Source organism: Myotis yumanensis, unplaced genomic scaffold (assembly GCF_028538775.1).
Source record: "Myotis yumanensis isolate MYYU_CA2020_CCGP unplaced genomic scaffold, mMyoYum1.0.hap1 SCAF_8, whole genome shotgun sequence".
Classification (NCBI taxonomy): domain Eukaryota; kingdom Metazoa; phylum Chordata; class Mammalia; order Chiroptera; family Vespertilionidae; genus Myotis; species Myotis yumanensis.
Window position 1 is genome coordinate 92,234,247 of NW_027223759.1, and position 72,089 is coordinate 92,306,335.

A 72,089-nucleotide genomic window follows, 5' to 3' on the forward strand; every position below is an offset into this window, starting at 1 on the left:
CAACCCTCCACAACAGAGCTCTGAGGTCCTCCTGGTGACTTGACCCATCCTAAAGCCACAGAGGGGCTCACCACAAGTCACCTCATTAGAATCACAGACATTCCCATCAGCCAGGAAACCGAAAGGCTTCTGATATGACAATAGGCAGGGCTGAACTTCGAAAGATCACAAACCACTGTCATGGCTAAGATTCTTTCACTCACCGAGAACCAATTTGCACCCCTAGTGAGCCTCTAAGACAATGAAGAGACAGTCTCCCAAAACCAGACTGGATTTTATTGTGAAGTCTCTAGAAGTGGGACTAGTATTCCTCTGTACAAAGCCCACACCAATGGTTTTAAGTACACGGAGAGAAATGCAAGTGCTAGGACAATATTTGATACAAGCTGAACCATTTACAGATACACTAAAAAAATTTAAAATATTGTCTTTCTCCACAGAGTCCATTGCGCATTTCCTGGCGCAGGATGGGGAGCCAAGAAGGTCACAAAGGCATTTTGTTGCCCTCGATGCTGATTTTGACCGCGTGTGCAGATCTGCTTTTTTTCCTGATGTCTGTGAACTTCCTCATCTGCTTATCCAGCCGACTGATGCCCTTCTTGGAGGTCCCCTGAAACTGAAAGTGGGAGGGAAATTCAAGAGCCATCACTGAAACACATGCCCCTAGATTAGCTTCCATCTCCGTTCATCGGAAAGTCAGCAGTCAGGAGAGCTCCCAGCTCGGGAATAACCAGACATGCTGTGGTGACTTCCGGAGCAGGAGAGCAAGGGTCCCAGAATGTTAGAAAACACAAGACACCCTCCGTGCAGAGTAATTCTGTCTGTGCCTTATGGGTAAATTTTGTCTCAGTCCATGGAAATCTCCTCGATGAATGAAAGGAGGAAAAATAGAAACTATAATCCCCAATTCCATCAGATTACATTTTGCCTGTATGCTTTTCCCTTTCAAAAACTAAAGTGGAGTTGATCACTTGACAGATGCACCTTCACACAGAGCTGGGAAAAGGAGAGTCATCCGAGGAAAAGCTGTGAGTATAATGGCTGGGCCAGAGGGTCAGCAAGGCAAACCCGTGAAGTGGAGCTCTGGCTCCACACCTGGGGGAACCCCTGCTCTGCTCAGCAGGTTCTGTGACCCTGGGCAGGTCACGCCTCGGGTCGGCACTGCTCTCAGGACTGCTGGGAGACGTAAATGAGAAAATACCGTCAGCCAGAAGGACAGAGCTGGCACAGAGCCAGTGCTCCAAATGTCACCATGACAATGACTACTACTGCTTGCAATCAATTAGATTTAGGTTTAACAAGTATATCTGACACAAAAAGAAAAGAAAATTAAGTCAATCCAAGGGGTTTCTTATTTCTTATATCTCTTCCTGCTTGTCCTTTATGTCTAAAGGTTTGGTTATTACTTTTATATTTTGTTTTAAAAAGATGTGGCCTCTTAGAAATCGACACCTTTTAGAAGTGCTAAAAAGGTCTGCCATTTATGTCGAAGATCGGGGTGAACTCTTCTTGCTGACTCTAGGGTTGCTAACAATTCCAACCTCTAAGAATCTGAATGGTTAAAGAGAGGTGGGTTTTCCTAATTCCGCCCCTCCTGCCCATGCTTACAAGAAAGTCACCCGGAAGCTCAAGGCAAAGCTGCTAAAGGAAGGCAGGGCCTGGGAGGCGCTCCAGGGTCAGTGCTGGTGTGCGAAGCTCCTGAGCCGGGAGCCTCCCCAGTCGCTATCCTACCTCTGGACTCAAAATCCACACTCAAGCACAAAGCAAGAAACTCTACAGAGTTTGAACATCCCTGAATCAGAATCATGCTGATCACCAACCCTAGATTTTCTAGGAATATCCCAATTCTAAATATTACTTCATATCAATCTGAATATGTGGCACTAATACTAATTAGCATACAAATTCACTATCAGACGAGAAAGAGCTGTGCTACCATCTCTCTACTGAATACCCCCTTGGGGGAAGAGAGATGGAGGGATGAAGAGAGGGGACTTTTGAACATCAGCCATGTGACCTTGGGGTTTTGTCTTCAGATTTCCTGAAGAGGCCCAAGTATCTGACTTCCTTTCAGACAATGTAACCTGATTTACATACTTGCAGTGAGTCCACACTGGAAGTCTTACCTGCTCAGATCTCTGCCAACTACCCAACTGCCAGCAGCTCTCCACACCAGCCTGGATTTCTCCTTGCTCACTCCCAGATCTCCTCTAGGGTCTGAGCCCCCATCCCAGCGACTGAAATGCACACCCACGTCATACTGAGCTCCCCCTAGTTACAGCTTGGGAGGCTGGTTGCTGCCAGCTGCCCTTACCCCAAGCCTGAACTCACACAGAGCACTGTGGCTAACACACTAAATTCAATGAGCTAGTCTCTGATTCATCAACTCTACACCACTTCCTTTGGACGGTAAAAGTGCAATGCACTGGTGAACACTTTTATCACAGTTTTACCAGTGAAAAACCAAGTAGCCTAAAAGATTAGCAAGATGGGTTTGCTTAAAAAAATTATGGTACAACTATATTCTGACACAATGTCACTAAAAAGAATTTTTACCATGCTAAGCCAAAGACAAAACCCAACAAGGAATACAATATGATGAAGATTTTGCTTAAGAGTTCAAAAACCCAAAACCAACAATCATGTTTATGTATGCATTTAGAAAAGACCAAAAAGTAACTCAAAATGTTAATGTTAAGGTGCGGTGGATTTACGAGTGACAATTTTCTCTGTACTTTCTCTTCTTAAAAGTTTACATAAAAGCATGTATTGCTTTTGTCATTTTAATGTTATTTAAAAGCACTACATGGCATAAACTAACATATAAACATACAATGTAGTGTAGGCTACTGCATTATTTAGGAGGAAAAATCAGAAACTATAGAAGTGAATAAGCAAATTACATTTTCACATGATACACTACTCTGCAGCCATTATAAATGATAAATCTATAAGGTGATTTAAGGAGAAGTGATCAAAATTACATATAGCATAATTTTAATTAAAATAGCAATAGAAAAAAGGCAAAAAATATAACAAAGTGCTTTTGAATAGTGAGTGCTTTTTCTCTGCACTACATCTACGTATTTTCTACAATTATAACAAGAAAAAACTAAGCTTGAAGCATTATGGGAGATATATTTAACACACCAAACTATTATCAATGGTGACTTAGAGGAAGGGCAGGACTTTGGAAACAGGGTTATTCTGTAGTGTTTAATGTTTATTTATATAACTTCAAAAATAAAAATGACATTCAGGAGTGGGTAAAAGTAGGCTTACAGTTGTGAGTACACAAAACAGACTTTATTTTTGTATTATCATTTACCCATTATTGTATTATCTTCCATTCGAACAACTGTAAGCCTACTTTTGCCCACCCCTGTATGGACAAACACTTCCATTTGACAGCCATTGCCTCACTCCACTTGTCTTCGTGCGCAATGTTCTGTGTGAATACTCATTAGTGCTGGTGCAATGTGAGGCCCGAGGGAACATGCAGGAACCCCTCCTGAGCAGGGAGACAGTCACGTGGCTTAAGGACAATGAACTGAAAAGTAAAATGAGGCCACCAGCCCCCAAACATGTATTTTTTCAAGAGCTCCAAAAGCCAGACTCAGGCCTAGATAAATGCCGACACCTCATGACCTTGGGATTGTTGAGGATGAAGGAAAGGAACTGCATTAGAAGTTCCCTCTCCTCACGCTGGCCACCTGTCTGCTCTAGCAGAGGCTGGGTCACCTCCTCCCACCAGCTCCTCAGCCACAGGGAAGGAAGGCGGGACCAGAACCATCAACAACAGCAGAGGGGCGCATCCCCCCAGGACGAAAGGCAGGCTTCCAAAGGAGGGGGTCACACAGATCGCTTAAGACATTCCCTTTGCCACACTGTAATTCTCCACTCTCACCAAGGCCTGTGTTGGGGAAGAGAAAATAGGAGAGACAGGGATAAAAAGAGGGAAGAGGCAGTGAGAAAAGTTAAGCTAAAAAGAAGCAGGAATGTGTGTGTGTGTGTGTGTGTGTGTGTGTGTGTGTGTGTGCGCGGTGGGGGGGTGGAGGCGGGCAGGAGTGAAGGGATATCGAGGAGCATCGATATGGATAAAAGAAAAAACGGGCAGGAATTATAGATGAAGAAGTTCATGGCCCTGAACTACTGTTCTTCTACCCGTTATTTATTCTAACAAATAAGAAAGTAGGCTTTGTTTAGACATTAGCTTCACAACAAAGTGAACTGGCAGAAAGGTGAGTGTAAATCATGGAAGTAGCTGCCAAGGTGGGGACATGGAGAAGTCACAGGAGGCACCAGCACACTCAGACTGTCCAGAATACACTGCGGTGAAGGCGCTCTGTCACTCTCAGAGCGCGGCAGGTCAGTGAGACCGGCTTCATGAAAGTTCCGAAGTCTATTTCCAACCACATATCAAATATATAGTCATCAAATTTATCTCTTAAATAGTGTCAGGCTTTATGCCATGAGTCCTCAAATGCATGTTGCTGAGCCACTGACAGTAGCAAAAGAAGCCACATCCCTCCCACCAAGAAGTTACTAACTGGTTTCTATGCCTGTAACACAGACCACTAACAAAGTCCTTTTAATAAAAATGGGCACAGTCAAGACCAAAATGCTTCCCAGGGAAGTGACTGTCTGTGGGTCTCTAGGGTGCCAGTAAAGGAGGAGTCCACTTCCATGTCAATTTCCAGATGTCCAGGAAGACCTCAATGTCACTCAGTGCCTGTTAGGGTCATTACTTCAGAAACTAAAAGTGGGCCTGGCCTTGTCTGGCTAAGCAAACACACACACACACACACGTCCTCACTTCAGCTACTGACAATTCAAGCACATGCACAGAGCACGCCTCCTTGGGGATACCTCCTGGACACTCTCTGGCAGGGCCAGGCCTACAGGGGCATCCTGTTGCCTTCAATGCTGAACTTGACAGCACGGTGCACTCTGCTGAGTCGTTTCTGTTCGGCAAACCGCCTCTTATGCTTTTCCAATCGGTTTAGGCCCTTTTTAAGAATACCAGGCTAGAAAGAACGGTTGGAATGGAGAATAAAAGAGGATTACTGAAAAGCAATGAAGATCACTGAGCAGTATTTACAGTGATGGCAGAGGAAGTGTCTACTCTAAATATTTCACAACAGAATTACTTAAAACAGTGGAGAGGAAGGAAGGGGACACTGTAGAAGCAGGTGAGTTCTGATTCTCATAGTTAAAAAAAATGACCGTATCAGAACACTAGGTCCAAGATTTGGTTGAAATAAAGGGATAAATAAGAAAAATCTTGACTTGATAATGTTACTTTAAGTCTGAAGTAAAGCTCATTAGCAACACGTGGCTTGGCTGGATAGAAGAGCAGAGAACAGCTCTCTTGAAATCAGATAAATCTCAAGAGCAATTATTCAACATGAACTAAAAGATAAAATAGTAATTGGCATGAGATCCACCTTGCTGTTCCCCTGCTTGCTTACCCTGGACGACTCCATTTCCACATTCCACTTGGGCCTGACAACATAGTCCTTGTTTGAGGGCATTGGCACCCTCGCGCGGGCACAGAATCCAGGATCTCCAGGTCTGAGGGCCCTGAGAAGAGCATGTTTTATGTAGCAACCACGTCTGGGCCCATCCCATTCAGATAAACACCTGTTTCAAGCCTCCTCTGCCCTCCCAAGGTTACCCCCCGCCCCACCCCCGTCTCAGCTGGCCTCCTCCTCACTCATATTTCTGCACGGACTCCTCAGCTTCCCTTCCAGGGCCTGCTTCCTCCTCTCTTTTTAGTGAACACCATCATCTCAGCTACTTAGGTTAAAATTCTGGTTGGTGTCTTCAAATCTAGCCAGCTCCTCCCCGACTAAGTCACCTACTCCTTGCAATTTGGCCCCTGCAAAGCCTTCTCAACCTTCTCTTTCCCCACAGCCTTCTCAGTTTAACCATGCGCTGCCTTCAGTTCCTCCCCTCCAACCCGTCCTACACACACCAACATCAGCATCCAAATCAAATCTGATGACTTCATGTCCTTGCTCAAAAGCTTTCTATGGAAGCACAGAGAAGTGAAAAGTCTTCATCTAGATTTAAAGCTGTTCAAAATTTGGTCCAAATCTACACTTCCAACCTTATCTTCTAGCATCTCAGGCACCACCTACTAGCCAACCACTCCAGTCCAACTGCCATCCCTAAAATAGGTCTTGCACACGCTTACCCCACATCCTTTCTTAAGCCCTCCCTTTATCTATAATCCCTCTAAAAACTTTTTGAGAGCATGGACTATTTTAAATTCAATTTTGTATTTCCAGAGCTTAATGCAGAAGTCTAGGACATAGCAAGCAGCAATAAAATCTATGTTATTATCTTTTAAGACTACTGCCTTAAAAAAAATTGTTTCCAGAGAGAGGAAGGGAGAGAGGCAGGGAGGCAGAGGTAAGAAACACTATCGGCTGCCTCCTGCACTCATCCTGACCGGGGATTGAGCCCACAAACTGGGTATGTGTCCTGACCGGAAATCAAATCTGCCACCCCTTGGTATATAGGACAACACTGAACCAACTGAGCTACACCGGCCAGGGCTAAAATCTTCACTGAATGAACTATTTCTCAATCTTCCTTATATCCTCCAGAGCACCCAATACAATGCTTTGTGACTATGCAATGAATGTTAAACTGAAAAATCATCTCTTGTCAATGTGAACATACATCATTTCATTTGCTATTTTAAAACGAAGCAGCAAACAGAACAAGAAAGAAATAAAACTAATACAAAGTTCTTACTTCTCCTCTCCTGTCAGCACCTTTTCCAGATCTCTTCGGGGTGTCTGACCACCAGTGCTGGGAAAAAAGTAATCAATGAAATATTAGGAATGTTAAAATCTTATCCTATATAATAAAGAGCTAATATGCAAATGTCGTCAGGCCCTCATGCCGGCATGGCTCTGACACTCAACACTGGGGAGAGACGAATGGGGACCAGCCAGGCTGTGGCCCGGGAGAGGGACAAGCCGCCCGCCCATGGTCCCGGGTGCCAGTGGCTGCGCCTGCGGCCCGGGAGAGGGACAAACTGCCCGCCCTGCGGTCCTGGGCACCAGCGGCTGCACCTGCAGCCCAGGAGAGGGACAAGCTGCCTGCCCCGTGGTCCCAGGTGCCTGCGGCTGTGGCCCGGGTCCCAGGTACCTGTGACTGGCTGGAGGGAATCCTGGGTCCCAGGTGCAGGGCGAGGCAGAGACGGTTAGGGGCCATCAGGCCAGCAGGGGAGAAGTTAGGGACTATCAGGCAGGCAGGCAGAGGGGTTAGGGCAGCCGTGGGCAAACTACGGCCCTCGGGCCGGATCCGGCCCGTTTGAAATGAATAAAACTAAAAAAAAAAAAAAAAAAAAAGACCGTACCCTTTTATGTAATGATGTTTACTTTGAATTTATATTAGTTCACACAAACACTCCATCCATGCTTTTGTTCCGGTCCTCCGGTCCAGTTTAAGAACCCATTGTGGCCCTCGAGTCAAAAAGTTTGCCCACCCCTGAGTTAGGGGCAATCAGGCAGGCGAGCAGTTAGTAGCCGGCGGTCCCGGGTTGCGAGAGGCAGTCGGACATCCCGAGGGGTACCGGATTGGAGAGGGTGCAGGCCGGGCTGAGGGACACCCCCCCCCCCCCCGCACTAATTTCGTGCACTGGGCCTCTAGCAACTTTGTAAGAAAAAAGAGCAAAGTGGAACATCAAAGTTAGACCACAATTAAGTCCTTTACAATCGAAAAATAATTCTTAATCTTGCACACCAGGTTTCATTATGGGTGAATGGTGACTGCCATGGATACAACTGTACCAGTTTATTGATACAAACTGAACCAATATTATCTTTTTCTCCTAAGAATTTGTATACGGGACTGAGAAGGACAGTTTTTTCTGCAAGTGGCCAGAACAAAAAAAGCGGCCTCCAGAACTGTGGCAGAGGCCACACTCCACCAGATCAAGCCAGAAGTCTGGGAGGGTGTGGGCCTTCACTTACACACTATCCCACAGAAATTAAGAGGGTATTGTGAGCTACACAGACACATCAAGCCGAGAGGAAAGACAAAATCCTATCATCTTAGCAGGTTTCCTAATGATCTTATTTACAAAAACGCCAAGTTACTGTAACAATAACATCGACTCCACTTCCTCATACCTGTTCCCTCATACCTGCTCATTCTTCGTCGCTGAGGCATTTGCTCTAGGTCTCTCTGCTCCCTCTCTTCTCTCGTCATGCCTTTGTAATTTGAGGTAAGACCAAATATAGGCCGAGACCATTCATCTGTAACCAGGAAAACGCAATTATTTAGTACACGGAGTTGCATTCCTCCTACCATGTCTTGAAATAGTCACACTCTAGTGTTATGCTATATTCTAGGTATTTAGAATATTCTTTCCTTAAAGATACCATTATCTCAGGACCATTCATAGGATAAACGCAGCCTAATACCAACATTACAAGTAGCTCCAGTTGATTCAGAAAATTCAGTATTAAAAGGTCATTTAAACCTATAATCACCAGCTGTTTGAGAGTAATTCCTGACCCACTTTAACAGTCAACAAGTTGTATTGTCATTTCATAAAAACAGTCTAATTTCTAATTTACTATATTCAAAATGAGAAAATCTGGCTCGGCAGGCATGGCTCAGTGGTTGAGCATCGACCTATGAACCAGGAGGTTACAGTTCAATTCCCAGTCAGAGCACATGCATGGGTTGAGGGCTTGATCCCCAGTGGGGGGTGTGCAGGAGGCAGCCGACCAATGATTCCTATCATTGATATATCTCTCTCTCTCTGCCTTCCTCTCTGAAATCAATAAAAATATTTTTAAAAAAGAGAAAATCTTGAAATTCTTCTACTTTCTCATTCTAAAAAATGTTCCCTTGTTACTTGTTAAAATGGTCTAAATCTTTATAAAAATCATATTTTAACAGTGCAGCTTTAGGGTCTGTACTCCATTAAATCTAAGAAAGCTGCTAGGATGAACACGAAAAAAAGTACTACAGGCCCATTGATTAATTAGTAAAAGTCCAAAGGTGCTTTTATTTTGAAACATGATGTAGACTATTGTTGCATTTAATATACTATTAAGTGTTGTCAAACTAATAAGAAAGCAATAGTCTCAGAGGAGGTGGTCTAACTATCTTTGAAAACTGACCTGCCAGCCCTTCCCCTGGATTCAGAATCACGTTGATAACAAGTAGTGAGTATTATTTTTTTAGTGTAAAGGACTCAATCACTGGGAATATTCTGCTTTTCTCAGTCTAGGGCAAAAAAAGGGTCGGGAAAGACTGCACAAAAGCATCGAAAGTTTATTATTTAATAGGTAGTAAATTACAGATTATTAAACAAGATCAAAGATATAATAGTTCTCTGGTATATTAAAAAATTTAAATTTCCCTAAAAACTTCTGATACTCTTAAAAAATTCAATAGAAAAATAACTACTATCTTCAGAAGTAGTTGTTTTTTCAGTCTAGTTTGGAAGTTTAAAAATTCCTTCCCAATATGGACCACAGCAAGAGTCAAGGAGAATGATGAAAATGCTCGCTTTTCATTCTTAAAACGGAAGGATTTTATAAACATTACAGCAACTGATTAGATGGAGGCTTGGAAGACCACTATAAAAGTAACAACAGCAGCAGCAGTGGCTAACGTTTCCTGAGGAGTATACATGTGTGTGTGAATATCTATGGCTTTGTATATACTCTCTCATTTAATCTTTACAAAAAACCCAAAGCAAGCACCCATTTTACAGAGGAGAAAACCAGGGCCTAGAGCTGAAAGCAGGAGCCTAAGGATGTGCAGTAAGGTAGGTGGTGAATCCAGGATTTGAAACCAGGAATGACTAATGCCAGGACCAGCATTCCAGTGCCTCGCTCACGACCTGCTCTTGGTCCATGATTAGAAAATGCATCATTTTACTTGCTGTACTTAATATTGAATTATATACTTAAATATACTGAGAAGCATTTTCAGTGTAAAAGTAAAAAATCTGGTACCTATAAGAAGGTACCAAACATTTTTTCTACTCCACTTATATTGATTCTTTTTCAATATATATTGGTACAAATACAGTTACCTTCTATAAATCCATAAACACAACAAAAACCAAATGTACATACTGATGAGTTTTCCTGCCATGTCCTTGTTGGACCGTGACTCCTTGGGATGTTTGTAGAGATACATCACTGCTCGTCCGATCCCACTGTGCTTCAGGGTCTCTTGGCTCACACTGGGCAGCTGAGGACATAAGCACGTGCACACAACATGAATCACGCAGAACTGGGAGTCCTGCCCATCTATTCTAGAGGAGCCTCTGAGATCTGGCTCATTCACAATAGGATAAGTAACAAAAAAACCTCCATTTTCAGGATCTACAGATACTGAACACAAAGGTATTTTGTGTTCAGATCAAGAGTTGAGAGTTCAGCCCTAACCGGTTTGGCTCAGCGGATAGAGTGTCAGCCTGCAGACTGAAGGGTCCCAGGTTTGATTCTGGTCAAGGGAATGTACCTGGGTTGCGGGCACATCCCCAGTAGGGGGCGTGCAAGAGGCAGCTGAATCAATGTTTCTAACTCTGTATCCCTCTCCCTCTCCCTTCCTCTCTGTAAAAAATCAGTAAAATATATTAAAAAAAAAAAAAAAGAGTTGAGAGTTCAGTATTAGTGCTGCGTCCAAGTAAAACTTAACAACGTGAGAAAATGTGAACTACGCATTCTCAGAGGTTAACCGTTTAATACAAGATGTAGCACAGGCCCAGAATCAAATAGATCTAAGTCTGAACCCAAGCACAGCCATCTGCAAGCAATGTGACCTTGGACAAGTCATTTAACTTCCCTGAGTCTTTACGTCCTCATCTGTAAATGGAGACAACACACCCACCTTGCAGGCTTGTGGTGAGGAGTAAGAACAACTAGCACACAGGTTTCTCGAGGATCCCCTTAGAAGCTATGTTGCTTGCCCCAGGGGTCACAGCCACGTCAAAGTGGCCCAGCGGAAGATTCTAATGCAGGCTTATCTCTGAAGTTGGTGTTTTCACTCTGTTCCCCGCCCCCGCCCCCCCCAACATGCCCACTGCTGTACTACTCTACACAGAAACCACAGCTCCTCCAGGATCTTTCCTTCAATGCCAGATTCACATGAAGTTTATCAGGGCCGCCTTCATTTATGCTCATTTTATTTTGCTATGTTCCTAAAAACATACTGAATAAAACCCTTCTTCTGGCAGAGAGAACACATAAATACAAGGTAATATAAATATAGAGGTTGCAATAACACAAACCACATTAAATAATTAATGATGCGCGAACAATCAGATCATCTGGCTCTAACCTCTTGTAGAATCTTCAACAGCTCCTCTCGAATCTTTAGTGCTGGCAAACTCCTGTCTGGGAGAGGTGAGAGCCATTCTTTGATGGCAGACATCACACCACTGTCAATAAATGTTTCTTTAAGGTCCTGCCTGAAATAATAATTACACAAAGAAGTCAAGTCTATACATGTTGACTCTACTATAGCTTCCTTTGATTTTCTTATGTATTTAGTGATGCTTTCAGAAACCCTCCCACAGAGTCAGCCTGCACTCATGTTTACTGTGCCCTATTCACAGACTTCAAAGCAACAGGACATTTAGTTCCTATTTTCACAAACACACTTGACAGGCAGATGATTTGTTCAAAACAAAACAAACCCAAACTACACAAGTCAGGTTAATGTTAATATAAATGATACAGTCAGAATAATTAGCTCCAATTATTACAACTATAAAATTAATGCTTAATCTGTCAGGATAGTGATTCTGAAACTGTTTTGGGTGAAAGAAAACTCAGAATTATGCAAGACACCAGGAGGAAAGCATTTGCGTGGCAGGAAAAGTATGCCAATGAATTACTGACATTTAAATTTCATTTTCTGTACTAGAGTCAAGTAAGTTAACAGACACCATGACACTATCAGGGGAGCGATTTTCTAGTAGGAAGTCCTAGGTTCAAGGTGAAATCAAGACTGTTCAGGCATCGCCCTGGCTGGTTTGGCTCAGTGAATAGAGCGTTGGCCTGCGGACTGAAGGTTCCTGGGTTCGATTCAAGTCACATGCCCAGGTTGCGGGCTCAGTTCCCATTGGGGGGTGTGCAGGAGGCAGCTGATCAATGATTCTCTCTCATCATTGATGTTTCTATCTCTCCCTTTCTCTTCCTCTCTGAAATGAATAAAAAAATGTATTAAAAAATTATTCAGGCACCTCAGCAAAACAATGAAAGACCTTGCTAACAATGATTCATCAAGAAAAGACCCTTATTCCAGAAATACCAATGACAGTTCATGACAGAACAGGCCACATCAGCCGTGCACGGTATGTGCTTCACTCCCCCATAATGTGCTCTGTTCACACTGGGAAAACAGCTGTACATTTACCAGGCTGAAAACTGTCTATAAAGAACAATATTAGTGGTTTCCATGTTTTTCTTTCATTAATATCAGTTAGCTATCTGTTCCATTTGCATCAGGAATCAAGGTTTAAAAGAAATTTGTGAGACGGTAACATAACTTAGGAAATTCTATTCATTATTACTCTATGAATTGACAGAAGGCAATCATTCTTTAATATCTCTAGAACACCAGTACATAGTTTGACTATCATTCCACTAAAAGGAAAAAACTTTTTCAATAAAACAATACTTACTTCTTAAGGTGCATAACCACAGTAGGTAATAATGTTAATTTTTTCAGTGCTGGCTTTTTTTGATTGTTCAACTGTCTGTCTTCCTATCCAGGAAGAAAAAGATTTAAAAAATAATAAATAAAGCCATTATTAATAATGAATTTCAAGCATTATAATTTAGAGTCTAAAATAAAGCAGCAATTTTCCTGAGAAACTATACTTTTTCCTACAAGAAAGAAAAATTAAGTTAAAAACTGACTTTTGTGTATAGCCCCAAATTCTGTATCTGTCCATGTCAATTAAACCCATACAGCCATTAAAATAGCTTTAACAACTACAAATTGAGAAAATAATTTTAATTCAAAATAGTGGCATAATTGTAAAGTTTTCAGAGTTCATGTAAGGTACAAAATTATACCTGGGAAAATTTGGTTTATTAACAGAAATAACTTTCCAGCTGGGAGGCTTGTATAATAATGGGATGTTATTAAAGGAGAGTTTCAGTATTTACTTGGGCATTTTTTAAATTATGAAAAATTTCAAATTCCACAACAGAAAACAAATAATATACTCCTGTTATGTACATTTTAACAACTAAACAAACATGGTCAGTCTTATTTTAGCTATTTCTCTAGCTATTTCCCCCTCAACCTTGAATTATTTCAAAACAAATCCTAGACACATATCACTGAATGCATAAATACTTCAGAAAGTGTCTCCAAAAGATCAGAACTGGTTTTTAAACATAATAACATAATTTAAAAAATTAGGGCAGAATTTTAAAGCACAATGAGTTAAATGCAATCTCTTAATCAGAGGCAAAAGAATAACATGAGTTTATAACATAATAAACATGAGTGTATGACTTTTTATACGTGAAGAAAAATTAAACTTTGTGGTAAACCAGCCAAACTGGAAAGAAAATCATTCCCCCATAAAATTAGCAAAGCCATTAGGCTAAAAAGGCACATTTTTACTTAATACTTTCGTCTTTTCACTTTTTCTAAACAGGTTACTAAAAAATTAAAATTTTTTCTGTGCTTAAAATTTAGAATAGTAAATGCTTTATTACAAAAAAACAAAGTATCTTAAGTGTAAGCAAGGGCTAAGCTAAAAAACAAAAAGCCATAGACCCAATTAAGTGGGAGAAAGATTAAGCTAGAAGCCAACTCACCTCAGCAGCTTCATTCATCTTGACGATCATGGCGCTCACCACATCGTCTGCATCACTAATAAAAGTACCACCATCACGATTACGTCTGCGCTTACCGCTCATGCTCTTTTTCCGCTGCAACATCATCTCAAAATCCGACAGAAAGTCCATACTAAGCAGTAACACAAAAATCAAGTGATATACAAATTGCCTTTTAAATACACATTTCCTTTGATCACAGTTAACCAATTTTCTTAATTGTAATTCAATGGAGAATTCTCTTCAAGTACCACAAGTACCTCTAACTTGCCTTTACAAGAGCATGTGATCCTGGGTTTTATGTTCAACCTCTATACTACCCCAATTGTTACACACTAAGCTTTTCATACACTATGTTAACACTTGCATGTATCAGCTTGAGAAAGAACATTTCCAGTTCCAAGTTCTTGTTCAGGGGGTACTGCCTGCAGTTCCATGGTTCAGTTATGGCTGCACTGACTTCTGGGGGAGATACAGTGGTGTTCACTCATTTGGGTGTTTTGTCTTCCATAGCATAAGTAGAAAAAAAAAATAAACCGCTGCTTTGCAGTGGTACAGCTCAAAACTTAATGTCACTGAGATGAAGGTGGATATCTACAGACTTGCTAAGAGCCTCAAAGCTTTATGGCTTTCCCCTAAATCATTACGCTCAAAGAGGAAGTTAACTTGCTCTCTGCCACTGTCATATAAATGAGATGTGATTTATATGTTATATGATAATTTCCAAAGGTATTACCAAGCTCCTTCAGCATGTCACTAGGAATTAAAAAGGGAAATATTTTTTAAAGCATTATCTTTACAACTGTAAACAGCAGCTAATGAATCATTCTGTTTGGCACTTTTCAAGATACCAGATTGTTCTGAACAGATTAACAGAAGTATGTGAAATACAATCAAGTAATATTTTGCAATTAAGACTTTAGCATTATTTCCATCAGGACACCAAAATCAATTTTTCTTCTAAAAGCACATTTTTTTGGTAAGAGTTTATTTGGTGAGATATAAATGAAGAGCCTGGCACCATAAAACTCCACAAATTACTACAGCTGAGCACAGGGCAAATGAAAGAAAAATAACAAGAGCAAATCGTTTACGAACAGCACTGTAATTAAACAGAAGGGAGAAAAAAGGAACAGATCCCTTCCTATACCTAATCAGAAGCCAAAGTAAGAAAAAACGAAGTTTGATAGCCTTTACCTTCATTTTTATAGTCTCTTTAAAAAATTCCTTTTAAATAAAAGACTTACTGTTTTCCTCTCTTTATGTTATCATCAGAATCTGAATCTTCAGCTTCTTTTACCTGTGTTTCACTTTTTTCTTCTTCCAAATCTTCTTGGTTAAAACCCTAAAAGCAGGGTATATTGCCAGTTATCACAACCACATTACAGATTTTCTTCTGTGTAACTGCTCTTACTTTTTTGTACTTTAACTGCAATACATTCACAAAGAATGAAAATTAAATAGGTATCAAAAGGTATATAGCAAAAAAGCTCCCTCCCAGCCTAGTCATTAGTGTTACTACGCTTTCTTGTGTCTCCTTCTAGTTATAGTCATTTATACAAGCACTTCTACATGTTATACTTACTCCTTTTATTATACAAATGGCGGCATACTACTACACACACTAGGTATAGTATATCATCATGCACTTTCCACATCCTATATAATAAAAGTGTAATATGCAAATTGTCCCCTCGACCAGGAGTTCAACCACTTGCTATGCGCTGACCACGAGGGGGTGGCGTGGAACATGTTGGGCATCGGCGACGAGACGCAGGGAGCAGGCAGCAGTGGAGGCGCTGCCAGCTCCAATGGGCTTCCGGGTGAGCCGGGCTGCAGGAGCTGGGATCGCAGGGGTCGGTCAGGCTCCCCATGGGTTTGCGCAGGAGCCAGTCTGTGAGGCCGGCTGGCCAGGAGAGCACATTGCCCGCCCACAGGCCCATGCTGCGGCCCAGCCCATGGCATCTGGTTGCACCCACTACATCTCTGCGAGGGGACTCGGGTGCCGTGATTCATGTGGAGGGAGTTGCGCAGGGGCCTGGGGGCTCAGGTGCTGCCCAGGGCCCAGAGGTCAGGTGTGGGACCTACCCTTCCATGCCAGACGCTTATGCTTTAATCGCCAGCCAGGCCAAGGGACCAAACCCTTGCACAAATTTGGTGCACCAGGCCTCTAGTATAATAAAATCTGGAGACTAAGTCCTATCAGCATAAAGCAACCTCGTTCTTTTGAAGGCTTGGCTATTTCACCACATGTCTGCAACCATAATTTGTTTATACATTTCCCTACTGACATTTAGATGTGTGTATCTGAAATTTTGAGAAATATTTGCCAAACTGTCTTCCATCGAGGTTATGCCAATGAACTCTCCTTCCAATACCATCTTCATAGGTGATCAAACACTGATATTTCCCAATCTCTGAACTGAAAAACAAAGGCATCTGTGTAGCTTTCTTTGCATTCTGTCATGAGTAAGGTTGGGCTTTTTTCTTTTTATGTTTAGAAGCCATTTGTAATTCTGTGTGAACTCTCAACATCCTAACATCCTATTATTTTATGTTGGGTCTTTGCCTAATTGGTCTGAAAAACCTCTTTAAAATTAGCTCTCAAGTGACAGGAACTGCAGAGCCCATACAGTTTGCTTTTGTTCATGGTAATGTTTTCCAGGCATGATTTTTTTTTAATGGCCAGCTGTGTTATTTTTTTTTCTAGGCATGATTCTTTATGTAATTGAAATAAATGATCCATCTTTGCTTTATAGCTTCTAACTCTTATCCATATATAGAAAGGACTTCCCAATGACTGTTGGGACGTGTATTTTTCTCAGTGAAATGAGTGTACAGCAAAGTTGACATAAACTCTCCAAACTAGAGGAACAGACCTTACTCTTGCACAATGTTGTTTAACCAAGTGTAAGCTCCAAGAGGGCAATTTCCAAACAACCTTCGGCAGAGAGGCTCTCAAATACTTGCTGATTCATCTAGTTTCACTATCTTTTGCTTTAGTAATAAAAGTATGATTTCTTTTTTAATCCAAGAACTATTTAACAAGGAAATTTTAAATTTCTGGGTGGCAAGGGTGTTTTAGTTGCTACTTTTGTTATTAACTTTCAGTTTCATGGCATTGCAATTAAGAAAATATTGTCTATACTTTGTACTTTTTGTAAAAGCTTGATTTTAAAATTTATATAAAAATGCAAACCAAGAAAAGTCAAGTCAATCTTGAAGCATAACAACCTTAGAGGACATAACCAACTAAATATAAAAGACACCATGGGACATATTGGATAATATATACAGACACTTGATGTAAGACAAAAATGGCATTATACAGTAGTGGGAACAAATGAGCTAGGTCAATTGAATATTCCAAATGGGGGAAAATCTTGACTCTATCTTATATACACCACACAAAAACCTGATTGTACAAGTAAATGTGAAAGATGAAACAATCAAGCTTCTAGAGAATAACTCAGGAGAATATTTTTATATCCTTGAGGACAAGCAAAAATTTTCTTAGAATTAAAAAGCTTTCAACATAATGGAAAGGATTGGTAAAGTTGATTTATATTAAAATTAACAAGTTTTGCTCCTCAAGACTCCACTAAGAAAGTAAAAAGGCAAGCCACAGAAGAAATTTTTAAGTTTTATAATCACCCAAAGGGTTTTTATCCAGATTATATATATAAAGACTCTTCTGCAGTGTTTTGGTTCTTTCAGTTACATTCCACATAGATTATACATCTGTCATTTCTCTTTGCAGTTTATCAATTTTTGTTTTGTATGTACATATTTGTTTTGGGTGAACATGGCTAAGTACAATTTTAATAACTTCTATCAGTATAAATTGATTATCTTTATCTCAAATAATGTTTTTTACCTTAAAGTCTACCTCTTTACTATTCATATAGCTCTACCAGTTTTATTTATTTTTTTTGGGGGGGGGGGGATGTTCAGGTAAAATATCTCTTTCTATCCTTTTATTTTCAACTTTTAAAAATCTTGTTTCAGATGAATCTTGAAATTATTATACAGCAGGTTGTTAAAAATCTGTCTGACCATCTTTATCTTTAAAAAAATATTTTTATTGATTTTAGAGGGGAAGGGAGAGGGAGAGATAGAAACATCAATGATGAGAGGGAATCACGTTGCCTCCTGCACACCCAATGGGGATCGAGCCTGCAACACAGGCATATGCCCTGAGCGGGAATCAAACCTTCTGGTTCATAGGTCGATGCTCAACCACTGAGCCACATCGGCCAGGCTCATTTTTGTCTTTTAATTGGAGCACTTAATTCAATTTAATGTAATTTCTGACATTACCAGTTTAAATCTGTTACCTTACTGTGTAATCTTTTTAGTGGTCATTTAGATATTACAAGGGGCACCCTAACTTATTAAAGTCTAATGGGCTTTTACAAACATTTGCAAAGGCCTGTGAACACTTCAATTCCATGTATATTCCCAATTTGTTACTGCTGTCATGTGGTTTAATGTTACATATATTTTAAGCCACACCAGACATAACTTGTTTTTTACAGACAACACGCATTTAGACTTATCCACATAATTGTGTTGCTTCTTCCCTTCCTGCATCCCTGGCCTTTCTTTCTGCCTTTAGCATGTCCTCAGTGGGACACTGCAAGATGAAACGAGGAAGTATTCACTCCTGAAAAGTGTTTTGCTGAACATAACAGGGCTCTAAGTTTGCAGTTATTGGATTCTATGGTTTCTGCTAAGAAGTCAGCTGTTAGTGTAACTGTAGGCTCTTTTCTGAATGTAATTTTTCCCACCCTAGCTGCTTTTAAGATGTCTCTTTTCTTTGGTTTCTTGCAATTTTACTGATGTATTTAGGTGATGTCCTTGTTTATTCTGCCCGTAATCTGTAGAAATCCCAGAATCTCTCACTGTATCAGTCTGTGTGTCATTTCTTTAAATACTGCTTCTGCCACGCATATTTCTTCTCCTTCTGGGATTCCAATTCACTATGTTCAACCCTCCTCGTGTATAAATTATGTTTATTCTCTTATATTTTCCATACTAATATATCCCAACACTTCATTCTAAATAGTTCCGTCTAGCCTATCTTCCAGTTCACTCATTTTCTTTTCAAATACATCTAATCCATTAAATTCATTCACTGAGTTTTTAATTTCAGTGACTATATTTTTAGTTCCAAAATTTCTCCTTGGTTCTTTTCCAAATCTGCCTTATCTCTTAAAAAATTATTTGCTCTGTCAAAATTTTAATCTTTTATCTCCCTGAACACATATATATTTTTAAGGCAATATCTAAAATTCCTATTGTCTGTTTTTAGTGTTTTCTTTGTAACATTATCTATGGAGTACCATAAACTATAGAAATATTTTGAGGCCTACAATTATGTCACCTTTGTCCTAAAAGGATTTCTGTTTGTATATGCCAGGGGCCTAAGAACACTAGCCAACAGGTTAAGAATCATTGTGATCAAATTTCTAAGACCAAGGTTCTTACATTGCTAGATTATTCAAAGCTGGCCTAACATCTGAGCAAAGGCTATTTCCCCGACAGGTCACCCTTCATCCTAGGAGTCCATGGTATTTCAGGGTCCTCTGACATCAGCAAGCCCTCACCCCCAATTTTGTCTCTTGAGCCTTGAGGACACCAAAACATGACCAGCCTCTCAACCTGAGCAGGAACCTCCCAGAACAAGCAGTTCCACACGCTGAGCTTACTCTCTAGGCTGCTGTCTCTCCCTGGTTTGACTTAGTTATTCTCCGTCACCTTGTTCCTCTGATGATGAACACAATGGGCTGGACAGAAGTTCCATAACTATTGTGAATCTTTCTCTCCAGCATTACAACGTGCCTTCTGTTATCTCTTACTGTGTTCCTCCCTTTAATCCAACTTTGCCCATCATTTTCCTTTTATGCTTTGCAGACTTTTTTATTTCACTTTCGGGATCACTTTGTTCTAGAGTTTTAAAACATATTTATACATATATTTTTATTAATTTCAGAGAGGAAGGGAAAGGGAGAGATAAAAATATCAACGAGAGAGAATCATTGGTCCGCTGTGTCCTGCACACCCCTACTGGGGATCAAGACCACAACCCAGGCATGTGCCCTGACCAGGAACCTCCTGGTTCATAGGTCAACGCTCAGCCATTGAGCAACACTGGTTGGGCTAGAGTTTTATAAAAAAAAAAAAAAAAAATTTAAATTTTGAAATAAAAATGTTTTTATTGAATATATCATAGTTGTTTATTTCTATTTATTGGAATCATCTATTAGAGAACCACTACCATAAAAGCAAACAAAAAAAAGCAGTCACAAAGAAAGTACTACTTCCATCTTATACTTACTGTAAATTCTTCTTCCTCTTCATCACCAGATTCTCCAAATATGTCTGCAATAAGATTTCTAGAAGAGAAAATATAAAAAGACTGTTCATTTGCTTTCTTCTTATCTGCATAGAAACCTAAAATCTTTTTGTCACAGGGTCTAATTTCGTATAGTAAAATGTGCCATTCTCACATCCATCTTAATGAGTTTTGATAAAAGTACACATTTAAGTAACCATTATTCTAATTAAGATGTAGAACAACCCATCCTCCCAGAAAGTTCGCTTGGGGCCCTTTCTAGTCAGTTTCCCACATCAACATCCTAGAGCCAATCACTATTTTGATTTCTATCACCAGATTAGTTTTACCCATTCTTGAACTACACAGAAGTGAATTGGGACATGTCCTCTCTACTACTTTCATATAAGATCTTATGTTTGAGATCCACCTACGTTGGAGTCCTTATCAACAGTTCAGGAACTAAAACCCTACATCCCCAATGTTATGCAATTAGACAAGATATATTGTACTATACCTCAACACAAAATTTTAATGCAAGTGTAAAAAACTTAGAAGACAAACTGTTTTCTGCCACCTTATATGAAACCTTGAAAATTCATGTTATGTCACTTACTCTTCTTCATTCCCCGACTCACTATCACTCCCAAACAGATCCTTCTCTTCATTTTTCTTATCAGATAATTCTTTCCCTGCTTCTTCTTCACTGTCAGATGCTGTAGTCTTCTCTCTTTTGCCCGATTTGTCTGATATAACATCACTGTCAGAGTCCTCTGCATCAGAGACAACACGACTCTTCTTTGCTGCTGTAGTAAAATAAATCATCACTGATCTTATTCTGTCACAGTCATTGTATGACTAAGAACAAGTACTTTAAAAATGGAAGTATGTAGCAAAAATCAAAGGTCTCCTGACACAGTTTTTAGAATAAAAAAATAAGTAAACGTTTCATTCAGTCACCTTACAATTACTTATTGTTCAGGAAAAAGTGGCCAAAAGATGAAAAATGAAATCGCTACCTTTACTTTTGGGGAAAATAAGACAAGGCCGATGTACATAATCAGAACACCTTCTATGCGGCTTAGTATTAGCAGAGTTAAAAGGCCGAACATTCTTTTGTGGAGCCCATCGTCCCTGATGGTTACTGGAATGTCTCATCTCCCTTAGTAAACTCGCACATGTGTGGTGCTTTTTCCTTCTCCTGTAACAACTGTCAGGTTATAAGTTTTATGAAACTTACCAAAAAAGGTAAGTTTCATAAAAAAGTAATCAAGTAGCAAAGACTAAAATACTTGGCAGACATGGAATCTCTAAATGAAGAGGTACGCAGATATGAGAGCCCAGTCACTGTGTGGATGGCTTCTAGGGCATTAGCTGGCTGAGTCTCTGGTCAATACTTGGGTGTCCATATAAACATAGTTCTTTGAGATATTACCTTCCAGTAAAAAATACTAAATCTTTCATATTCCCATTGAAATGAAAGCAGTCTAGATTATTTTGAGACACTCAGAACTTAAGAAATGCTGTTAGAACAACTCAGAAGAAATTACAGATCTAATATTCCAGAAAAAGAATGCTTTACAGTTATAAGCTTAGATGGTAAGTAAAGCTATGGCTAACCAGTCCAAAATAATTCCTTACATGCTTTCTCTTCTTCACTATCAGAAAGTACCGCAGCTTTTCGCTTTGCTGCTTTCTCCTCTTCCCCCTCTTTTTCTTCATCTTCATCACTGTCGATTTTTGGCCTTTTGGGCTTTTCCTCCTCGCTGTCAGAACTGTGAAACCGCTTCCTGTCTATATGGCTATCTAAATGGCAGGAGTTATTCTGCATTTCGGTCTCCTCCCCCTTATTCTCCCCATCGCTGTCATCTGACGCTGGCTTCGGCTTGTGTCTGGACGCCTCCTCCGTGTCGGAATCACTGGCAGGTCCCTTCTGAGGCTCCTCACTCTCAGAGTCACTAACTCGGGGTTTGGGAAGCTCTTCATTGTCAGAATCACTGGCCTGGGTCCTTGGCGGGTCCTCACTTTCTGAGTCACTCATTTGGCGTTTGGGATGCTCCTCGTTCTCGGAGTCACTGGCTTGGTGCCTTGGGGGATCCTCACTTTCCGAGTCACTGACACGGGGTTTGGGAAGCTCCTCATTTTCAGAGTCACTGGCCTGAGTCCTCGGAGGCTCCTCACTTTCCGAGTCACTGATCTGAGGTTTAGGAAGCTCCTCGCTTTCCGAATCACTAACTTGAGGTTTGGGGAGCCCCTCGTTTTCAGAGTCACTGGCTGGGTGTGTTGGAGGTTCCTCACTCTCAGAGTCACTGATTTCAGGTTTTGGAGCATCCTCTGTTTCAGAGTCACTGGCCGGACTTTTGGGGAGCTCTTCAGTCTCCGAATCACTGGCAGGATGCTTTCTAACATCTTCATTCTCTGAGTCACTTGCATGCCCATTAAGAAGCTCCTCGTTTTCAGAGTCACTAACAGGCAATTTCTTGGTCTCCTCACTCTCAGAGTCACTCCCATGGTGAACGACACCCTCATTTTCAGAATCACTTGCAGGAGGCTCTGCATGCTCTTCAGATTCAGAGTCGCTGTCCTTTCGCCTTTGAAGCTCCTCACTTTCAGAGTCACTAGCGTTAAGATTCGAAGGGTCTTCATTCTCAGAGTCTGTCACATGATGTCTTTTGTTGAGGCCATCTTCTTGATCACTAGGTTCATTCTGAAAAATAAAGGGAGAAAAAAATGAGGAAAGTGCAAAAAAAATGTTTGGTAGTGAAATGTTAAAATTTTTCAACAATTTTTAAAATTGTAGGAATACATACACTTAAATGTAGAATTCTTGTCCTATTCCTTTATAGTAACATCCTACCTTAAAGAAGGCCATCTATCTGTAAAATGGCTAACATGGTTTAGATCCCAAAATGGGTAAAAGATAACCAGCTTTCACCAACACACATTTATAAAGCATACCCCCTGATTACTCTATAGACCACTTATAATTTAAAGAGCAAGAAAGTAAGTCTAACTTTCTCACATATTTCTAGCTCCTAAACATAGTTTTCAAAGAAATACGAACAAACATGTACCCAACTTCTTTTAAAAGGGGATTTTACAAAGTTAAAATTATTTTAAGAAAAATAAATATAAAACTTTAAAGGGTCAAAAAAATGGCATATTCTCCCTAGTTAATCTAAACAAACGAGAGGTGCAATGAACATTTACCAAGTACCTAAGCTAGATACCATGTTAGATTCTCTCCTATTAGTTCATTTACTCTTCACAACAGTACTTTATATGGTAAGAAAACAGGATTGGAGCAGTCTTAATCATACATCTAGTAACCCAGGTAGAAAAGTTTAAGTTTTAAGGAAAACATGACTAATCTAATTAGATTATACTAACACGTTACTTAGAAGTAATCTGAAAACATATATAAACTTAATATATGTATTTTATAGCTATGTTCTAAAATGCATAGAAAAATATACAAAATTAAACATACAAAGACACTAATAACAAAGTGTTTTAGGATCTGGGGAATTTTTCCCCCCTTTTAGCATCTTTCAATAACAGTGATAACATTCTGGTTTAAAAAGTGAAAGGATTTCTGGGTTAAAAATTTACTAAGTCTATTTACTAAATATTTCTCTTTAAAATATAAGACTGATATTACATGAACTCAATTTCCAAGGAACAAAGAATCTTTAATAATTAATGTATATGCCCACCAATCATGCTATAAAATAAATTAAGTAACAAGAGAATCCAGTGACAAGAAAAATGGCATGACAAGTTTTCACAATACCTATACTTTAATGGATACTTCAGGAGCTGTTGTCTAATGAGGAGCCAGCCAAATAGATCATACCCCTATTATGAAGGTATGCATAATTATTTTGAAAGCCAATAGGAAATGATCTATGAGAGTGAGCTATAAAAGGTGTGTAACAACAGGTTTTGCATTAGGTTGTGATGACTGAGTTAAGAAGTTAACTAGATCACTGATGTGGAAAAATACCAGCAGAGGCAACTGAAGCAAGAGGCAAAAGTAAAATTGTAACCGGCTCCTGGAATGCTTTCTATGACATGCCATGACATATCTCTAACACCATGCTGGTGTTGTGACTCTATTTTAGTTGCAAACAACAGAACCATCTCCAGAAAAAGGAACAATCTTTCTAGAATCAAAGTGGGACAGATGACTAAGACTCAGGAAGGGCAGGACAGCTTAGAGCTCAGAAAAGGGACCTCCAGGGTCTTTTCACCAGAGCATCACAGAAATGACTAGCTAGCCCTGCTAAACGTCAGTGTCTGGGAGAGAGAGTCCAGTGGGCTACAGCAATACTAGATGCTGTGAGACTCAGCGATTCAATGGGTTACAGCCAGAGCACGGGCACAGCAAAGAGAGCCACTCCCCAAATAGAGAGGAACCACAAACTGGGCAATTATCCCAAAACTTACCTGCTATACTCTACCCCAGATTTCCTAACACATGATGTGTGCATTCCAACACAAGCAACCATTGCAAGGACACTACATATGATAAAGATTACAAAACTTATGAATTCCCATCAGTTTTAAGGAGTTTCATTAAACCAGACTATCTATCCATAACTTGTGGCATGGTGGGGGAAAAAGGTAAAGAAATTACTGCAGTAAGAAAGTGCTATTTCATAGACTTGAGTTGAGAATGCACTTAGACAAGACATCATGAGGTTTGGGAAAAAGAATACATTAGAAATCATACAAGTTTACAAGTTATCAACAATATTCCCTGGTCGGGGGGCTCAGCTGGCTGAATGTCATCCTGTGCCCTGGAAGGTTGCTGGTTTGATTTCTGGTCAGGACACATATCTGGGTTGCGGGTCCAATCCCCACTCAGGCTGGAGGTGGAAGGCAACCGATCAATGCATCTCTCTCTCTCAGCATGTCCTTAGGTGAGGATTAAAAACAATAACAAAAAACAATATTCAAGCATTTTAGACTGGTTTCAGATTGAAATTAGTTTAAATTGCAAACTTAAAAAAAAATCCAGCTCAGCAGGCATGGCTTAGTAGTTGAGCATCGACCTATGAACCAGGAGGTCAAGGTCGGATTCCTGATCAGGGCACATGCCTGGGTTGTGGGCTCAATCCCCAAGAAGAAGGCGTGCAGGAGGCAGCCGGTCAATGATCCTCTCTCATCATTAATGTTTCTATCTCTCCCTCTCTATGTCTGTCTCTCTCCCCCTCTCTCTTCCTCTCTGAAATCAATAAAAAATATATTTTAAAAATATCCAAAGTACAGTTTTTTAAGTTAGATATGAGTACAATAACTCAGTAGTAGAAATTGTAAAAAAAAAAGAAATCCCCCTAATAGCCACTGTCAGAGAAACTGAGCACTCTGAGTGTCCTTGGAGGCTTTAGAAATGACTATAACACTTCACACCTCCCCTCTTAAAATCATTCACACCGTTGTTATAAATAGCTGCTGGCTATCCATAATGAACAATCGGTCATTTATCGCAGAATACATGCTGTAGTAGTCACCCTCCTTATGGACCAGGGCTACAACACACACACACAGAAACTGACATTTTAAAATTACAAAGTAAATAAACTGTCTTAAAGCAAATATCAATTTGTAAATTTCAAAGTAGTATATGAAAGTCAGGTAGGAACCCTAGTAAAGAACCAAACTCTGCCAAAACCGGTTTGGCTCAGTGGATAGAGCGTCGGCCTGCGGACTGAAGGGTCCCGGGTTCGATTCCGGTCAAGGGCATGTACCTGGGTTGCAGGCACATCCCCAGTAGGAGATGTGCAGGAGGCAGCTGATCGATGTTTCTCTCTCATTGATGTTTCTAACTCTCTATCTCTCTCCCTTCCTCTCTGTAAAAAAATCAGTAAAATATATTAAAAAAAAAAAAAAAAAAAGAACCAAACTCAGTTCCTCAAAAAAATATGGACCCGTCATTTGATCCAGTGATCCCACTTCTAGAAACCCTAAGAAACCCAAAACACCAAGCAGAGAGAATGTATGCACCCCTATGTTCATAGCAGCACAACTTACAATAGCTAAGAGCTGGAAAACAGCTCAAGTGTCCATCAGTACATGAGCAGATAAAAAAGCTGTGGTACATTTATACCATGGAATACTATGCAGCAGTAAAAAAGAAGGATCTCTTACCCTTTGAGACAGCATGGAGGGACCTGGAGAGTGTTATGCTAAGTGAAATAAGTCAGGCAGAGAAAGACAAGTATCACATGATCTCACTCATATGTGGAATCTAAGTAACAAAATAAACTGATGGACAAAATAGATGCAGAGGCATAGAAGCATGGAACAGAATGCAGAATCTCAGAGGGAAGGCGGGGAGTGATCAACCAAAGAACTTGTATGTTTATAGGCATAATTCATAGATACAGACAACAGGGTGGTGAAGGCCTGGGGTAGGGGGCAGGAACGGGTTAGAAAGGTCCATGGGGGAAGAAAGAGGACATATGTAATACTTTCAACAATAAAGATTTAATTAAAAAGAAAGATTATAAAGGCTCACATTCTCTGGGTGGGGAGATGTCAGCGTACATAGGTAGTTATTAGCGTGAGGAAGAGAGCTAGTTATTAACATAAGGGAGCAAAAGGGATTAAATCATCTTAATCCAGGAAGCTGGAGCAGGGAGCAGGGAGCAGCATTCCCACTAGCTGACTGGTCACCAGGCAGGTTCACACACTACAGGAAACTGGCAGAGAGGAGACTTCATCCTCAGAAGGGATAGGACCATCTCCCCAGGGTGCTCAGGCCCGGTCTGGTACCAGAGCGACGGGAGGAAACTCCTCGCTGGGCACATGCTCAAGAGGAGCGAGCTGCTGTAATGGCACTTGTGGACATGCTCCGTGGGTGTCAGGGTGAGGAGACAGGGCAGGACCTCGCCTGGGAACACGGGAAAGGCCATCAGATTGGAGAGAGGACGGGAAACCCCCCCGAGTTTGCTGGGAAAAGTCAGGAGTCCGGGTTGGAGCATGTGAATGGTGCCGGTCCTTTACCTGACCAAGAAGAGAGATGGAGGACTGCCAGGGCAGGGCTGTAGAGCCTGCCCCCCTCTCCGTCCCCAAACTCACAATAAAATCCTGCATCACATTTTAACTCCTCCATGCGGTGCCTTTGACCTTCTTTTCTCATGACACCAAAAAAGAACTCATTTTTCACCAGCAACAGATTGACAGCTTGAAAAGTTCCAATGGCCTGCTCCCCAGTGAAATTGGTTAAAAGTATTTAAAAACCACCATTGAAAGCCTCTGGAAATGGTCCTGTAAGCAAAGAACAAATGAAGAAGCATGTCTCCAAGAAGTTCTACAAACATTTGGTAAGAGAAGCAAGTCTGGTATTTGAACCAAGACCACGCCTCCCTTACAACTTCAAGGTCAGTGGAGGAGACTCCATTCCAGACGGCTACAGCCAAGACACAGGTTACCCCTATCCTCCAGCTCCCAGGTGAAGGGCTTTCTTCCCACGAACAGGACACCAGCATTTCTCATCCTGCTGCAAACGACCTATTATGAAGTGCAACCAAGAGGTGGGATCCCATCTTCAACGCAGCCCTCAATAGTGGAAAGAAGGCTCTACTTGGGGGCAGTAAACTGAGAACACCTGAGTGCCCTTGCATCAACCTATGAGACAGTGGTTCCATGCCAGCAGAGGTAAGCCAAGAGCACTATCTAAACTCTACCTCCAACTGAGAGCTCAGTGTACATCTGGGTTTCACTCAGAGAGAAGTTTTCCATTGTCCCCCACCACCAGTTTAAGAGCCCTGGAGAAAAAGCAGGCAGTAAAACAGATAGCTCCTAATCCCTCCCCAAATAAACTGACTTCATCTGTCACCAAGCCTAGGGCTTTCAGGCTAAGCATTTTCAAGAATACTGGAAGGTGTGGTGGAAGGCACTGGAAGAAGAGTCAAGACAACTCACTGCTGCCTTTATGGAAAGTGTTTCTGCAAGGATTCTCATATAGACCTAGTTTGCAGGAGAAAAGCAGAAAGTAAGACAGCTGGAAAAAACCATTCTGGTGTCAAAACAACTATCAAACACAGACCTCAGAAACTATTCTGTCAAAGGAGCCATAATTTGACTTAATTAGCTTGCTGATAAAATTATGCTGCAGGAAAATGGAGGCCAGAAGCAGGGGGATAAAATATTCGAAGTACTCAAAGAAAAAAAACCTGTCAACCAAGAATACCATATCCAACAAAACCATCTTTCAAAAATAATTATTAAGTGTAAAAGAAATGAAAACTTTCTCAGATAATCATAAAATGAGAGAATTTGTCTAGCAGACACACCATAAAATAAATAAAGTTCTACAGGCCTAAAGCAAGTGACCTCAGATGGTAAACATGACCTCACATGAAAAAAAAATGAGCATCAGTCATGATCTATAATAATAAAAGGGTAATATGCTAATTAGACCGGACGTCCTTCCTGACAAAGCCGGGTCCCGGGTCCCGGAGGAAAGCCAGTGCCGGCAGCCGGGGGAAGGAAGGCCCCTCTTGCATGAATTTTCATGCATTGGGCCTCTAGTGTACTTATAAAGGACAGTATAAACGCATGTTTTCTCCTTTCTTATTTTAATGGATTTAAATAGCAGCTGTACCGAGTAATATGTATATAGTGTAGAGTTGGGCCTGTAATATATAGATATGTAATATATGTATAACATATTTGCAGATAACACTACAAAGGAGGTGGATGGTAGCAGAGCTTTCTTAAACTAAGGACATTATTTCAGATGGTAAAGTAATAATTATAATAAGGTATTGTGGGATTTGTAACATTAACAGAGGTAATATGTATAACAATAATATTACATAAAGAGAATAAAGCTATATAGAAGTAGTATTTCTCTATACCATTGGAACTAAGCTACTATAAATCTGAAGCTGATTCTGGTAAGTTAAGATATATGTGGATGCCCTTTCGGGTTTGGCTCAGTGGATAGAGCGTCGGCCTGCGGACTGAAGGGTCCCAGATTCGATTCCGGTTAAGGTAATGTACCTTGGTTGCAGGCACATCCCCAGTGGGAGGTGTGCAGGAGGCAGCTGATCGATGTTTCTCTCTCATTGATGTTTCTAATTCTCTATCCCTCTCCCTTCCTCTCTGTAAAAAATCAATATATTTTAAAAAAGATATATGTGGCAAACCCTATAACTACTAAAGAAAGAACTAAAAAAGCATAGTGAACATATTATTAAAAAAATTTAAATGCACAAAAGCATTAAAAAATACCACTCCAGTTTGGCTCAGTGGATAGAGCGTCAGCCTGAGGACTCAAGGGTCCCAGATTCGATTCTGGTCAAGGGCATGTACCTTGGTTGCGGGCACATCCCCAGTAGGGGGTGTGCAGGAGGCAGCTGATCAATGTTTCTCTCTCACTGATGTTTCTAACTCTCTATCCCTCTCCCTTCCTCTCTGAAAAAAATCAATAAAATATATTTTAAAAAAATACCACTACAATAATCTATTAATGGATACACAAGGGAAAAAGATGGAAAGTGTGACATCAAAAACATAAAAGGGGGGGGGGGTATAAAAATAAAAATGTAAAGGTATGTTGTGTTAGAAATTAGGTTATCAGCTTAAAAGAGACTTATAAATATGTTATGTAAACCTCATGGTAATTCACAAAGCAAAAACCTATATAGACAAAAAGTGAATGAAAGCATACCACTACAGAAAATCTTCAAACCACATAGGAAGAGAACAAGAGAAGGAGCAAAGGAATTATAAAATAGCCAGAAAACAATGAACAAAATAGCAATAGTAAGTCTACACCTATCAATAATTATTATAAGTGTAAATGGACTAAATTCTCCAATCAAAAGACATACACTAGCTGAATGGATAAAGAAAGAAGACCCATCTCTATATGTTGCCTGTAAGAGACTCCCTTCAGCTTTAAGAACACACACTGAAAGTGAAGGGATAGAAAAAGATATTCCATATAAATGGAAAACAAAAGAAAGCAGGGATGGCTATATCAGACAAAACAGGCTTCAAGTCAAAAACTATAATAAGAGACAAAGTGCGTAATATAATGATAAATGATATATAATCCAACAAGGTGTTAATTAACACTTATAAATATTTATGTACCTAACATCGGAACACCTAAATATATAAAGCAAATATTAAAACCCTTGAAAGGAGAAATAAGACAGCAATACAATAATAGTTAGTAGAGGACTTCAATACCTCATTTCAACAACAGATAGATCATGCACTAAACTACCAATGGGTCAAAAAGAAATGAAAATATATCTTGAGGCATATGAAAATGAAAATACAACACACCAAAACGTATGGACATAGCAAAAGCAGTTTTTTTTTTTTTTTTTTTTTTTTTTTTTTTTTTTTTTTTTTTTTTTTTTTAAAATATATTTTATTGATTTTTTTACAGAGAGGAAGGGAGAGAGAGATAGAGAGTTAGAAACATCGATGAGAGAGAAACATCGACCAGCTGCCTCCTGCACATCCCCCACTGGGGATGTGCCTGCAACCCAGGTACATGCCCTTGACCGGAATCGAACCTGGGACCCTTCAGTCCACAGGCCGACGCTCTATCCACTGAGCCAAACCGGTTTCGGCAGCAAAAGCAGTTTTAACAGGGAAGGTTACAGTGATAAATGCCTACATCAAGAAAAAGATCTCAAACAACCAAACTTTACTCCCCAATGAACTAGAAACAACAGCAACAAAGGAAGATTGAAATAACAAAGATCAGCCCTAGCCAGTTTGGCTCAGTGGATAGAGCGTCGGCCTGCAGACTGAGGGGATCCCAGGTTCGATTCCGGTCAAGGGCATGTACCTTGGTTGCCGGCACATCCCCAGTAGGGGGTGTGCAGGAGGCAGCTGATTGATGTTTCTCTCTCATCGATGTTTCTAACTCTCTATCCCTCTCCCTTCCTCTCTGTAAAAAAATCAGTAAAATATATTTTTTTTAAAAGAAAGAAATAACAAAGATCAGAGCAGAAATAAATGAAATAGAGACAAAAAGGTCAATAGAAAAAAAATCAATAAAACTTACAAACCACTAGAAAGTCAAAATTATAAACAAAAGATATTATAATTGATACCACACAAATAAAAGAACCTTAAGAGAGTAAGAACAATTGTAGCCCAACAAATTGGACAACACAGAAGAAATAAATACATTCTTAGAGACAAACAACCTAGTAAGACTGAATCATGAAGAAATAGAAAGTGGAACAGACTAATTACTAGTAAGGAAATTTAATCAGTTACCAAAAACATTCCAACAAGTCCCGGAATAGATGGCTGCTGAATTTTACCAAACATTTAAAGAATTAATACCAATCCTTCCAAAAAATACGAGAAAGTTACACATCCAAACTCATTTTATGAGGCCAGCATTACCCAGATACCAAAGCTACCATACAAGGACATGACAAGAAAACTACAGGCCAATATTCCTGATGGAATAGATGCAAAAATCTTCAACAAACCTAATCCGACAAAGAATCATACGCCATGATATAATGGGATTTATTCCAGAGAAGATTCAAGGGTGATTCAACTTCTACAAACCAATCTATGTGGCACACTACACTAATAAAATGAAAGATAAAAATAATATTATCTCAACAGATGCAGAAAAGGCATTTGACAAAATTCAACATCCATGCATGATAAAAACTCCACAAACTGGGTATAGAGGGAATGGTACCTCAACATAATTGATTTCAGAGAAGAAGGGAGAGAGAGAAACATCAATGATGGGAATCACTGATGGGCTGCCTCCTTCATGCCCCCTACCAGGGATCAAGCCAGCAACCTGGGCATGTGCTCTGACCGGGAATTGAAGCATGACCTCCTGGTTCATAGGTAGATGCTCAACCAGTCAGGCTGAAAGCTTTTATTCTAAGATCAGGCAGGTACAACAAGGATGCTCACTCTCTCCACTTTTATTCACTATCTAGTACTGAAAGTCCTAGACAGAGCCATTAGGCAAGAAAAAGAATTAACAACCTTCCAAAATGTAAAGGAAGTAAAACTGTCACCATTTCCCAATGACATGCAACATACAGAAAAGCCTAAAGACTCTACCAAAAAACTGTTAGAACTAATAAACAATTCAGTACTGTTTAGGGATACAAAATCAATACACAAAACCCAATTGTTTCTATCTACTAACAACTATCAGAGAAATGAAGAAAACAATCTCATTTACAACTGCACCAAAAAGAATATTCTTAGAAATAAATTTAATCAAAGAAGTGAAAGAGCTGTACACTGAAAACCCTAAGACTGGTGAAAGAAATTGAACACATAAATGAATAGATATTCATGCTCATGGATGGAAGAACTAAGATTGTTAAAATGTCCACATTACCAAGCAACCTATAGATTCAATACAATCCCTATCAAAATTCCAATGGCATTTTTTCACAGGAATAAAACAATCCTAAAATTTTCATGGAACCACACACACACCACAAACAGCCAAAACAATATTAAGAACAACACTGAAGGGATCACACTTCCTGATTTCAAACTATATTAAAAAGTTATAGTAACCAAAACAGCACGGTATTGGCATAAAAACAGGAACAAAGATCAACAGAACAGAATAGAAAGCCCAAAAATAAACCCATGCATATATGGCCAATTATTTTATGACAAAGGAGGCAAGAATATCCAGTGGGGAAACTACAGTCTCTTGAATGGTATTGGGAAAACTGGACAGCTACACACACAGAGATCAACTAAAAATGAACTGAAAACTTGAATTTAAGACCTAAAGCTGTAAAACTCCTAGAAGACAGCAGGTAAGCTCCTTGACAACAGTCTTGGCAATCTACGCAATAAACACGTGGGAAGACAGCAAACTACAAAGTTTCTGCACAGCAAAGGAAATCATCAACAAAATGAAAAGGCAACATAACGAATGGAAGAAAATACTTGCAAATAATATATCTGATAAGGGGTCCATAACCAAAATAGATATGAAAACCACACAACTCAACAGAAAAAAAAATAAGCAATCTGATTAAAAAATGGGCAGAGGAGCTGAATAGATATTTTCTCAAAGACATACAAATAGCCATCAGATACATGAAAATGTGCTCAACATCAGCCATCATTAGGGAAATGCAAATCACAATCACAATTAGAGAGCACCTCAAACCTGTTAGAATGAATGTCATAAAAAATGCAAGATAACAAGAGGATAGGAATGTAAACTGGGACAGTCACTATGGAAAATAATGTAGAAGATCCTCAAAAAATTATGTTGACCTATGAACCAGAGGTCATGGTTCGATTCCCGGTCAGGGCATAAGCCTGGGTTGCAAACTCAATCCCCCATAGGGAGCATGCAGAAGGCAGCTGATCAATAATTATCTTTCATCATTGATGTTTCTATTTCTCTCTTCCTTTCCGAAATCAATAAAAATCTATTAAAAAAAAAAAAAAAGATCCAGCAATCCAACTCCTGGGTATATACCCTAAGGAACTGAAAACAGGATATTGAAGAGCTATCCGTATTCCCATGTTTCCTGCAGCATTATTCACTAGTCAAGAAACGGAAACAACTTGTGTCCATCAACCGATGAATGGATAAGATGTGGTATATACATATATACATGGAATATTCAGCCAAAAAAAGAAGAAAACCTTACCTATTTTAACAACAAGGATGGAGCATGAGGGCATTAAGCTAAGTGAAATAAGCCAGAAAGAGAAAAACAAATACTACATGATATGCTTATATGTGGGATCTAAAAAAGAAGTCAAAAGCAGAGAAACTGATAGTAGAAAAGTGATTGCCAGGGGTTGGAGGGTGGGGGAGATAGGGAGGAGATGGTAAAAGGATACAAACTTTAGCCTGAAGGTGAATAAGGTCTTAGGACCTAATGTGTAACATGGTTACTACAGTTGATAACACTGTGTTGTATAATAGAAAATTTCTAAGAAAACAGAACTAAAATGTTCACACACACACACACAGGTAAGTATGTGAGGTGATGAATGCATTAACCAGACGGAAGGAATCCTCTGACAATGTGTATGTATATCAAATATCACAATGTACACTTTAAGTATCTTATATTCTTGTTAATCCTATCTCAGTAAAGTTGGAAAAAATTTGCATATATGTCATGTCCTCCCCCCTCAAAAAAGACTTGAACCTTTTAAAAAATATGTTTTTATTGATTTTAGAGTGAGAGGAAGGGAGAGGAATAGAGAGGTAGAAACACCCATGAGAGAGAGACAGATATCAAATGGCTGCCTCCTGCACACCCCACTGGGGATTGAGCCTCCAACCTGGGCATATGCCTCGACTGAGAATTGAACCCGGGATCTCTTGGTTCATGGGTCGTTGCTCAACCACTCAGCCACACTGGCAAGGCTGAACCTTTTTAAGATGACTGAGTATTCCCAAAAGCACAATGGATAAGCTGATTTGTCCAGTACAAAATTCAATAACTAAGTGAATTACGCCAATTTAAAGACTCTCTTATTTTGCTATGATAAAAAGAAATTTGACCTAAAAAAAATTTAAATGCTACATTAGAAAATATTCACTTAATGACGATGTAAAGGAGAACAGATTAACAACAAAAAGACACGAGACATATAGAAAACAAAGTAAATGGCACACTCCAACTCTTTCAATAACATTACCCATGAATGAACTTAGCAAGCCAATCAGGAGACAGATTTGATTAAAGAAATGATCCAACTATATGTTGATCACAGGAGACACACTGTAGATTCAAAGACAAAATATATGATCTTCTTAAGTACATATGGAACATCTCCAGATGAATCATATGCTAGGCCATAAAACAAACCTCAAGACCACGATGAAGTAAATTAGAATTAATAGTAAGAAAAATGTTTGGGAATAATCTAAATATAAAATTCATAAAACAAGTCCACTTACTACTAATAAACATTAAAGAAAATAACATACTTATGGACAAATTTAACAGAGAAATGCAACATTTGTACATGGAAAACTAAAAATTGTTGAAACAAATTACAGACCTAAATAAAAAGACATCCCATATTATGGATCAAGGGACCTCATACTGTCAAGATGACATCACTCACCCAAACTGCTCTACGAATTTAGAACAATCCTACCAAAATCCCAGCTAACTTCTTTGCAGGAACTGACAAGTTGATTCTAAAGTACATATGTAATTGCAAGGACCCAGAACAGACAAAACACAATCTTGGAAAAAAGTGGGACTCACACTTCCTAACATCAAAACATACTCAAAGCACCATGGCACAAAGATAGACGTAGATTTGAATGGATTAGAATTGAAAGTCCAGAAATAAACCCATACACCCTATAATCAACAGATTTTTTTACCATCTAAATTTAAAATTAATTTAATTTTTATTACATTTATTGGGGTGAAATTGGATAATAAAACTATATAGGTTTCAGGTGTACAATTCTATAATACATTATCTATATATTGTATCATGTATTCACAACCCAAGGTCAAATCTCATTCCATCAACATTTATCACCCCTTTAGGCCAACTGATTTTTAATAGGGTGCCAAGACCTTCCTATCGGACAACTGGATAGCCATGTTCAGAAGAATAAAATTGGATCCTTACCTCGAAGTATACATAAAAATCAATTCAAAATGGATCAAATACCTAAATGTAAGAGCTAAAACTATAAAATTTTTAAAACAGAGGGGTAAATCTTCATGCCTGGATTTGGAAAAGGATTATCAGAGATGTCACTAAAAACATAAGCAATAAAAGAAAAATTGGATAAAGTGGACTTCAAATTTAAAACTCTAGTGCTTTAAAGGACACCAACGTGAAAAGACAAATCACGCTATGCAAATATTTGCCAGTCAGTCATCTAATAAGGGGCTTGTATCCAAACTTAAAAAAACCCTCTTACAACTCAATAATAAAAAAATACAGAGCCCAATTAAAAAATAAAGGATCTGCCCTAGCTGTTTGCTCAGTGGTTAGAGCGTTGGCCCATGGACTGAAAGGTTGTGGGTTTGATTCCCAGTCAGGGGGCATATACCTAGGTTGCAGGTTTGACCCCGGCCCAGGGTGCCAGCACATGTGGGAAGCAACCAATTGATGTCTGTCTGTCTGTCTGTCTCTCTCTCTCCCTCCCTCCCTCCCTTCCATAAAAATCAATGGGAAAAATAGCCTTGGGTGAGAGAAAGGGGAGAGGGGAGGAGAAGGGGGAGGGGGGAGGGGGGAGGGAAACATTCATGTGAGAGAGAAACATCATTAGGTTGCCTCCTGTACACAACCTAACCAGGAACCGAACCAGCAACCTGGGCATGTGCCCTGACGGGAAATCATACCTGTGACCTTTGGGTGCATGGGACCAACTGAGCCACACCCAGTCACAGGCAAATATTTGTTGTTGAAGCCACAAAATTTGTGTCACACTCTAAGACACCAATAGGAAATAATACACATCTTTTAGGTTTGGGCCCTGTAATCTGCACTGTTCACTTTAATATAACTGTACTCTTTTAACATCCTATTAGCTTCTAAAAAACAATCCACAATCTCTCTTTAGAAGCCATTTTAAACAGGCAAAAGAACATTAATCCAGAACTCAACACTTAAGAGTACAATTGGCACTCGCAAACTACTAACTAGTAGTACAGCGAATTAGGATAACGCTTCTGGAGGGAAATATCTAAGAAAAGCTTTAAAATATCTTAGCCTCTTTATTCTGGTTAACTCTCCTGGCAGATTTATAAGTAACAAAAAAATTTTTTTTTTTTAGAAAAGGACAAATGTTTATGTTCAAAAATGTTCATAGCAGCTCCACTAATAACGACTAAATAGTCTAAATGTAAAAAAAAAAATTAGAAAATTATTGAATAAGTAATGGTACATCATATTATTAAAAATTATGCTAGTGAGAACATTTAATGACATGGGGAAATACTTAGGTATAATCAGAAGAGAAGACAAAAATATATAGATACAATACACAATAAAATCTTAAGTAAGTTAAAACAAATACACCTATTATATACATGAGGGAGAATAAAAAATGCAAGAGAAATAATATAAAAAAGTTAACAGTCATTTCTGTAATAGGAGTATGGTAATTTTAATTTTCTCTTTAAGTATTTAAAATTTCCAAATTCTGACAACATGCACATTTATTATTTAGAATCCATCTCATTACAAACTAGTAGTTTAAGGTTCTAAAAGGTAAGCCTTTTGATGGTTATAACTGAATCATGAGGCCACCGTGGAGCTCCTGCTACTGTTTGCCAAAGAAACTTCTGATATTACATACTAAATATACTACAACAATATTCACATTATCAAGTAATTTCTACCTATCAAATAACACATTAATTAGAATTTAGTGTAAGTGTTTAAGGGTATACAAAAAAAATGAGTAATATCAAAATAACTAAAAGATAAGCCTTTCTCCCAGTCCATTTAGCTTTCTGATCACACCTGCTTCCTGACTCCACACTAGCCACACTAGCTCCAGGGGATTCCTTGAAGACATCAAACACAGTCCCATCTTAGGGATGTTCTTCCCCCACATGGCCAAGTGGCTCTTCCCTCACCCTCCTTCAGGTCTTGATTCAAACGTCACTTTCTTAATAAGGCCTCCTGTACCTCCCTATTTAACACCAAAGCCTGCCCTTCCTCCTGGCATCCTTCCCCCTGTTCTACCTTTCTCTATAGTGTTTATCATCTTCCAAACAACTATGTAATTTTAAAAAGTGGGACCTCATTTAGTCACTGATATGTCAAAAGAGCCAGACACAACAGGTGCTGAATAAATATTTATTGAATATATGAATATACTAATGACATATCAAAGAACAGGCAACATAACGAATGGAAGAAAATACTTGCAAATAATATATGGCAAGTTGCCGAAACCGGTTTGGCTCAGTGGATAGAGCGTCGGCCTGCGGACTGAAAGGTCCCAGGTTCGATTCCGGTCAAGGGCATGTACCTGGGTTGCGGGCACATCCCCAGTGGGAGATGTGCAGGAGGCAGCTGGTCGATGTTTCTCTCTCATCGATGTTTCTAGCTCTCTATCTCTCTCCCTTCCTCTCTGTAAAAAATCAATAAAATATATTTAAAAAAAAAAAATATATGGCAAGTATATAGTATGTACACGGGGCCAGGTGTATTACGGTGGAATCCAATAATACGATCTCTAACAATTATACCTACCACTTAAAAAAAACTGGACAATTTTCTGCACATGCATAATCAAGCAAAATATATGGAATACCAGTTCTTAAAAGAAAATGTGGCCATCTTTATCATTCCTATGTGTTTGTTTCAGTTTGTGTTTACCAAAACTCATAGCTGACTTATTGAAAAGTATCCCAACTTTATTTTGTTAACATTGTGCAATACAGATGATACAACCAGGGAAGCAAATTAAACAGTTTAAAAAATATGTCTGGCCCGGGCCCGGTAGCTCAGTTGCTTAGAACATCATCCCAATATGCCAAGGTTATGGGTTCAAGCCCCAGTCAGGGCACATACAAGAATCAACCAATGAATGCATAAACAAGTGGAACAACAATGAGATGTCTCTCTTCAAATCAATCAATAAGTAAAAAAATAATAAAAGTTAGGAATGAGTTAACAAAAAACTTTTACTCTCAATACTACAGAATACTGTTGAAAGAAATTAAATTAGCACTAACTAAATAGAAAAAATATGTAATAGGCCAAATATGTTGAAATGCCATACACAAAATCCAGTACAACTCTATTACTAAGCAACAACAGCTTTTTAAATGACATGTGCTTTGTTATTTCATACATTGGAACAGCACAAAGCCAAATTCTGATATAATTTTTGCAAGGTGATAGCCCTCAAACTTTCGATTTCAATAGGAATACCTTCAGTTTGCAAATGGTCACTGCTCCAGTAAGACATCATTTTGGGAATGCGGAAGCATAGTCAAATATCAAAAGCCTGGCCTATTTTCTCAACCAAAAACTGCCAAGAACTGCCTAATATCTGAAATGGGATCCAATCAGAAGTTAATTCCCTGTGATTCTGTAAATAACAGACTATCCCTACTTATTGTTAAAGCAGTTCTCTATAAACTTACAATTCTGTACCCCAGGGTTTGAAGCCCAAACCTGGTGACAGGGTCTCTACAACTCCAACATAAGACAGGTCTCACAGAATGCGAGGGAAAAGCTCCCCAGACGTCGTGTCGCCAATACCTCTGAGTGACGGTCTACACTTCCCGTGTCTGATCCAGAGTGCTGCTCATTTACATCCTCCTCAACGTCTGACCCTGAGTCCCGTTCATCCTGCACTGGGGTAGCGCCACCATCATCTGCTTAAAAATAAAACAAAACCACTTCAGGTGTGAGATGGATGACATCTACAGGGTAATGAACACGAATCAAGAATAACATACGAGGAAAGGTGACCACTGATGAAGCATAACTAATGATGCTAACGTTGTAAACAAGACAGCGGTATCACTCATAGAAGTAACAATCATCCCATGGACTGTGACATACATGGCAGAAAAAAATACACCATAAAAAGAATGTGAAGCTTAAGAAACATAACTAAGGACCAAGTCAACAACCCCTAAGTAACAGTGTGCTCTGTAACTATTTTAACTTCCTTGATCACTGAGTCTATTGTGATCACAGCACTTACTTACCACCTCCTAATGGGCTGCGGGATTTGTCATGTCATGGGTTTATCGTGGCTCTTCCCTCACTTGAATGCAAGCGCCACCACAGCAGGGATGTGGGTTCCCTGGGGAGTGCTGGCGCCCTGCATGTGCTTAGGATGAAGAGCTCACGGAACTGCAGTTCCTAAGCAGGGGATCTCCTTAAAGAAACATGTACTGTGCGATCACAAAATGGTGTCAATGAGCTGCTACCTCCCTTTAACCAATGCTTTAAAAACATAAATTAAAAGTGCATGGAGAGGAATTTAGGGCTGTTGCAGGATATGGGAAGACTTGGTTGGAAGTTTAGTAAAAATAAAAATGAATCTTTTTAAACGAAGCAGTCACCTACAGGAAAACAAAAAAGTTGCGTAAGAGTGGAATCACTATCATATAAAAAGCTACTCAGCCAAAGAGTAAAGAATATGTCGTCATAATAAAACCGGTCACTTGGAAATTTAACACTGAACAGTGAGGGCAGGGGGAGAAGAGGGCGCTCAGGATGCAGCCCTGTCCTCCCGCAAGAGGAGGCCACACAAACGCCTACAAATGGAGCAACGGGAGAGCGGGAACCCGGAGACCAACGCCAAAAAAAAGGATGTCAGGCTAGGGAACTGCGATTCTGCATGCCTTTCAGCGCTTCATCTCTATACAGGTATTACATACAACTGCTTACCTAAGCAACAGTGTGAAACCACAAATGAGCTGAAAAACTATTTTGAAAACATTTACAGAAAAGCAGCAGTGCATGCTTAGCAAAGCGTTCGTCGTCTTAACTATTCTCCCAACTCAGAACAGGAAGGCGGTTCGGTCAGGCCGGGAATTACTGAGGCGCTGGGACAGGGGACAGCCCACGGGACCGGCACAAAGGCCCAGCCCACGTCGCGTTTCCCCCCAGGTCCGGCGCCCCGGCCGGCACCGCGGGGAGGACCCCGGAGAAGATGCGGGAATCGGGACTCCCAGGCACTCAGACCAGGGCCTCGGCTTCCCGGCCTGGCTGCGGGGAAGCCCGGCCCGCCCGCCACCGGGTGCTCAGGTGCCCTCCGCTCGGAGCCGGCCCCGCGCCCCCGGGCCCCGCTCAGCGAACCCTGACTCTGTCCACGGAAGGGGCTCCCCTCTCCCCCAAACCTTCGCGGACCCGGAAGACAGCTCTCCCTCCTCCCGCGCCCCCGCCCGGCCAGGCCCGGCCCCACCTGACTGGTCGCCGCGGTAATAATCCGGGTCCATGGCAGGCGGCCCCCGGCGGGAGTGTCCGCGCCCGCGCCGCCCCGTCACCTCCTTCCCGGTGGAGTGACCCCCCCACCCCGATGGCGCGGTCCGGGGCGCGGAGGTTCCCGCCCGCCCGGGGGCCGGAGGGTGCGGAGAGCAGGACTCGGCCTACGCACCCGCCAAGAGAGCCGCCGGCCGGCGGGAGGCAGCGTGCGCGCCGCCGCTCCACTTCCCAGAAGCACCTCGGGGCCGAAATGGCGTCTGCTTCCGCCCCTCAGCGGGGCGCAGCGCGCAGGCGCCGTCCCTCCGCCGGCCAATGGGAAGGCGCAGCGCGCAGGCGCCGTCCCTCCGCCGGCCAATGGGAAGGCGCAGCGCGCAGGACACGCGCCCCGACGGAAGGGCCGCGGGAGGTGCCGGGGCTCCGGCCCCTCCGCGGTGGCTGTCCCGCGACCCGTGCCGGTGGGAGAGCGGCCGCGGGCTGTGCTCTCTCCGTGGCGGAGGACCTGCTGAGCTGCTCCTCCGGGAAGCGGGGTCCGCCCCGTGCAGTCACTCTCCCCGCCGCCCGCCCGCCCCGCCTCCCTCCCGGGGCGCCGGGGCCGTGGGCAGGGCTCCCTGGTGCTGGTAGGCCCAGGCCTGGGGCGCTGCGACGCGGCGCTACCTGACCTGATCAGAGGACTCCTTTCCAGGCCCCTTTCTGTCCTGTTTAATTAGCGACTTAAGCTCCATCTTGAGAAGCCGTTTGTCAGCAGGAGGAAGTACAGGTGCTTCCGGGAAGCTCCCGACTGAAGGGGGTGCCCTGCGCGGGTTACTTGCCGGTGCTCCGAGAAGCGCATGGTGGGGAGCCCGGTGCCGCCCGCGCTGGGAGGCTGTTGCGGGCGCTCCGCCCTGCCGGCTGGTAAGGCGCACACTCCGCGCCCGGCAGTGCAGAGGCCCTGGTTTACCGTGAGGAGGGCAGGCAAAGGCCTTTCCTTTTTTCTGAACCTGCTGCTCTCAGACCTCCCCCCCACCCCCCCGCCCCCCGCACACACTTCTTGGCCTCTGCCTTCTGAATGATTAGCTGAGATTAGAACTTCTTGCTCCCCTGAAACTAGCTAGACAGATATAGACATTTCTGCTCACCTGGCTGAAAGTTCCGATTGCAACACAGTCCCAACCACAAACCACCCCCCCTTCCTCCCGTGGCAGTCTTAAGGAAAGCCACCCTGCCCAGATGCTCTGATCTGCCTGTCTGGTGTTAACTAGGAAACATTCAAACCATTGAAGAATTTTTGTGATTTTATTTGAGCCAAACTGTCGACAACGGATTGAGAAAATGCAAGCATGGCAGCTTTCCACCTTGTTTATACATTACTAGAGCCCCGGTGCACGGATTCGTGCACTGGTGGGGTCCCTCGGTCTGGCCTGCGCCCTCTTGCAATCTGGGACCCCTCGGGGGATGTTGGACTGCCAGCTTCGGCCCAATCCTCACAGGCCAGGCCAAGGGACCCCACTGGTACACGAATCCATGCACCAGGCCTCTAGTATGCATATAAGATCTTTGGTTAATGTCTTCCTGCTCTCCCCCTTTCCTCTTCCTTCTGAGATTCATCAGTCTGCTCCATGTTTCCATGCCTGTGCATTGAGCATCTGCCCCCTGGTGGTCAGTGCACGTCATAGCTACAGGTCGAACGGACATTTAGGCTTTTATATATATATAGATAGTCAAAAGAGTAAGTGGGTTACATGAAATCCATTGGTGAAAAATGGGGGGGGGAGGCAAAGCAGGGGAACCTCTGGGATTGGATAAAAAATGATAGACATACTTCCTTTACACAGGTGGGTGCAGGATAGTTAACAGCCAGCAATGAACTCACTAACCATGAGGGGGTTTGTGGTCTCCGCGGAGCGGTGCCTGTGCTTTGAGGGGTCCGGGAAAAGGAAAATCACGTTGACATTCCAACTATTAGTATATGTTATGGTAGATGCAAAAGGACGATAGACGGTCTCAGTTAAGGTAAAGATCGACCTTGTCAGGGAAGATACCGGCCTAGGACATGACTACCCACCATAAACTGCTTTTTAGTTTAGAAAGTTTTCATTTCAGACCATTCTTTGTGTTACTTTAGGTCTCTGAGTTTGCAAGGCTGCCACGCAGGCCTCCCCTGAGGTTGTCAGGTTAGCATGTGGCCCCTTTTCATCCACACTCTCCCTATTGCAATGCCCTGAATAGAATCCATATTCTTACTTGTTTATTTTTGTCTTAGACAAGGAGGAGAATTTTCTTGTCTTTTGGTGGGAGGAGGGTCAGTGGAGGTATAGGCAAAGATTCCCCAGGAGGTGCAGACTTGCAGAAATAGGGCCTTTTGTTAGTTGGCAAAGTTAGTTACATCTTGGACTGAATTTCTAGACATGCCTAGCCTGCTGTAAGGCCTCATTTGGTGCCCTGGGAGGTCCACCTCCTACCTTGGAGTTGAGAGATGGGGATTCTTTGATGTCAGCTCTGCGGCAAATTCCCAGAGTGCTCTGAGTCAAGCCACATCTCAGCTGTGATCATCCTTGAACCCGTTGTTAGCCAGTTTGCATGCTGGCAGAACAAAGTTCTAGGCTTCAGAAAAGCGCATGGGAAGGGAAGGAAGAAAGAGGTGTGGTTTCTTTCTGGAAACATGCAAATTGGTGTCACTGCTACGCCCACCAGCCAATCAGAATGACTATGCAAATTAACCCAACAAAGATGGCGGTTAATTTGCATACACAGGCACAGAGTGAAGCCTGAAGGCTCTGGCTGGAGTGAAGACTGAAAACTGAAGACTGAAGAGGCTTGGCTTCTCTGCTGTGGCTGGACCAAAGGCCTGGGTCCCGGGTGCCAGAGGAAAACCAGTGCCGGCAGCCAGGGGAAGGAAGGCCTATTGCACGAATCTTCGTGCAACAGGCCTCTAGTTTATATATATAAAAGCCCAGTGACCGTTACGGTGGAACGACCAGATAACCAGAATGACAGGTCACTATTACGTGCACTGACCATCAGGGGGTAGATGCTCAATGCAGGAACTTCCCCCTGGTGATCAGTGCACTCCCACAGCGGGAGCACCGCTCAGCCAGAAGCCAGGCTCGTGGCTGGCGAGTGCAGCGGCAGTGGCGGGAGCCTCTCCTGCCTCCACAGCAGCACTAAGGAGCAGCGAGCCAAGTGGTAAGGAGGGAGCAGATGGGTGGTTAGGAGTGAGGGGTCAGACATCCCTTGAGGGATCCCAGATTGCAAGAGGGCGCAGGCCAGGCTGAGGGGCCCACCCATCCCCACACGAATTTTGTGCATAGGGCCTCTACTTTTCTTACAAGAGAATTCATGGGTATAACTTGCCCTGTGTAGTGGCAAGTTATACCCATGTGCAACTTTAAAATCCAACCCTTCCCCTTTAGCTGTGGGAATGACATCTTCTCAGGCTGTTGTGAGAATCAGCAGAGCAGGGAATTAACAGGACCTAGAACCAAACATATAAAATGCAAATATTTATTTATCTTTATTTGATGGAAAAGACCCTAGGATCTGAGCTCTCTTCTAAGGAGAGTGAGATTGTACTGTGTAAATAAGGCAAGGTGAATAGGAAAGAACTCCAGGAAGAGGTTTAATGAAAGGTAATTCAGGGCAAATCCTGCTAATAGGGATCTTGGATTTCACCAGAGGTACAAGAGATTGGAATAAACACTGCCATGCAAGAGATTGGAATAAACACTGCCATTACAAGAGAATAATTAGTGAATTTTAATAATAAAGATTCTAACTGCCTGGTGGTTTGGAGAGTGGAGATAAAGCAGGATAGAAAGAATCTGGGGAAAGTTCCTGACAAGTGGAACGAGGAAGTAGGAATGGACCTCACTGGCTGATAAGCTGCTGGTCCTCTCCCAGAGCCCCACTTCCACACATGATCCAAGGGAAACCGTTTATGACAGTCAGTTCCTGTTTATGACGGCGAGAGCTAGCTAAAACCAGATCAATCCAAGTTGGAGGAAAATTGACCCCACAAGTAGAAGGAGAACTGGGGAAGGTGAATGCAATGACACTTCAGACCATATTCGAACAAGATCGCCTCCCAACCAGAAGGTAGAAAGAATTGGGCACCACAAAGTTTAAGAACAGCCCATCCCTGAAAACACATAAAATCCCAAGGACTGACTGGCTGCGGCATGCAGCTCACTGGTGAGTTCACCTGTGTCCACTGGGATGAATTTTTGCTTTTTTCACAGCGGCACCCCCACCAGGGGAGCAGTGGGTGGCAGCAGTTTGTCCTGGGCTTACTCCCTGATTCTGTCCCTACGAGCCCTCATTCTGGCCTCTTTCTCTCAACCTAAATAAAACTGCGTTTGCTTTTGTACAGACTTGCTTTTGAATACTTTCCTGTGTGAAGTCAGGAACCTGCAGGTCACAGAGCACTGAGAGGCCCCGTTTCAGGTCTGCCTCCAGAGACAGAGAAGCAGACTGACGCACAGCAACGTGCTGACCCGAAAGGCTGCAAAGAAGTTTTTGTACAAAAGAAGTCAACAACTTGTTAGTGAAGCAGGACACACCCTTGAAATAAACAGTCTTAGTGAAAGCAATGTGCTTGTCAATGCAAACAGCTCCAGGGGAGTCCCCAGAGCCCCTTTACCAGCTGGCTGTCCCTCAGGGCCTGATTGAGAAACACTAGAGCAGCACAGACATGCCTTCCTTCGTCTTGGCTGCCTTGAATTTGAGGACTGCCATCTTGCCAATCCCATGGCTCTCTCCCACCCCAGCACAGGTGGTCCCTGCTGGTGGGGGCGTACGGGAAGAGGCACCCACAAGGGAGGTTGCTTTTCCCCCAAGGATACGAAAACCAGAAAGGAGAAAGAAGAGATGAACTTGCAGCAGTCCAGTACTCTCTTTCGCTTGACTGATGATGACCGGAGTGACTGTTTCCCTAAGTGAATGCAAGATTTATTTGGTCAGCCTTTTGAGACACGGTAACTTGCTAAACATGTTGGGGAGCGTGAGATCACACAATGTAAGGAACAGCTGGGCACTGGTATGGTGCAGACCAGGGGCTGAGAGCCCTGGCTTCTGGCTGCGTGTGCTTGGAGAGCTGGGACAAGCAGCCAGTCTTCTAGGGGTCTGTTTCTCCCTGCGTCAAATGAGGGAGTTGAATCGGAAAATTTCAAGGCCTGAACTTCCTTCCTGTGCTTGAGCCACTAGGGGGCTCTGCCAGTGAGGAAACAAACCAAAACAAGTACATGGAAGCCTGCTCCCCTGGCAGCGCACCTCTGGCAAGTCCCAGCCTCACAGCTCATTAGGACCGTTGCCAGATTTGCTTTTAATACAACTGGGACTCACTTGAAAGCCCATTAACCCCTAGAGTGCCGGGGAGTGCAATCCCGCTCCTCCTGCAGTGTCACTATTAGATGCTAGTAGTTCACTCTTTATTGACAGATGGCACCTAAGTGCAGATTACTTATGATGCTGAATGTTTGTAGTTCTAAAATTGACCACTGGCATTTATCTGCCTAATTTTTTACAGGTACTACGATTTTATGAAGTTTGCTCAGATTTTGTAGCCCTAAAGCTTCAAAATGGCGTCCAGTTCTAAGTCTGCTTTTATTAGGGATGATGATATTGCTAAATATGTCAATTCTTGCTGTGAAGATGACGATTTTGTGGAAGATATTGGAGAAGGGTGTCCCTCTATTTTAACATTATATGTTTTGTTCAAATTTTTTTTTTCTACTAGTATTTTATAATACAACTAGGGGCCCGGTGCACGAAATTCGTGCATGGCGGGGGGAGGGTGTCCCTCAGCCCAGCCTGCCCCCTCTCACCTACTGGGAGCCCTCAGGGGATGTCCTAGTGACGGCTTAGGCCCGCTCCCTGCTCCCCTTGGGGAGCGGGCCTAACCCGCAATCTGGCCTCCCTTTGTAGGAGGTGACCGGGCTGTTCCAGACTAGAGTTGATTCTATTCTTTTTTTTCCTTTAAATATATTTTTATTGATTTCAGAGAGGAAGGAAGAGGGAGAGAGAGATAGAAACATCAATGATGAGAGAGGATCATTGATCGGCTGCCTCCTGCATGCCCCCTACTGAGGATCGAGCCTGCAACCCATGCATGTGCCCTTGACTGGAATCCATCCAGGGACCCTTCAGTCTGCAGGCCGATGCTCTATCCACTGAGCCAACCAGGCTAGTGCGATTCTGGTCTTTTTTATCCACAAATGCCAGTAACTTAGAGATATGGCAGTTGATCAATAAAACTGATTACTCTGCAAGTGTAAACTTGAAAATTCAGGTCTCCAACCTATTCTGAACGAGATGTATTTAGTTGTTTTTCTCTACCAAGGATGTTCACAGGATAGTTATACATGATTCCTTTACATTTTAGGTTTGTCTATGGAACAAAATTCTTGTTTTCCTATTAAACTATCAGTCTGTTTTATTACAACAGAAAAATGTATACCCATTCAGTAGTTTCTAAGTTCACTTTCCCTGCTGTTTACCAAAACAATACTTCTGCACCCTTTCCTCATTTCACAGTGAACCTGCCCAGAGGTTTACTGTTTGAAATCTCTGTCCAGTGGGTGAGGAGAGGCAAACCCTCCAGACAGTGGTCACCAGCACAAACATTAGATGTGGGGCTGACTTTGAAGGATTTTGAGCAATCTGGATATAGCACTGTAGACTATTCCAGATTTGTTCCTGATAGCCCACCATTCTCTGAACATTGGCACGTGGATTTGTGAGGCGTGAAAAGCAGCAATGAAGAGGTAGGAAATCATACTGCTAAACAGAACCCTGTTTTTGGGTGGTATAATCTGGGCCAGACAACTCGGCCCTTGCTCCAATGCATGATAACTCATAACTCAGACTAGGACCTGGCACGCAGTAGGTGTGTTAACCTAAAACTTAAAACACCTTTCAAAGTGAGAGGCAAAAAGTATTTATTTGAGTTCAAAGAATAGCTATTTGGGACATGCTGGTTCAGACAGAAGCTCAAATAATGTTTCCAGTAGGAGGAAAAGGCATGGGCATTTATGAGAAAGGGAAGGGGGACAATTACACCAATAGAAGAAAGGCATTTCAGTGCAGATAAACTAACATAGTAATGTTAGTTCTACACTTCCAGTTCAATAGTCATTAGTCCAGTAGTCAAATAACTGATTTCTTATTATCTCTGCAAACAGTTTTTTTGGAAACAAGGTTACTGGGGCCCAGTCCAAAGATTATTTTGCCCTGTTTTAATATTCTAAGGTTTGAGGCATAAGACATGCAAAGCAGTTCCTCTGCGAAGTCAGCTCCTGCTCAATTTTAAAGTGGCTCCATTCCTATTATTGTTTACAGGTGCTCAGCTTTCGCCTCTGTAAAATGGAGATTAGAATGTATGCCTCATAGGTGTGTTGTGAGGGGTAAGCAGGAGCTATGCCTAACATGTAGAAGGCTCTTGTTATAAAAATAAAGTCAGAACCTCAGAACTAACTTAGCTCTGTCTTATATGAGCACTTTGGTCTGAGCCTGGGATGGTGATAAAATACGGACAGTGGAAACCATGGAGCCCTAGCCTAAATAGTTTAAAAAGGTCTCTGAACTATCATGAATGCTTTAAAAATGCTTTGGGTTGGAATATGTTTTTTTACAATTTTTTATTGTTGAGAGTATTACATATGTCCCCATTTCTCCCCCATTGACCCCCTTGAGCCCACCCCACCTCCCGCCCCAGGCCCTCACCGCCCCATTGTCTGTGTCCATGGGCCATGCTTATATGCATACAAGGTCTTTGGTTGATTACCTCCTACCCACCCACCCTCTTCTGCCTTCCTGCTGAGATTCCATACTCTGTTCCATGTTTCCATGTCTCTGGGTCCACTTTGTTCATCAGTTTATTTTGTTACTTAGATTCTACATAAGAGTGAGATTATGTGATGACTTGTCCTCCTCTGACTGACTTATTTCACTTAGCATGATACTCTCCAGGTCCCTCCATGCTGTCTCACAGGGTAAGAGAGCCTTCTTTTTACTGCTGCACAGTATTCCACGGTGTAAATGTCCCACAGCTTTTTTATCCACTCATCTGCTGATGGGCACTTAGGCTGTTTCCAGATCTTAGCTATTTATTGTAAATTGTGCTGCTATGAACATAGCGGTGCATACATTCTTTCTGATTGGTATTTCGGGTTTCTTAGGATATATTCCTAGAAGTGGGATCACTGGGTCAAATGGGAGTTCCATTTTTAATTTTTTGAGGAAACTCCATACTGTTTTCCATAATGGCTGCACCAGTCTGCATTCCCACCAGCAGTGTACTAGGGGCCCAGTGCATGAAATTCGTGCATGGGGGGGGGGGGTGTCCCTCAGCCCAGCCTGCCCCCTCTCACATACTGGGAGCCCTCAGGGGATGTCCTAGTGACCGCTTAGGCCCACTCCCTGCTCCCCTTGGGGAGCAGGCCTAAGCCGCAATCTGGCCTCCCTTTGTGGGAGGCGACTGGGCTGATCAGGGGAAAGCACCAGCCCCATCACCCCGCTGCTGCAGCCACTGCCAGTCACCGCAGCCACCAAGGTGTTTTCATCAACACAGACTCCAGTCCCTTCACCATGAAAACATGACAACTTTCTTTAGGCATTTTCAAGATGTGTCTTTCATATAATAATAATTTTTTTATTATTTTTTTTATCCTCGCCTGAGGATATGTTTCCATTGATTTTTAGAGACTGTGGAAGAGAAAGGGAAAGACAGAGAGAAATATCAAAGTGAGAGGAACACTTTGATTGGTTGCCTCCTGCATGAGCCCTGACCTGGGCCCTGGCCAGGGAGGAACCTGCAACCTAGGTACATGCCCTTGGTCAGAATTGAACCCAGACCCCGCGATTGGCAGGCCAAGGCATTATCCACTGAGCCAAACCGGCTAGGGCAGGATATGACATTTCTTAGCCCTCCAGCAGCGCACCTTTGGTTTTTTTTTTTTGCCGGGAGTGTGGTGAAAAACCCTAGATCACCTTTTTGGATTCTTATTACCCAAGTTACAAAGAATATTACCAGTGGCATACAGGGAGCTTAGCCAATGAGCGGTCAGAAAAGGTGTTTCCTCTGTAGTTCACACCAATCACCGGCTTTGACCCCCGGCCCAAGCCTGACACCTCCGCCAGAGGCATCGACCCCCATCACCCTCCAATCGCCCGATCGGCCCCTTGCCCAGGCCTGACGCCTCCTCCAGAGGTGTCAGGCCTGGGCAGGGGACCCCCATCTCCCCCCAATCACCGGCTTCTGGGCGGCTTCTGGGGTCATACACGGGGCCTGGATGGCGGCTCTTGCGCTGGTGGCTGCGCTGTCCCGCCCTGCCTACAGTATGCAAATTAGCCGCCATCTTTGTTGGCAGTTAATTTGCATATTGTGCTGATTAGCCAATGGGAGGCGTAGCAAAGTTATGGTCAATTACCATGTTTGTCTATTATTAGATAGGATCAGCAATCAATATATGTCAAAGATGAAAACAAATGTAGTTAAGGTTTCCTTAAGTTTTTGAATATGTAACTTCATTTACTTGCGATTCATAATTTTTTTCCTAAACTGCTGTAAAATCAGCAAAAATGCCTTGGCAATTTTACCATAGTTCCTAGGATATTGGTTAGCACTCAAAGGGTTAATAATGGATAATGAATAATGTGCCACGGCACACTATGCAGCTATTAATACAGTTGAAGTGGATCTTTAGCTCTCACATGGAAGATGTGCAGAATTTATTAAGTATCAAAAGTCATAGCCTGCTATAAATGGCATAGCTTTATGTGAACCCCCAAAAGAGTGAAGAAGAAACACCAAAAAAACAACCCAAGAATTCTTTGATAGTATGGAGGGAAAATGACTTCACAGCAAAGATTGAAAAGCCATGGAAGCCTGACAAATTTGACTACATAAAAACAAACACTTTAAAAAAAGCATGCATGGTAAAGACAACACAGCTTAACAACACCAAAAGATAAATGAACAGGAAATTTTAAAAAATGTTTTCTGCTCCTATCATAGACCAAGGGCTGATCTCTCCCTAACTAATATAGAGCCCCTAGAAATCAGTAAGAAGCGTAATGGAAAAATGGGCAAAGGATATGGCAATTCACAGAAAAGAAACTATTAATGGATCTAAGATCCATGAAAAGATATTCACCCTAAAATAAATGAGATAAAAGCAAATTAAAAATCATATCGATACTATTTTTCTTTTTTTTTTAAAATATATTTTTATTGATTTTTTTACAGAGAGGAATGGAGAGGGATAGAGAGTTAGAAACATCGATCAGCTGCCTCCTGCACACCCCCTATTGGGGATGTGCCCGCAACCAAGGTACATGCCCTTGACTGGAATTGAACCTGGGACCCTTCAGTCCACAGGCCGACGCTCTATCCACTGAGCCGAACCGGTTAGGGCTTGATACTATTTTTCACTTCTCAGATTGCAAAAGTCTGGTAACATTCCATTGACGAAGGACATGGAGAAGGGACCCAGAGGCGCTGGTGGGAGTATACTGCTGCAGCCGTCTACAGAGAGCAATTTGGAAATATTTATAAAAGTTACCAATAGGAGTTCCTGGAGGGAGGAAGACAGATGGCGGAATGGTGTCTCCTTCTCTTTGCCCTGCAGCCCACCCCCCTGGCCCCCAGCCAGCCCCTATCACCTCCCCACGGCCTTGCCATGGCCACCAGCACATAGAGCTGCACATGCTAGAAATCTTTTCAAAAACGAATTTGGTTTTGGGTTGATGAAACTGGGTGTAAAACAAAGTTATACAGTCACATGGAATTCTCAACACCTGGTTCATCTCATACAGACACTGGTAAAGTTACTGGGACCTTGGAGACCTAACATAAATGGTGTGAATGTGGCCTCCTTTCACAGGGAATGGGACACTGACGACACTGAGAACAGAAATCTCAATTGAAGACTAGATTTGTCACAGTTTGAAACTGACATTTAATACCACCTCTTCACCAAGCCCGGGAAAGAAAAGTGGTAAAATCAAGTCTTCTCACAAGAGGGAGTGTGTAAACCTTGGATGTGATGTTGACTTTGATTGTGCTGGACCTGCGATCCATAGTTCATCTGTCTCTGGTTGTGAGGGCTGGCTTGCTGGGTACCAGATGACCCTTGACAGTGCCAGATCAAAGCTGACAAGGACTCGCTTTGCGGTGGGCTTCAGGACTGGGGACTTCCAGCTGCACACTGATGTCAATGATGGGAGAATTTGGAGGCTCAATTTATCAGAAAGTATATGAAGATCTTGACACTTCAGTAAACCTTGCATGGACTTCAGGTACCAACTGCATTGGCATTGCAGTGAAATATCAGTTGGATCCCACTGCTTCCATTTCTGAAAATGTCAACAATGCTAGTTTAATTGGAGTGGGCTACACTCAGACCTGAGGCCTGGTGTGAGGCTTATACTGCCTGCTCTGGTAGGTGGGAAGAGCATTCGTGTGGAGGCCACTAACTTAGGCTTGCCCTGGAGTTGGAGACTTAACCCAGCTGAAAGAAACCTCTGGGAATGAATATCAGAAGATTTGGCCTTAATGTATTTCCAGTGTGACCAGCAGCCCTCCCCCACCCCCCGCCAAGAAGGTGATCAAAACAAAGGATGATCTAAATAAGAGCTGTATTTTAAATATTTAGACAGTTACTTGTTCTCTGGTTTCTAGTTGGTTACGTATCCAGTTACCAATGCACTGTCCTGCAGCCACTTACACATCACTTAATGTATTTAACTGTTGAATACACTACCCAGCAATAGACCTTTATGAAAACTGAAAAAAATTACAAATGTATATGCCTTTTGGCCCACAATTTCACTTCAGAATATGTATTCTACAAATATACTTCACCATGTACAAATGATGTATCTATAAAATTATTAATTGCAGCACTATTTCCAAAACATTGGAAATAACCTAAGTGTCCAAACAGGAATGATCACAAAATTATGATACATCTGTACAATGCAATGTTATGTAGCTATAACAAAAAATGAGGAAACTCTTTTATGTACTGATATAAAAAGATTCCTGAACTGGATTCAGTAAAAGATGAAAAGTGCAGAATAGTGTTAGAGTATGCCTTCTTTTGTGAAAAAGGAAGGATAAAATGCTTCTTGTTGCTTATGTTATTTTATTATATACTTAAAAAAATTGAAAATTGTGTAAGAAAAAAAGTATTGGTTGTCTGCTGTGGGAAAGGGAGGGTGGAAATGAGGTGGAAATGAGGTTTTAAGTTTTTAATTACATATAGTACTTACTCTTGCTCCACATGCTAACTTCTTCTCGACTTTAATTGTCATGGCACATTAAATCAACTTTACAGGCCACTAATAGGTTACAGCCCATAATTTGCAAACTGGAAATGCTCTTCTTCAGTCGCCAGTGGTGTTGAGCTACCCGGGCCGAGTCGCGATGAGTGGGCCTGTCTGCAGGCTGGAAGACGGCAGAATGTCCTTATGCGCTCTGGTCTCGCCTTATAGAGAGCCGTAGATGTGTGCCCTGCCTGAGCAGACCCCCACTCCGATGCAGGATTTTATGTGTGTCTGAATTATTCCATTTACAGAACGATGCTTTGTCTTAGTTTTAGTTTATTTTAGTTTTGTTTTGTCGTGAGCTCCACATCAGTGGAAGTGTGCAGACAGAGGCTGCTGGTGTGGCATAAAGAGATTCAGTTTTGGAACCACGGTTGGACCAAGTGATCTTCACAGTCCTTATTTTTTAAACTGTTCTTATTGTGGTAAAATATATACAGCATGAAACTTGTCAATTTAACCACTGGCAGGTGTACAATTCAGTGGCATTAATCACATTCCCAATGTCATGCAGCCGTCACTACTATCTATTTCCCAAAGTTTTGATCATCCCCAATAGAAATTCTGTAATCATTAAGCAATAACTCCCCATGTTTCCTTCGCCACAGCTCCTGGTAACTTCTAATCTGCTTTCTTTCTCCATGAATTTGCCTATTCTAGACATTCCATGTAAGTGGAATAATAAAATATCTGTCCTCTTATAACTGGCTTGTTTCACTTGGCATATTTTCAAGGTTTGTCCATGTGTCAAGATGTCAGTTTTAATCCTATATAATAAAAGCCTAATATGCTAAGTGTCCAGTCATCTGATAAACCAATCAAAGCATAATATGCTAATGATATGCTAAGGTTGCTCAACAGCTCACTATGATGTGCACTGACCACCAGGGGGCAGACGCTCCAACTGGTAGGTTAGCTTGCTGCTGGGGTCCTGCCGGACAAGCCCTGGAGCCCTCCTACGGTCCCTCCCTGGCTGGCCAACCTCCCACGTCCCTCCCCGGCCCCGATCATGCACTGGTGGGGTCTATCAGCCTGGCCTCTGCCCTCTCGCAATCTGGGACCCCTCAGGGGATATTGGAGAGCTGGTTTCAGCCCAATCCCACAGGCCAGGTTGAGGGACCCCACTGGTGCACGTATTCCTACACTGGGCCTCTAGTACAGTGATTGGCAAACTCATTAGTCAACAGTACAAGGATTGAAATTTCTTTTGAGAGCCAAATTTTTTAAACTTAAACTATATAAGTAGGTACATTGTTATTAACTTAATTAGGGTACTCCTAAACTGGCCTTTGCTAAAAACGTCCTCAATCTGATGGAGGTACATTCGCTGAGGTCGACCCTTTCCAACTCTCCCATCCACACTCGTCTTGTATACTTGTTTCGTCTATCTCCTTTCGGTCATCCTCTCTATATGTCCAAACCATCTCAACATACCTTTCTCAATCCTCGACACTACATCTTCTTTCACTCCACAACGTTCCCTAAAATTAACTTAATAAACTTTACTTAAAGTTTTAAGTTTTAGTTAAACTATGGGTACTTTGAATAAAACTTGATATCATACTTAATAACCGTATTATTTATTGATAAAATTAAATTCCTTACAATTTACCTTACAATATCCATAAAATTAAATCATGACAATGACTGGCCCAGGCCGAAAACCGACTTCTGCGCATGGGCCACGAAGTTTCAATTGCACTGTACGTGCACGCCTGCACGTGGTATTTTGTGGAAGAGCCACACTCAAGGGGCCAAAGAGCCGCATGTGGCTCGCGAGCCGCTGTTTGCCAACCACTGCTCTAGTAGATAAATAATACTCAATTGTATTTTTATCTGTTCTTCTGTTGATGAACACTTGAATAGTTTCCACTTTTTGGTTACTGTGAATAATACTGTTATGAACTGCAAAGTTGTAAGATAACAAAATTAACACAAAAAATTAAGGTTATGTCTTTGTATCAGTAATGAATAATATAAAAAGAAAATTAAGAAAATAACTCAATTTATAATAGCATCATAAATAATAAAACACTTAGAAATAAGTTTATCTAAGGAAGTGTAAAAAACAGAAGACATTGCTAAAAGCAATTAAAAAAGATGTAAATAAATGAAAAGATAACCCATGTTTATAGACTGGAAGACTTAATATTCTTAACATGGTAATGCTACCCAAATGATCTATAGATTCAATGCAATCCCCATCAAAATTTTAATGGCATTTTTTGCAGAAATGGGAAACTCATCCTAAAATTTATATAGAATTTCAAGGGACTCTCAAAAAGTAAAAACAATCCTATATAATAAAAGGTTAATATGCAAATCAACCAAATGGCTGAATGACTGGTCTCTATGACATTCACTGACCACCAGGGGGCAGACACTCAACGCAGGAACTGTCCCCTGGTGGTCGGTGCGCTCCCACGGGGAAGCCCACTCAGCCAGAAGCTGGGTTCATGGCTGGCAAGTGTAGTGGTGGTGGCGACAGCCACCTCGGCAGTGCTAAGGATGTCCAACTGTCAGGCTGAGGGACACCTCCCTGCAAGTGGACGAATTTTGTGCACTGGGCTTCTAGTATTGAATTATAAGGAAGTTGGAGGACTCACACTTTCTGAATTCAAATTTTACTGCAAAGCTACATTAATCAAAACAGTGTGGCATTTGAATAAGGATAGACATGTAGACCAATGAAATGGAATTGAGAATCCAGAAATAAACCCTACTTCTATAATCAACTGTTTTTTGACAAGAGTACCAAGGTCATTCAATAGGGAAAGAACAATCTCTTCAATAAATGATGCTAAAAAACAATATCCATTTACAAAAAATGAAGTTGGATCCTTATCTTATACCATATACAAAAATATTTCAAAATGGATCAATGATCTAAATGTAAAAGCTAAAACTATGAAACTTTTAGAAGAAAACATAGAAGCAATTCTACATAACCTTGGATTTAGCAATGGTTTCTTAACTATGACAACTGAAGCATAGGCAGCAAAAGAAAAAAAGATAAAGTGTACTTTATTCTATCTAAAACCTTCTGTGCATCAAATGATCACTATCAAGAGAGTGGAAAGACAACCCACAGAATGGGGGAACATTTTTGCAAATCATATCTGATGAGGGCTTAGTATTTAGAATATATGAAGAACTCCTACAACTCAGTAACAACAAGACAAACAACCCAATTCAAAATGTGTCAAGGATTTGAAGAGACATTTCTCCAAAGAAGATCCAAAAGTGGCTAATAAAGCCATGAAAAGATGCTCAGCATCATTAGTCACTAGAAATGCAAATCAAAAGCACGAGATACCACTTTTATATCAGCTAGCATGGCAATAATAAAAATCATAGAAACCAACAAGTGTTGGTGAGGATGTGGAGAAACTAAAATCTTCATACAGTTGTAATGTAAAATTGTGCAGCCATTGTGAAAAAGTTTGGTTGTTCCTCAAAAGGTGAAAAAGGATTACTAGATGATCCAGCAGTTCTACTCCTTGGTATAGGTGTAAAGAATTTTAAACGGGCTTAAATGGATTCTTTTATTTTATTTTTAAAATACGTTTTTATTGATTTCAGAGAGAGGAAAGGAGAGGGGAAGAGGGATAGAAACATCAGTGATGAGAGAGAGTCATTGATTGGCTGCCTCCTGCATGACCCCTACTGGGATGGAACTCCCAACCTGGGCATGTGCCCTGACAGGAAATTGAATCCTAACCTCCTCGTTCATGAGTCGACACTCAACCACTTAGCCACACCGGCTGGGCTGGATTCTTTATTTTTTAATAGACTTTTAATTTTGGAATTTTGTAATAATTGAAGATTTATAAAAAAATTTGCTAAAATAGTATAGTTTCCATATATCCCTCCCCCAGTTTCCTCTAATACAGTATTAGCATCTAATATTACCATTTGTCATTACATTTGTCAACACCAAGAAACCAACACTGGTTTCTTAACAAAGAATAAAGCTCTAGACTGTATTTAGGTTTCCGGAAGTTTTTCTAATAATGTCCTTTTGTGTCCCAAACCCCATCCAGGAGAACAACACGTTGCCTCTAACCGTTAAGTCCCCCTAGCCTCCCCTGGTCTAGGACATTTCTCAAACGTCCCTTGTTTTTCATGACCTTGATAGTTTTGAGGCCTCCTGGTCAGATATTTTGTCCCTCAGTTTGCTTTGCCTGATGTTTTTCTCATGATTAGACTGGGGGTTATGGGTTTGAGGAAGAATTCCACAGAAGTAAAGTACCCCTCTTAACACAGCATATGAAGGTGACTTATCACAGGAAATATTAAACTTGATCACTTGATATGTTAGTCTGCTTGGGCTGCCATAACAAAACCACTGACGTGGGAGCTTAAACACCAGGGATTTATTTTCTCACAATTCTGGAAGCTGGAAGTCCAAGATCGATGTGGCTGCAGGGTTGGTTTTTCCTAAGGCTTTCTTCCTGGTTCATAGATGGCTACCTTCTCTCTCTATCTTCACATGGTCCTTCCTGTGTGCATGCCTGGATCCTGATCTTTTCTTATAAGGGCATCAGTAATACTGGGCTAGGGGGGACCCTAATGACCTCATTTAATCCAAATTTCTTCTTTAAAGGTCCTAACTCCAAATACAGTACATCCTGAAGTACTGTGGGATAGGACTTCAACATACAAATTTTGGGGAACACATTCAGGGCATAACATTTGGTTAGAGTAGTGTCTTCTAGGATTTTCTAATGTCAAGTTACTATTTTTCTTTTTCTATACTTTAATCTACAGAAGGGAGTCACTAAGTCCAGCCTCTGAGAGGAGATTGTGGAATTCTTTCATTAAAAACAAACAAGCAAGCAGAGTACTCCCTGGCCCATTCTTTCCATTGTCCTGTGTGTGCCAGCACTGAGGTGTGGGGAGGTGTGGGCCCTCCCTGGACCCTGCAGCCCGGAGTGGTTTGCTGTGCAGCAGAGGTTCAGTCAACCCCACCACGCAAGTGACTGTGTGACGCATCATCGAGGGGCTTTCACAACAGACCACCTCAAGACTTGGGCTCCCTTTTGGCTCCACTGTTGTATTTGAAGGCAGCTTATGTTCTCGGGTCTAGGTTTAACAGGAGACACAAAGCTGGAAAGAGTGCTATTAAGAGCAGATTTAGGAAAAGAGACTAGGAGTGTATATCTAGTTTAGGGACTATGCAGAAAAAAAGTTGGGGCGTGCAGGAGGCAGCCTGTCAATGCTTCTTTCTCATCATTGATGTTTCTATCTCTCTCTCCCTCAATTTTTGTTTGTTTGTTTGTTTGTTTGTTTGTTTTTCAAAACCAGCTTAAAGCAGCAGTGAGCTTTTTCTTTTTTTTCAATTGTGTGTTTGCTAGCCACTAGACATTTTATTAGAATCCATAAGGCATCCCGACCGACCCTCTACAATCCAGGTGTATTGCCGTCTCTACCACTACTGTGCATGCGTGTGGTTATGAAAGAGGCACAGATATATCACACATCTTCTCTGGTCCATTCAATATCACAAATACCCCGGTTTCGTTTGAAGAATGACTGCAGGGTTCTAGCAGCAGTGAGCTTTCATGGACTGTTTGACACTTTCCAGGGCTCTGAATGGTAAATGCCAGCACTGAAAGGAAATCCTGCCCTGCCACACCCTGCTGCACCATTCGCTCCCAGCGGGCCTGCAGGTCCCTCTGTCAGCAGGGGTGGGGGGGGGGGGGGCAGCTCCTCTGCACCTGGCCAGCTTCAGATATCGCAACAGGTGAGATGGACACCACTCATCCCTGCCCCAAAGGGGCTGCAGTTTCACTGGACATACAAGTTCATATTCCTGAAACAATTGTGGTTAAGATGGTTTAATTACTGGAAGCTCATTTATTACTCAAGTTCATTGATTTGAATCCTGGCTCTGCCACTTTCTAGCTGTGTGACCTTGGGCAAGTTACTTAATCTCTTTGTGCTTCAGGCTTCTCATCTAGAAGTTGAGGGTAATAGTAGACTTAAATATGTTTATATGTAAATAATGATTTCTGGGACATAATATATATGATAGTCATTATCATTATTAATCTTAGGCACTGCGAAGGTATAAAAAATGTAACATATGATTCTTGCCTTGAGAAGCTTACAACCCATCAGAAAGTCCTACTCTGAAAAAAATACACGCTACGAGGTAAATTATGTGCTTTGAGTAACAAGTGCTATAGGAATTAAAGGAGGTTGAGATTAGAATTAACTGTGGTACTCAGGGCCAACTTCCTGGGAGAGGAATATTTGAACTGTATTTGGAAGACAAAAGAAAATTTGGATGGGAAAGGGGTCATGTTTTAATCATGTGGTTTAACTGTTATAACAGCACAATAAATTTCAGTGCCTTGACACAGAAAGTTTATTTCTTGCTCTTGTAAATGAGCAGTTGTGTCAGTGGTACAAATGCTCATTTACAAGGGATGGAGGTGGTACTCTTGTTATCATAGGAGCTAAATATTAATGAAGGCAGGAAAAAAGAGAACCAGTCATTATTAAGCATAATAAACTAGAGAGCAGAAGCTTGCTTGATTCTCCAGGAAGTTAAGTACAGCTTCCCCACACTCCCCAGGGAACCACCTGTCTGTCCCAGCAGACTTCTGGGGAAGGGGTAGAATAATAAAGGAGGAGGTGAACACATGTGCAATAAGAGCCAACATGGCGACCATGGAGGCCTGTCAGTCTAGCCTGGGAAAGGGATCTAATTGGACAGGACACAGGACTCCGGAAGATCTAGGAAATGGATAGGTTGGGGGCAGGGGGCCCATCAGAAGACCCCCAAAGCTTAGGAATATTTACATAAAAACATTCAAACCTGTAAAGAATTTTTGTGAGTTTACTTGAGCCAATCTGTCAACAATTGCCAGGAAGCAGAACTTCAACGGATTGGGATAATGCTCTGGAGAATGGCGGGTTACATCTGTATTTATACGTTGCAATCAAAGGAGGGACGTAGGTGGGTGACATGAAATCCACTGGTGATAGACTAGAGAGGTGGAGGCGGGAGAAAGCAAAGCTGGGTGAGGGGGAACCCCTGGGATTGGATAAAAAGCAAAATGATAGACACACACTTAGGTGGGTGCAGGAACAATTAGCATGATAATGAAGGAATTTGTGGTCTCTGTCCTGGCACCCAGCACATTAGGTTGTGCCCTAAGGGGTCCAGAAAAAGGGAAGTTACAAGTTACCCAGACATTTCAAGGGTGTGTTATTATAGAGGCAAAAAGACAGATAGGCTCAGCTAAGGTAAAGGTTGACCTTGTCAGTGACCATACGGGCCTAGGAGGTGATTACACACCATCACTGCTTTTAGTTCAAGTTTAATTTCAGACCATCCTTTGTGGTTACTTTCGGTCTCTGAGTTTGCAAGACCGCCATGCCGGCCTTCCCTGAGCTGTCAGGTTAGCATGTGGCCCCTTTCATCCACAGGAAGTTGATACATTAGTTTGAAAACATGCCTGGTCTGTTCCAAGCCCGAGATAATATAACCTGAGCCTAATAAAGACAAAGCCCCTCTTTTCTTTCTCCCAGTAACTTGCACTTGCCATTGGCACATTCTCTTTCCTTAGCAACCATGTGGCCTCAGCAGGCATGCCAACTCTGCAGACTCCAAATGCAGGGTCCAAGAAGGAGCCTGGGTATAGCAGCACAGCAGGATCGCAGCCAAGAACAGCACTATGCTACCTGGACAGGGTCTAAGACTGCTGATGCCAAACCAATGGCACAGGATCGTTGGACACTGGCCTTTGTTTTGGCCTTGATGAAGATGAGGCTGGACCTTTTCTGTGGTGGGATAGATGGAGATGAAACATTGGGCACCCAGGGGCAGCCTTAGAACCCTACCATACCACATCCCCCCCACCTGTGGTTCTCTTGAAATGTTTTCCTTGAGATTCTGTGAAAGAACATGATTTTCACTGGCAGCACTCTGTTCCTTGCTGTCATTCAGGAATCCAGGCTCTTTCCATATCGTGGCTCCATCATTCCCTAGGGCCTTAGAATCCACTGCTAGATGCTCTGTATGCCACCAGCTGAGGGGAGAAGAAAGAAAGTACAGGATGGCACAGGAGATTTTAATGAGCCTAGCTTGCAAATGGGACTTATTACCCTCATTCCATGGCTACCCCTAAATGTGATTGAGGCTGGAAAGTAGGTCCCATCTATGGGACCAGGAAGAAAAAGAAACTCATTGTGGTGACAAAGAACATTACATCCAGGAGTTAAGAAATCCATCCTAATGCTTCTTTTCCCAGAAATGAAACTTTTATCAATGAGCTCCTCACGCTCAACCTCTCCCAAGAGCTAAACAAAGTATCATTATCACCATCACAATCAGACCCATCAGCATCATTTACTTGGTTTATTGAGTTTGGCACATAATCAAGTTTTGTTTTACCCTCACGCTAACTCAGCCTCCCCAGGGCAATCAAACTAGTCACCAGGATATCATTGACCCTGGTCCTGGGGCACAAGCCCGTCTATGATTTGTTGCTTAGGTTTAAATGCCAGGGCCCAAAACTGAGATTTATTCACTGGAATGTTCACAGCTCTCCAGAGAGGAGGAAGTGGGCCCCTCCTGCTGCCATGGACAAACCTCTTGGGGGCGGGGGTGGTTCTCAGAGGGGTTATGATGATAACGCACAATCATAAATGAGTCATTCCTCCTGGATTGAGAGGGTGGACTGAGATGGCCTCCCTGACCCATCAGGACTTTGGATCCGAATTCTGCCCAGTTGCTGGTGCAGGGAGGATGAAGTACTCTGGCTGGCCTGATGACACGGTCATTTCCGTGGCATGTCAGAACCAAGATCCTGTAGGGAACACTAGTCCAATAGTCCCTTTCCTGCACCCTCCACACCTTCTGAGCCACATCTTCCTGCCATTTGAGGAGACCAACTCTGTGGGCATCTCTTCCAGGACAACAGCCCATTCTGGCCCTTGCTGGCCTCCTCTTTCCCTCAGCCTCGACTACACCTGGACCTGTGAGCTCTACATTGGTTCTCAGCTGGGGGTAATCTTGTTCCCTCGGGAGACATTTGGCAGTATACAGAGACATTCTGATCGCATTACTGGGGGGTGCATCTAGTGGGTGGAGGCCATCCTACACTGCACAGGCAGCTCCTGCCAGTCCCCCAGCAAACAATAATCTAGTTCAAAATTTCAACAGTGCTAAGGTTGAGAAGCTCTAAGCTACCAAATAGATCATGCCCTGTGATTCTCTGAAGAGTAGCTCTGTACTGTGCACAGCTATGTTTCCAGGGATATCCCTCTGCCCTCACACTGGAGACCATGGCAATGTAAGGGAAAGGCCCTTCATATCCTGGGCTAGAGCAAGCAAGGTGGAAAAGCACCTTCCTTGCAAATCTTTAAAAGTAGGATGTCTCGTTCAACCTTGGGCAGGGGGAGCAGGGAGCCTGGTAGGTATGAAGGTTGGTGTGGTGTCATGAAGCACAATGAGTACTGGCCTTGGAATCAGATGGACTTGGTTCAAATACTGCCTCACCACTTTTAGCTGTGTGACCTAAGCAAGTTTCTTAAACTCTTTGGTTTTAACCTTCTTACTATGAAGTGAAGATAACACCCCTAATTTGTAGAGTTTTGATGAAGGTTGAATGAGATGGCACATACGAAGAGCCCAGCACATTGAAGGCTCTCATGAAATGCTAGCTTTCTTTGAAACAGAATTCTAAAATTCTCTGGAGAGTAGCTCAGTGACAGAGCTCAATGCTGGCCACTCTGCTATTTTATAGGGTTAATGGATAACTTGTCTGCTATAGGCTAGATGGGAAGATAAGGGCCACCAGGAAGCAGGGAAGTTCAGTTCACTTGATGATGCATTGGTAGAGCTGAAATGAAATGCTCACTTTAGTTGCTATGACAACACAGCAATGGGTTCCATCCTTGGACAGAAATGGAATGAAACATACGTTGTCCCATAGAGGCATTTTGGCTCAACTCAGAAACATATATATATATATAAAAGGCTAATATGCTAAGTGTCTGACTGTCCGGGTAATGACATCATGTAGCAATGCCCGGCTTCCTCTCCCCAGCAACTAGCTTCCTTGCAGTTTCTTCAGCCCAGGAACAGGACTTGCGTTATAGCCAGGTGGGAACATTTCACACAGTAACCAAATGTCTGTGAAGCATTTTCCCGTGCCTCATTTCATTTGACCTTCACAGAAGTCCTGGAGTAGGTAGATAGGAGACTCGGTGGAATCCTATTTTCTTTTCATTAGCCAGAAAATGGAGATGTAGACAGCTTAGAAACTTGACCCGACTGAAAAGAAGTAAGAAATGGTGGACCTTGAAAATGACTGCAGGTTTTCTCACTGCACAGAATATAGTCAAACACTGCTGCAGTTAAATATTTCACCCTTTGTTCTCCCTGTGTGATCTATAATAATAATCTGCTTCATATTGATATTTACTGCTGTGTTGCTGACAATTACCTGAAAGAGAAGTTGGGGTGCTTCACTGGGCTGGAAAAAGTTTAGCTACATCAGAAAGCAGGTCTAATTAAGCACGTTTATTCTATATCTATAAAAGGCTAAGTTGACTTACGCATGCACGATACATATAAATCTCTCACTGGCACCATTCACACACATGTATTTCCATCTGTCATTGTCAATCTCGAATTTGGTTGACTCTTCTATTATAGAGAAAGGGCAAATAGCGATATTAAAATATTTCTTCTAATTAATTTCCTTTCAATGTGCATGAATCCGTGCACCGGGCCTCTAGTATTTTAAAGGTTAGCAGAATATTTGCATCTTGAGGAGAATCATGGAAGTAGCATTAGGCTGTGGGAGAGCCATGCTTGGTCACAGGTGTGACAAGGAAGAGCCTGTCCTAACTGCCCTGAGCCCATCTTTCTGATTTTCAGGGTGTGGGGCCCCTCAGCAGTGGACAACCTGCGGCTCCAGGAGAGCTGCCCCCCTCTCAGAACCAAGATCCTGTAGTGAACCCTAGTCCAATAGTCCCTGCCAGGCACACGGCAGTCAGGCCAGGCCCTTGCAGTTGCCTGCACACCTTCCACTGGGGGGAGGACTTGAAGTGCCACTTGAGAAAGGCCTGCAACACAATGCTCATGGCCTTTTTTCAGCGAGCTCCCTCTGGAACGGCCCTGTGCTGACGCAGTGCCAGCAACGCTGTGCGCACACACTGTTCACTGTGGTGCTGCAGATGACGGCGACTGACTGGATGCAACCCGAGGTCCATCCAGGAAGGACGGTTTCACAAACGATGGAGGCTTGCAGGGTGGAGGATGGCGCTGTCTGCAAAGCCTGGAGGTTAAGTTCAGTGCAGTGTAAGAAAAGGATTATGACAACGTCGCATGTATAAAGAAGCAGGAGACAAGTTTGTAGGTATCTGAAATGTATTTCTATTAAATTTTGCTTAAGACAGACTCTAGATAAAGACATGTATTAAATTGTTTTCCTCTATTCAGATATTCTGTCCCACTATTAAAATTGTTTTTCTCAGCCTGGCCTGTGTGAGTCAGCACTTGAGCATCAACCCATGAACCCAGAGGTCACAGTTTGATACCCCGTCAAGGCACATGCCCGTCGTGGGCTGGATCCCCAGTAGGGGGCGTGCAGGAGGCAGCCGATCAATGATTCTCTCTCATCAATGTTTCTCTCTATCCCTCTCTCTCTAAAAATCAATAAAAATATAATTTAAAGAAAAAAATGTTAAATTTTTTTTCTTTTGCACAAGGGCAATGGCAGAGGGCCGAGAGCACCCAGCCCAGTGCTGAACCCCAGGGAAGGGCTCAGCGCCTGCCCCGCCCTGGGCCTCTCCGCTCCCCTGCCAGCATTTGGCTTCTCTCCTCGAGGCCTGACATCGGGCCGCCACCAGCATGGCCTCAACTCTACAGGTGAGAGCTAGTGCCCCACCCCTGCCTGCAGCCCCCACGCCCCCACACCCCGGTGAAGGGCAGGACCTGACCGGCCAGCTGCAGGGCCTCGGAGGCCTCTCCGCACAAGGCAGGCCTGCAGGGAGCCAGCATCTTTAACCCTCCCCCTCGGCCTCACTTCCAGGGACTCCGTGCCCTCCAGCCTAGCCTCTCCAGAGAGGCACCGCTTGATGCCCTTCCCCTCAGAAGGGCCTGTGTTTGCCTCACAGCAACCCCCCACCCACTTTGTTCTAGCCCCTGCCTACTGTTCCCAGGGACCTGCTGGCAGTCTAGTTGCCCGGCTGCATTTGGCTCTGCTCTAAGGCTTCCTCGCTGCCCCAGCTCTCCTTGTGTGCCTCACATCAGGACACGGGTCCTGCTGAAAGTTTCCTGGGGTCCCCGTGGCGCCTGGGAAGATCCTGAGCGCCCTGAGTGACCAGCTGATTGTCACCAGGGCTTTCGCGATGGCCAGCGACAGGTCTGTGAGCAGGAGCCTGTGAGACTCTGCTGAAGGGCCGGGTTAAAGAGCAGAGTGCCGGAGGCCTGCCTCTGGGCTGCACAGGCCGTGGCGTGGGCGTGCCTGGGCACCGAGGACAAGGTCCAGCCATAAATGACGTGGGCCCAGAGTGCCGGGCCATTTCCTCCTGGGCCCCTGCTTCTTCCTGCTCTCCCTGCCCTGCTCTCTCAGAGGCCTGGGTGGAGGGGAAGGAGAGCTGACAAGGTAAGGGAGCACCTGGGCCCTCTGCCTGTGGGAGGCCGGGGCTGCGGCCTACAGGCCTAGTCCTGTGGGCTGGGAGGATGGAAGGAGGACAGTGGCTGGGCAAGTGGGAAGTTAGGAGGCCAGGTGTGGGGAAGTGCTGAAGGGCTCACTGGAGGCAGGTGGGACAGGCCTACGAAGCAGAGAGCTGACTGGGTACCAGGAAGGGCAGCCGGAGCCTGGTCCATCGGGCTGGGGGCCAGCTCTCCTGGCCTCTGCCCCAGGCAGCTTTGCTGGCAGAGGGGATGGTGGGGGTTGCGGCTGCCCCGCCCAGCAGCCTCCTGGTGGCCCCAGGCAGGAATGAATCTCAGTGCACACGCCCGCACAATGGTGTCACAGCCCGGAGACCGCAAACGTTGGAAGCTGAGGGCCCACAGAGAGCACAGAGCTGGCACTTCTGAGTCCCATGGGTGCCCACCTGGACAATTGTGAAGGATCAAGTTAGTCCCCTGGGGATGGCCTGGGCCCGGAGGGAGGCTGGACCCTGCCTGCCTGGTCTCCAAGCCTCCACTGGGAAAAGGGGTGCCTGAGGGGCCACCACGTGGGCTCCCTGCTGCCTCCCCCGAGGGGCCGCGCAGTCCCCGTCCACAGAGGAGGAATCCGAGACACGGACATGGGTAGGGGCTGGCCGAGGTCGGGCTCCTGGCGGGGGTGAGCCCTGTCCCAAATCTAAAGTGGGTGTTTGTTCCCCACAAGCAGGCTCCCCTCAGGTTGCACTCTCTAGCTCTGGACTTGAATTGTGTTCTAACCCATCAAACCCCTGAACTCAGTTGAGGATTTTAGTGTGAAGAAAACCAAAACTCTGTGTGGGCTCTCTAGGCCTGCCCCCCCCCCCCCCCCCCCCCCCCCCCCCCGCCGCCGCCATGAACCGCTCCGCTGTGCGCACTTCCCCAGGAGGCCCATCACTGGCCCTGAGCACTTGCTGGCTGGCCCAGGGCCTCTCAGGAGGACCCACCCGTGTGTCTGTCGGGCCCTGCTGCACCTGCTGCATCCTTGGCAGGGCAGGTGCCAGGTCTGTGATGTGAGGCTCTGGCTTGCACATTCCCACTCAGTCTGCATCGCAAGGAGGGGAACTGGTGGGCGTGCTTGTCACAGGGAGAACACTGAGGTGAGGTGGGTAAAGCTTTGCTCAGTGACACTGGACGGTGAGCATCTGGAGCAGCCGTTCTCAACCTGTGGGTCGCGACCCCTTTGGGGGTCGAAGGACCCTTTCACAGGGGTCTCCTAAATACATCCTGCAGATCAGATATTTACATTACGATTCATAACAGTAGCAACATTACAGTTATGAAGTAGCAACGAAAATAATTTTATGGTTGGGGTCACCACAACATGAGGAACTGTATTAAAGGGTCGCGGCATTAGGAAGGTTGAGAACCACTGATCTGGAGGGAGGGGCTGGACCGCCTCAGGGGTTCCCGCCTGATTCTCACTCCCCCAGGCTGCAGAGAACCGGCACTTGGCAAATGTATGTTGAATGAAGGTCTGGGGTAGTTTGTAGCAGAAGAAAAGCTGGGAATGAAGTTGAGTTTCTAACCCAGAGCCATTTTAGCCCTCTCGTCTTCCTTCCTTAGTCAAGCAGCAGGCAGCGTATTCCTTCATTGCAGGGGCCCAGGTGAGACTGCGCAAAGGAAAAGGGGCCCCAGCGGGGCACAGGCCTCAGGGAGTCAGAGGTGGAGAACAAAGGTCCAAAGAGCCAGGTTGGCGCAGTCTGAGAAGGAGGCTGTGGGGAAGGTGCAGAGCCAGGGCTGGGGTGGGGGGTGCAGAGCAGGGGGTACAGAGCAGGGGGAGCTGAGCAGGGGGTGCAGAGCAGGGGATGGTTGGGCTACGGCAGCACACAGGGGCAGAGGGAAGAAAGTCGCAGTCCCGCGTGGGGTCCCTCCACTCCACACTGTCTCCGGCAAGGTCTGGGCAGTGGCGGCAATCGGGCCCTGTGCCCACTAAGGGAAGACGGGCTGGGGGCTGTGGCTGCACATGCCCCCTGGGCTCGCTCACCTGGGCAGAAGAGCAGGGCCCCTGGTGAGGACCCAGGAGCATCTAGTCTCTGGGCCAGGGGAGCCCTCAGGGGCATATCTTCATGGGCACTGCCCCCTGTGGACATCACCCTCCTGCCGGGCCATCCTGTTGGGGTAGGACTCCCTTTCAGCAGAGGGAGGTGTCCTCTGGGGCCTGGGCTGCAGAGAGGAGCTGAGGCATCGCTGGCTGCATCGGGCGCATGGAGGGCTCAGAATCTGGGCCCAGAGGCCCTTCCCCGTGTACACAGCCACGCCAGGCGCCACGGAGCTCCCAGCCAGGGGGCGGCTGCTGCCCTCAGCTCCTCCGTCCCCCTCACTGAGCCTGTGCTCACCTTTGCAGGCGGTGGTTACCTGGGGAGGGGCAGGCTTAAAGCGCGCTGAACAGCCGGTGAGCAGGGGTCAGTGATGTAAGGAATGAAAGCAATGTGTGCACAGGGAGAAGCGGATGTGACAGAAAGGAGCCACACGTGAAGGAAAGGTCTCCCCGCCACCCTCTTCTATTCCCACCCCAGGCCCTCTCTCCAGAAGAAACCACTGTCAACCGTTTCGTACCGTTACCTCCAGAGAAGATGTATCTTCGTGTTCATACGTTGCATTCCTATGTTTTAAAACAAAAATGGCATTATACTGTCAAACATACCTTTTTGTAAACTTGATTTGAGAGAGAGAGGAAGGGAGAGGGAGAAACATCGATTGGTTTCCGCCCCAGCTGAAGATCGATCCCGCAACCTGGCTATGTGCCCTGCCCGCGAATCAAACCCACGACCTTCGGTGCATGGGACAAGGCCTCAGCCAACTGAGCCACACTGGCTAGGGCAAATATGCCTTGTTTTTATTTTATTTTATTTTATTTTATTCTTAATGTGATTTTATTGATCATTTTTAGAGAGAGAGGAAGGGAAAGGGAGAGAGAAACATCCATGAGAGATGTTTGGCTGCCTCCTGCAGGCCCCTCATCAGGGATTGAGCCCGCAACCTGGTACATGCCGAGTGGGAATTGAACTGGCAACCTTTTGGTACATGGGCTGACGCCCAATGACTCAGGTACTTTGGCCGGGCAAATACAGCTCGTTTTTATTAATACTTATATATCAACACCTCTATTAGATTGACCCAAGTGAAACTGCCAATATCTGACTGTCTTGACTGTCTGGACGGGGTGGCCCAGCCCAGCTCCCTCTCACCTCCTGGCTGTACTGACCTCCACTCCACCAGCCTGTTCGCTCTCATTCTCCTGGGAGTGATGGATTCCACGTGAGGCTCTGGGGGTGTGGGGGAGGGGCAGTTAGCTGGTGGCCTAGGACAGCTTCCAGTCTCAATCTCTCCCCCAGTTCCCAATGCCCTTTCTGCCCACAGAATGCCCACTACCCCCGTCCTAGGGCAATGCTGTGTCAGCCACCAAGGCAGGCCCTCTGGGCTGGCAGCCATAAACCAGTCTCCATGGTGGTGCTGCTCCTCAGATGCCAGTCTCCTTATCTTCGAGGTGGGATGTCCCCATAGGGTTCTCATGTTGCTTAAATGAGAGGATCTGGACAAAGTGCCCTGCATGCCACCCGGCACACTTGGATCTCATCCTGGTCTCAGCAGCACTTTGATTTTCTCCCCAGACCCACCTCCCCACTCACCTTTCAGCATTTTCTTATCTACTCTTATCTATTTCAGCTCAGTGATGCCTGATAAATGCATTTAAAAAAATATTTTTATTGATTTCAGAGAGGAAGGGAGAGGGAGAGAGAGATATAGAAACATCAATGGTGAGAGAGAATTATTGATTGGCTGCCTCTTGCATGCCCCATCCTGGGGATTGAGCCCACATGCAACCCAGGCATCCATCCATCCATCCATCCACCTACCACCCACCTATCCATCCACCCATCCAACCCATCCATCCATCCACCCATCCATCCATCCATCCACCCACCCATCCATCCATCCATCCATCCATCCACCCACCCATCCATCCATCCACCCATCCATCCATCCATCCATGCATCCACCTACCCACTCACTTATCCATTTATTATCCATCCATCCACCCACCCATCCAGCTCTCCCTCCCTCCCACCCTTCATCCATCCATCCAACCTACCATCCACCTATCCATCCATCCACCCATCCATCCATCCACCCACCCATACATACCTACATTCAGCAAGCATGTCCTGAGCCCTTATTGGGATAAATAAGGCACAATCCTGCTCTTAAGTTTCTCACAAGTATGGGAGAGAAACTGTTTTTATGTGGCGTTTTATGGGAAATGCCACATAAAAACAGGATTAAGTGCTGAGGTAGAAAATTGCTGCTGCTGCTGCTGCTGCATGTGAGGATGTCTGTGCCTGTATGTATGTATGTACATATGTGCGTGTGTGTGTGTGTTTCTTCCACACTCATATCAGATCCAGTACAGAGACAGTGAAGTAAGAGAAGATATGGGACATTTCAGGAATTGCATGAAATTCAGTGCAACCTGGGGGAAGAGGTGAGATACAAGGCAAGCTGAAAACATGATGATCCTGAAAAACCTTGAATACCATAAAAGCATGGCACATTCTTAGCTGTGAAGGTGCAAGACATGGCCAGTTTTTTGCATCTTCTAAAGATCACTTGGTTGGTGGGCCCTGGCCGAGTGGCTCAGTTGATTGGATGTCATCTTGTACACCAAAAGGTTGCAGGTTCCATTCCTGATCAGAGTACATACCTAGGTTGTGCACTTGATCCCCCATCAGGGCGCCTATGGGAAGCAACTGATCAATGTTTCTCTTTCATATCGATGTTTCTCTCTCTCTCTCTCTCTCTCTCTCTCTCTCACCCTCCCTCTTTCTTCCTTCCTCTCTACCTCCTTCCCTCTAAAATCAATAAAAACAAATCCTTGGGTGAGGATTAAAAAAAAATCACTTGATTGGTGGAATGAAGGATGATTTTTGGAGAGACCAGAAGCAAGTCCACCTGGGAGGCTTCTGTTCTTCCAAGCGAAGGATGATAGGGCACTGAAGGGTGGAAATGGTGGGAGAGCGCCTCTAGTTTTTTCTTTCTTTTGATGTCTTTTATCTAATTTTTTGTATTAGGGTAATTTTTGTATTAGGGATTTTCTATTAGGCCTCATAGAATGAATTAGAAAGTGTTCTCAGTGTTTCTGTTTCTTGGAAGATATTGTAAAGAACTGGTATCATTTCTTCCTTAAATGTTTGGTAGAAATCATTGGTGAAATCATCTCCTTATGTGAGCTTTTCACTTTAAATAATTTTTTATTTTTTAATTACAGTTGACATACAATATTATATTACTTTCAGGTATAAAATCCAGTGATTAAACATGTACCTAATTAATGAGGTGATCACCCTGATAAATCCAATACCCACCTGGCACCAGACATAGTTATTACAATATTATTGACTATACTAGAGGCCCGGTGCACGAAATCCACGCACTCCGGCAGGAAGGGGTCCCTCAGCCCAGCCTGTGCCCTCTCGAAGTCTGGGAGCCCTCTGGCAGTCGGACATCCTTAGCGCTGCCGCAGAGGCAGGAGAAGCTCCCGGCACTGCCGCTGCGCTCACCAGCCGTGAGCCCAGATCAGGGCTTCAGGTTGAGCAGTGCTCCTGCTGTGGGAGCGCACTGACCACCAGGGGGCAGCTCCTGCATTGAGCGTCTTCCCCCTGGTGGTCAGTGTGCGTCATAATGACCAGTCATTCTGCCTTTCGGTCAATTTGCATATTAGCCTTTTATTATATGGGATTCCCTATGCTGCACTTTACATTTCTATGACTATTCTGTAACTATCAATTTGTACTTCTTAATCCCTTCACCTTTTTCACACATATCTCAAACCTCCTCCCATCTGGCAACAATTAAAATGTTCTCTGTGTCTGAGTCTGTTTCTGTTCTGCTTGTTCATTTATTTTGTTTTTTAGATTCCACATGTAAGTGAAATCATCTGGCATTTGTCTTTCTCTGTCTGACTTATTTCACTCAGCACAGTACCCTCTATCTAGATCCATCCATGTTGTTGCAGATGGCAAGA

General features: G+C 43.2%; 2 protein-coding genes and 1 pseudogene across 9 annotated transcripts in view; 2 read left to right on the forward strand and 1 right to left on the reverse strand.

Annotated features, from left to right (window-relative positions):
• Nucleotides 1-255: 255 nt before the first annotated feature.
• IWS1 (interacts with SUPT6H, CTD assembly factor 1) lies at nucleotides 256-41,251 on the reverse strand. Of its 8 annotated transcripts, none has more exons than XM_070423184.1 (15): nucleotides 41,069-41,251; nucleotides 39,409-39,524; nucleotides 21,826-22,891; nucleotides 20,801-20,990; nucleotides 20,188-20,245; nucleotides 15,095-15,192; nucleotides 13,830-13,980; nucleotides 12,677-12,759; nucleotides 11,329-11,458; nucleotides 10,119-10,236; nucleotides 8,165-8,276; nucleotides 6,766-6,822; nucleotides 5,472-5,583; nucleotides 4,870-5,027; nucleotides 529-616 (listed from the first exon to the last, which is right to left on the reverse strand). In XM_070423184.1, the coding sequence occupies exons 1-14, from the start codon at nucleotides 41,100-41,102 to the stop codon at nucleotides 4,899-4,901; spliced, it is 2,454 nt and encodes an 817-aa protein (XP_070279285.1). In that variant the 5' UTR covers nucleotides 41,103-41,251; the 3' UTR covers nucleotides 529-616; nucleotides 4,870-4,898. The 8 variants fall into 8 exon arrangements, with proteins under 8 accessions (XP_070279284.1, XP_070279282.1, XP_070279281.1 ...); XM_070423182.1 differs by having other exon boundaries at nucleotides 39,409-39,527; XM_070423183.1 differs by lacking the exon at nucleotides 4,870-5,027 and having other exon boundaries at nucleotides 256-616; nucleotides 20,801-20,987; nucleotides 39,409-39,527.
• Nucleotides 41,252-51,842: 10,591 nt separating this feature from the next.
• On the forward strand, nucleotides 51,843-52,566 carry LOC139015829 (voltage-dependent anion-selective channel protein 2-like; annotated as a pseudogene).
• Nucleotides 52,567-65,935: 13,369 nt separating this feature from the next.
• Nucleotides 65,936-72,089, forward strand: part of MYO7B (myosin VIIB) — a 95,563-nt gene continuing 89,409 nt past the window's right edge. The window contains 1 exon segment of the mRNA XM_070423189.1: nucleotides 65,936-66,020. The gene's annotated coding sequence lies outside the window, so the exon portion shown is untranslated.

Coding starts and splice junctions, on each gene's coding strand:
- IWS1 (XM_070423180.1), bottom strand. CDS start 41,102: ATGGACCCGGATTATTACCGCGGCGACCAGTCAG. Junction 22,892..39,408: donor GTGTAGACCGTCACTCAGAG/GTATTGGCGACA, acceptor TTTATTTTTCAG/AATGAACCTAGTGATCAAGA. Junction 6,823..8,164: donor CAGCGACGAAGAATGAGCAG/GTATGAGGGAAC, acceptor CTTTTTTCCCAG/CACTGGTGGTCAGACACCCC.